Below are 72,089 nucleotides of genomic sequence, written 5' to 3'. Positions count from 1 at the left end.
CTTTTGTCAATCGAAAGCATTTTTAACAAATTATCTTGTGTAACTTTCATTTTATAATCAATTTCTTTCATTAACTTATGGCCACCTAGATTCCGATCTAATAAAAAACATTGGCTTCAACTTTAATTCAGCTTACAATGCCATTTTCATTCAATACTAATTACACATCCATAGCTCTCAAAATTGCCGAAGGTTTCTGACCAAGTACATCCGCAACAACCTTGGCCTTTCCTGGAAGATAATCAATGATCACATCATAATCCTTTACCCTACTCAAGCTGTATAAACACTGGTGTCTCTATTACAATCCTCTTTAGCATTTAACAACTCTCTTGACCTCTTTTCCATTCTGCAAAAGACATATCTTTCTTTAACAACCTGGTTAGCAGTAAAGCTAACATCAAAAAGTTTTTCACTAACCTTCGATAGTAACCAGTAAGTCCTCAAAGAAATCTAAACTTCAGGATCATTTTTTAGGAGTTTCCAATTATTACAACATGAGTTTTCCTTACAATCTGTTCTTATACCGTATGCTAAAACAATCTGGCCAAAGAAAACCATCTCTGCTAACCAGAATTTCACATTGGTATAGTTTGGCATACAAGTTCTTCTCTCGAAGAGTCTTATTTAACTGCCAAAATCTATGCATAACAACATAGGTTTATCTTTCTTTTTGTTAATCACACAAATACTTCCCAGGATGAAATACTTGGGCTGATAAAACTTTGATCAATTAACTTTTATAATTGAGTCCCTAATTCTCTTGACTCACTTAAATCATTTGATACTAAAATAATAGAAATATGTTTAATACCTTAATAACCATCAACCTTAAATTCAACCTCTCGATCTGGAGATGCTCAATAAATTTACCTGAAAAGACATCTATAAACTCTCAATTTTTGTGAAATTATCAAACAATTATACTTTAATTATTTGAGTATCTATCACATTAGCTATAAAAGCTATATATATATATATATATATATATATATATATATATATATATATATATCTTTCTGACATCATTTTCTTCATAATCATTATCGATGTGACCTTGAACAATGATTTTTTTCTCTCTCCAAAAACTATAATTTCCATACCATCTGCATTTTTTTATTAATCGTCTTTGGAGACAACCAACCTATATTCAATATAATCTTAACTTATCAAATGAAAATTCCACTAAGTTCACCAGGAACATAGTCCCTGGAATCTTTATCAATTGTTTACTACCTATCCAACTCACATTTGTATTATGACCCACTAAGATTTACTACTATCATCTCACTCGAGATTAAGTTAAATAGAATACTTTTATTTTTAAAATCTTTCATTTCCTTATTGAGGAAATCTGTGTAACTTTTCCAGATCCATTTAAAATATTCTCGAGCAATTGAAATATTTTCTCTCTCAACTATGAAAGTCTAGTTATCTACATCAATTAATAAGAAGACTTTACAACTTTTTAGCAATAACTTCATAGCAGTTAATGCTAAAAATTACACTATTAAAGAAATTTACTCTTTTTCCTATCACTAAGAACTTGACAATTTCCAAGTTCTGGAGAATTAATCTCGATTTTAAATAATAATTTATTAAAGTATGAAATGGTTAGAAAATCCATTTTCACCAATTACCTTCTAAAAGTAACTCTATTAGGTCCATAAAACTTAACATTTATTCTTAAAAACTCATAATCAGTTTATCTTCTAATTATTCATCTTTCTATAAGATTTTAGCGGTCAATGTATTTACCACTTACTCATTTCCTCAAATGCAGAAACATCGTTAAACGTTGGGGTACTCCTTCCATAGAATGGAGGAAAATCCCTAGCAACTTCTACCCTTCTACTGTATGATATTGAAATCATGTCGGATTCTCTTGGGTTGATTTTGATCTCGACCTTCCTTTCAATATCATCTACTTTCTTACTTTTATCCTTAGTGTCCAAAATCTATTAGGACATACATAAGAATAACACTCAAGTTGATAAGGAGTGATATCAATCACACTATAATTGACACCTTATCAGTAACTTTGACAATCTTAATGACATTTAATCATTTTTTCTTAATTCAATTAAACTCGATTTCGACAGAGAATCGACTAAACTTGTAGCTCTGATACCAATAAATGTAGCACTCATATTCCGTATACCTTTTCGTACACGAGATACATATGTCACATCACTTTTTAAAACATTTTATAATTTAAAACCCCGTAAAATTTTATTTCAATTTTAACAACCACAAAGTATGATGCTCATAGAAGCAAAATACTAAAACTATCATTTTAAATATATTACAAAATATTTACTTTAGTTCCATTACATATCAACTAAGTTTTCAAAATGAATAAGATTATCACTATGTTACTGACGAGTTAGCCTTTAATTGATGAAAGTTGTTACTGTTGCACTCCTTACTCGGTAAAACCTTGATTGTTCCCTACATATAAAATCAACACACGTTAAGTATTTATTTAGTGAGACATAATATTGAAAAGATATCACAATTTATACATAATTATTTTATGACTATTGAATGACGAATTAAATTTCATAATCTATAAGGACCAGATAAGCCTTTCTCAGTTAAATCATAATTCTTTCATACAATTATCGAAATTTTTCTTAACAGGCCCATCATACAAATCCTTCTGTATATTTTCCTCTATTATTCATTAATTGCCCTGGGAACATTGAATGAGAAAATACTATACATGTATTGCACTAAAATGCCAATTGATCATGTATCTTTTATAATCATCATGAGTTGCACCTTAAGTACTGTTAACACACCATTTTATATTTTCATTTGGGGCATCATTGCATTCCCATTAAATATTGTTTACGTTGTTCTTTATGACATTCATTCATACCAATTAGGCATTGCTGACATTTTATTTATATGACATCCTTTCATACCACTTATGCACCATTTATATCAAAATACATTATAATTCCTTTAGTCTTTTACCCAAAGGTCTTTAGTCTTTTACCCAAAGGCCTTTAGCCTTTCACCTAACTTGCATGATTGACATTTTTCTGCCACCTGCACAGCTAGGCTATTAATCTTTTACTCAAATGTATTTAATCTTTCATCTAACTGCATAATTGACACCTTTCTACCAAATGCACAACTAGGCCATTAATATTTTACTCAAAGGTATTTAACCTTTCATCTAACTGACATAATTGACACCTTTCTACCAAATGCACAGCTAGGCCATTAATCTTTTACTTTAGAATTGTTCTTACTCTAATAATTATTCATAATATCACCTAACTCTTTCATTTCACTAAAAAATTCTATAGTTTGCATACGTCAGGCCAATACGATAATTCACAAACTTATTATAATTTACGTGGGTTGCATACCCACTACCAATACGGTAATTCATAAACTTATTATGAATTTCCTAGTTTTGTACTATTTTTTATCATTCATAAAGAATAGATAAGTCTCTATTATTGAAACCAAACTTCTTTCATACTATTATCATAAACATCCTTAGTATGTCCAACATACATTTCTTTCTTATACATTTTTCTTTAGTAATTATTCATTAATTTCATTTATGGCATCCTTTCATGCCTTAATGCATCCTTTCATGCATTTCATTTATAGCATCCTTTCATGCATTTCATTTATAACATCATTTCATGCATTTCATTTATAACATCCTTTCATGCCTTAATGCATCGTTTCATGTATTTCAGTTATGGCATCCTTTCATGCCTTAATGCATATGTTCATGCATTTTTAAGTTATGGCATCCTTTTATACATTAAAGTATCCTTTCATGCATTTCATTTATGGCATCCTTTCATGCCTTAATGCACCCGTTCATGCATTTTTAGTTATGGCATCCTTTCATGCCTTAATCCATCCGTTCATGCATTTTTTAGTTATGGCATCCTTTCATGCCTTAATGCATCCATTCATGCATTTTTAGTTATGTCATCCTTTCATGCATTTCATTTATGGCATCCTTTCATTCCTTAATGCATCCTTTCATGCATTTCAGTTATGGCATCCTTTCACGCCTTAATGGATTCGTTCATGCATTTTTAGTTATGAATTGGTTTAAAGTAGTTCATACTCTAAAACTCATTCATAACACTCTTTCCATACATATAACGACAACATAATCAATACTATAAAACATACATAAATTTAAACATTCTAATTTGCATCTTCTTTATCTCAAATAATTACAATAAGGTACTCACCTGATAATCCCCGCTAATAAGATGTAGAGATATCTGGCTAATCAGGAACTTTATTTTTCCCCATTTTCTTGCTAGATTCATGAGCTTGTTTATGATCTACACAATCATCCATTCAAGATATATACCATACCAAATGTTAGTATATTCCCTAATATTTATATTTTAATACTTAAAAGTATCATTTCTTTCTATTTCTATAAAAAATTTCAATATATCTTATAATTCCAAGCTCATTAGTATCAATACTACTACCCTGGTATTGATACTTCTATACTATGGTATCGATACTCCCTTTCAATATCATTACCATTTCTATATTCTGTGTTGCCTGGTATCAATACACTTCTCTCAGTATCGATACTACTCTACTATGGTACTGATACTCCCTTTTAGTATCGATACCATTTTGACATTCTGGATTCATGGTATCGATACTTCCCTTTGTTAATATCGATACCACTTGCATCGGTACCGATATTGTTCGTCCAATTTATACCTATTTACTCATATAGTATTGATAATGTTCTATCAGTACCGATACCATTACCCAGATTTACCATTTTCAGCTCGATTTTCACTTAATTTTCCCTTCTAATCTTATACTTTTACCTGCAACAATACTATTTAACTCCTCTTTACTTAACCCAACTAACTTTACTTCATTTTACCATCTTTAACATCTAACATCTTCATAGAACATCTCAACTCAAGAATCATATCATTTTTCTAAACATGTTTTTAATCATATCCCATGCTTATAATCTCTTATTTAATCCTTTGACAAGTCAATTCTACTAATAAACCTCAATAAAAACACATATATCAGCATATCATTTAAAAACCCATTTCTTTAAATTTCCTATAAAACATCCACCACTTAGTTTTAACCTTCTTTAATCCTTTCTTAAGCTTACATATCACTTAATGTTACCAAAGTAACCCAAAATTTAAAGGAATAACTAGAAAATGGAAGTTTACCTTATGGTAAAGAGGAGAACACTACCCACGTGATAGAAGAAGAATAATAGGATACAAATGGCTACTTTTCTCTTTTCTCCCTTTTAAAATCCCTAATAGGGAATACATTAAAAATTCATTTTCTCTCTTAAAAGACCAAAGTGACCTCTTTATTTATCTATTGTTACAAATTATTCTAAACAGTATTTCAATCATTTCCTTATCTTTTGCCACTTATTCAAATAAATCATAAATTTTATAATCTTTTCAATAGTCTCTGACATGATATTTGGGGTATTACAGATGATGATGTTGCCATGATGGTTGATTCTCAGAATCAATATTAAGACGTCGATACACAGATGTATATGATATTTGTTTAAGTGTATGTGGTTCGTGGTATATCATTATACTCTAACTATGGGTTGAATCAACAAGCTGATCAAGTTGACATCCCAAATCAAGTAATGTGTAATGAATTTAACTCGTTAATGGAAAATCTGCATCATGGTGATATCCCATCAAGTTCAATGGGAAGACTTTCATCGGCAACTTAATATGATCTGTACCGAGGTGCCTCCACAAACAATCCATATGGCAACATCACTTCCAGTTAAGGAGAAGGTATTCATCTACCAATTTCTTTGACCTGAATATGGAGATGCCCTTGACACAACAATTTGTACAGTACCCGTTTGACACGATGCCTTCAAGTTCTAGGGGAGGTATTTAACTATGAGCTTATTCGACCTCAATGTCGAGATGCCTTCAAGTTCAAGGGACAGGCATTCAACTACCAGCTTGTTTGACCTAAATGTTGGTATCGTGGAGGAACCACTATCTCTACCATAAGAACCTCTTCGTGAGCCAAGTGTGGATGGTGTTGAGACTAGAATACTCATTCAGCTAGAATCACCACAGTTCAACATAGACCCTGATGATGATATAGATGAAGTTCCCACAAATACGGTAAATACCAAACCTCCATCACACATGTATAAATTTGACTATGGTACAATGTATGGGCCAGAATTTGCAGATATGTCTAATGTTGGTGACTATATATTTAACTCATCAGTCAATGATGATGAGTTATATAAAGGAATGAAGTTTCCATCCAAAGAATAAGTGATGATGACAATTAAGAATTACAACATTTGTAATTCTTTTCAGTCTAGTTCGACTGTTCCACCACCGAAAAGTATGTTTGTCACTATATCCAACGTGATAACGGATACAATTGGATGGTTCATATATCGAAGATGAAGAGGAAAAACAATGAGAATTAACAATATATAACTGTCTTTACACATGTTGTGCTGGAGATGGACAGTTGTGGAGTTAAAGGAAAGGCGTGGAAGTGTCAGACCCCGCGGATGGTGATTCGCGCTTTATTTTTAATGTGTCAAAAGGGTGCTAGATCTGTAATATTTGGGAAAAGGGTGTCTGACAAGTAATTATTGTGTCTAAGTATGATATTTCGGTAAAAACGCCAGCATAACAATAGCTACATATATAGATGAAAAATATTTATTATTATTTAATTAAAATTTTGTTTTATACATTAATAATTTGTTTTAAATTTATATAACAGGGTAAATAATTATAAAGGAAATTTAAAAAAATATTTCAATTTTACAATTAATTAATTTTTAATATCATATGTATACATCGTTTCTTCTGCATTATATTGATACCTATGATAATTAAATTAAAACACAATCCATCACTATTATTAAAATCTTAGGTTATTCTATGCTTACACCATACATAAACATTCAAAAAAATTAGATTATCTTACTCATAAAGATAGTATTAATTTATTTAGAAGATTCAAATTCAAGCAGTTGCATCAACATTATCAATGATTAAGAAAATTTTTAAATAAATACTAACTTATAATCACTTCATATTATTAAAAAAATCAACATTCAAGTCTTAATAAAGTATAATGTCAAAATTAACCCTCTATGTTTAATAAGATAAACATTTTAGTATCTATTTTTTAGTATTTTGACCCTAACATTTTATTTTATGAGAAAAAATCCCTAACATTTGATTGAATAGTAATTTTTACTTTTTAAAAGTATTCTGACACTTAATGTTTCATTTTAGAGTAAAATGACTCATACTTTAGAGTACTAATCATTTGTTGACTAATAATTTTTACCCATAAGTATATTAAAAATAAAATGTAAAAAAAAAAAGCCATGGTGGTCAACCCTTCAGCGAATCTCGCTTCTCCTGCTATCATGGATCAATTCAGCGGCCATGGTGGTCGGTCGCCTGATGGAGAAATCAGACTGATGAACCCACCACTTCAACATCATTTAGATCATCTCGGTGGCAACGGTGTTGATTCCCCCATGGGCGATCATGTGGATGTTAGATCGGAGAACGTGGGGTAAGGAATTGGAGCGTTCAACAGCGGTCACCCTTTTTTTCGTGATATGGTAAGGGGTCCAAAACTAATTGGTAACCAACCCATTTCGATTAATGATTTCGATGTGGATGTTCATCCCGAGGATGTAGTTTTGGGCGTTGATGGTCCTCTGCCTGCGATTAGCTTTTCAGATAGAGTTCATGATGCTATTGATGCCAAACTGGCTAATTTTGTGATTATTCGATTACTGGGGAAAACGATTGGATATAAGGCCTTGCTGAGTAGGATCAAATCTCTATGGAATCTTTTAGGGGAAATTAGCCTCATTGATCTTGACAATGATTATTATCTTGTTCGCTTTGCTTGTGAGGAGGATTTTTCTCATGTATTGATAGGAGGTCCTTGGATGATATATGGAAGCTACCTCACCGTTCAACCGTAGAGTAGATAGTTCTCTACCGCCATAGATTATCCAATGAATATTATGGTGTGGGTGAGGCTACCAGGTTTACCCTATCGCTATTATATACGTAGTCTCTTTGGACATATTGCAGGAGCTATTGGTAAAGTGGTAAGGGTAGACTATAATATGGAGATGGGAAGAGAGGTCGCTTTGCACGACTTGCGGTTGTTATTGACTTGGATAAACCACTGATCTCTGGAATAGTGATAGACGATCATCGGCAGTTAATCGAATATGAAGGATTACCAACTATTTGATATTCTTGTGGGAAGTATAGGCATACACATGAACACTGTAGTAAAGTAGCTAATGTTAATAATGGTGAAGCACATGAAGCACAAGTTATTGGGAAATCCGATGATCTGTATGGTCATTGGATGCAAGTGGTGAATACGAGAAGAAAGAACACTGGGGTCAAAAAGATTGCAAGCTCGGATACAGGGAGACAAAACACTACTCATATTTTGGGTTCTCGCTTTGAGGCCCTTCAAGCAATTCAAGTCGATGATAACCCAGGAAGTAACCCGATACAAAAGCCATCTATGATGGGGACTAATAATAAGGGAGTGATGTTTTCTTCTGGTCATTTAAATGCCAAGGCGAGTGGTAGTGCTGAATCTAGCAAGCAAGGGGAAGCAAGATGAGTTTTAAAAGATTTTATTGAACCAAAAAGAAGTGATGTAGCGGTTCCACAACGAACGAACAACAATATTGGTGTGGCTTCAATAGGTAAGATTACAAGTGTTGCTCCATCTTTGAATAAAGACAAACATGTGGCTATACAGGTGACAGAAAATGATGAGAACTTAGCTCCACAAGACCGTAACTTATACATTTTTCAACGAACTGCTCGAGGGACCAGTACAAAAGCTCAAAATAAAGGGCTTGATGCCGTTAAAGGTTTATCTCGCAAGGGGTTGAAGACAAGGAAAAAAGATGAGAAGATGCCGAGCAAACCAGTGTTTGCTGAGTGGATTTCAGCTATGAATTCTGAACTTAACCAAGCAAGTATTACTTTGGAGAATCCATCCACAGAAATCCAAGGTGCTAAGGATGCTGACAGTGATATGGTTCAATGACGTGTGAACACTATATTCGAACATTCAGAGAAAGAAAATATGCAGGTCTAATCCTTCGTGTCATCTTATATCCTCTTTTCTTATGGTTAATATTATTTTTTGGAATGTTTAGGGAGCTCAGGACCCTGATTTCAATAGATATTTTAAGTTATTGATGAAGTCTAAAAGACCGGATGAAGTCTAAAAGACCGGATGTTGTTGCTATTTTAGAACCAAGAATTAGTGGTATGGTTGCTGATCAGTTTATCAGGAATTCAAGTTTTGAGTTCTCCTATCGTATTGAAGCTTCGGGGTTTTCTGGTGAAATTTGGATACTTTGGAGGAATTCTTTTCAGATTACTATCCTGGCTGTTTCTCGACAATATATTCATGCAGCGTGTTCTATGATGGGTGGAGGTAAACATTGCTTTATTACTTTTGTCTATGCTAGCCCTGCGATTGGGATTAAAAGCAGGTTATGGAGGCATCTGAGAGAATTGGATCTAGGTTCGGGATTGCCATGGATGCTTGGTGGGGATTTTAATGTCATTGGTAATTATGGTGAACGGCAAGGTGGCTCTCAACGTCACCATTGAGTTTGCTTAAAATTCAGTGATTTTATGTTTGATACAGGATTGATCGATATGGGGTTTTCAGGTCCAAAGTTCACTTGGAAACGTGGAACCCTTTACAACGGTTGGATAGGTGTATTTGCAATGATGAGTGGTATGATTATTTTGAAAATTCAGAAGTCTTTCATCTCCAAAAATTGGGTTCAGATCATCGATCCATTCTCCTGAAGTTTGGGGACCAGTAGTAGACTTCTCATAATCGATCTTTTCGATACATTGATGCTTGTAGTGATCATCCAGATTTCCCAAATTTACTGATGAATTCTTGGAGAAATGATAGAGATATTTACGAGAATATAATTGACTTCCAAGCTAAGAGTACCAAGTGGAATAAGGAGGTGTTTGGGCATATTGGGAGGCGTAAGAATTTGTTGCTTGCTAGAATCCATGAAATTGAAAAAGCGGTGGATAATTCGAATGAACATTTTTTATTGGAACTAGAGATGAAGCTTAAAAAGGAGTTGAACGTAGTTCTCGCTCAAGAAGAGAACTTGAGGAGCCAAAAAGCTCGAAATACTTGGATCGCGAATGGGGATAGAAATACCTCATTTTTTCACGCATCTACTATTAATCACCGGAAGCAAAACACGATTAGTATGTTGAAGTTTTCTGATGGTTCTTGGTGTAGTGATCATGCGCATCTCAATGCTCATGCAGTTACTTTTTTCCAAAATCTATTTATGAGCGAACGAAGGGTATTTAATACGAAAATTGGGAGGTGCAATTTCTTTAGTTATGGGGATAATACTCTTTGGCCATTGTTGCGTGATATTTCATTGGAAGAGGTTAGAAATGTTATCTTTAGTATGGCTCCCTTAAAAGCCCCGGGCGCGGATGGCATCAATGCAAAGTTCTTTCAAAATAATTGGAACACGATTGGTGAGTCGGTTTTCCAATTTATCAATTGCTTTTTTAATGATGGCTATCTAGCCGATTGGGTGAATCAGACTCTGTTGGTGTTGATCCCGAAGGTTAATAATCCCATCTCAATTACTCAGTTCAGGCCTATTAGTATGTGTAATGTTCTTTATAAGACTATCACTAAACTAATTGTATGTCGTTTGAAACTGTTTCTTCCTAAATGGGTGGAAGAAAATCAAGCTAGTTTTGTTCCAGGTCGTCAGATTACAGATATTATTATTCTTGCCCATGAGGTTATTTATTCAATGACAAAGAATACAGGTAGAATAGGATGGATGGCAATCAAGGTGGATTTGGAGAAGGCTTATGATCGCCTGGAATTGAACTATATTGAGAGCACTCTTCATACAATTGGCTTACCGGAGTTACTCATTTCTCGTATCATGTGTTGTGTTAGATCCGTGTCGACACAGATTCTCTGGAATGGGGATCTTACGGATTCCTTTAAGCATACGAGAGGTATTCGACATGGTGATCCATTATCGCCTTATTTATTTGTCTTATATATGGAGAGATTATCTCAAACTATAAAAGCGAAAGTAGTTTCGGAAGACTGGAAGGAGATTCATCTCTCAAATGAGGGCCCTGGGTTATCCCATCTCTTCTTTGCTGACGATTTAGTGTTGTTTGCTAAAGCATCAATGGATCAAGTTTCGATGATCAAGGATATTCTGGATAGATTTTGTGATGAATCAGGACACTGCATTAGCTCAGCTAAAACTCATATTTTCTTTTCAAGTAATTGTCCAGTAAGCACTCGACAGGATATTTCTTAAAGGTCCAGTTTTGAGGAGGTCAAGGATCTTGGAAAGTATATGGGTGTCTCGTTACTCCATAATAAAGTCACTAAAGCCACATACGTTTATCTCATTGATAGATTGAATCAGCGTCTTTCAGGTTGGGTAACAAAGTTTCTTACCTTAGCAGGCCGTATAACACTTGCTAAGGCTACTCTTCAGGCTATCCCGGTCTATGTGATGTAATCCACTTGGCTACTGAAAGGTTTGTGTGTTGAAATGGAAAAGATTATTAGAAGATTTGTTTGGGGCTCGAATAATGGTGGTATTGGTATTCCCTTGGTTAAATGGGAATCTATGCAGCAACCAATAAAATTTGGAGGTGTGGGTATTCGGAACCTACATAATCAAAACAAGGCCTTCTTGATGAAGGTGGGTTTTCAATTAATATCAAATCCGGAAAAACTTTGGGTTCATAATATTCGTGGGAAGTATAAATGGGACAGTCTTGTTCCTATCTCATTAAGTCATGCTAATGGCTCCCGTTTGTGGAAAGGACTAAGATACATTTGGAGTGAGTTGTACGATAATATAGCTTGGAACATACGGGATGGGAGAGATACGGATTTTTGGTATGATCATTGGCTTGATACTGAAAATAGTCTTGTATTCTCCTATAAAGGAGCAGGTATACCAAGACCCACCTCAGTTTGTGATATGGTTCTCCCTTCAGGTTCGTGGAATTGGGGTAAGCTTTCTCCATTACTCTATGAACATGTACTCCAAAGAATTGTTGTTGTCCAACCACCTCAAGATTACTTGGGTCCTGATACACCCGGGTAGAGATGGGAGCCTAATAGGAATTTCATGACAAAGACAGCTTATAATGATATCACATGCCTTGATAATAGTAATGAACATTCTCTATGGAAGTTTATTTGGAAGCTATGAGTCCCACAAAGAATTCATGTTTTTCTTTGGTTATTATTCCATGATCGACTTCTTACTAATGCAGAACGATCTCGTCGGCACCTTTCTAGCCTAGTGGATTGTAAGATTTGTGGGGCTGTTATGGAGGATGTTGATCATATACTACGTCATTGCAGTATGGCTAGGAATATGTGGGTAAGGGTTATCAAAACTGAGAAGCTTGATGAGTTCTTGGCTCTTCCTTACAAGATTTGGATTGAACGTAACTTAAGGGCTGCTGAAGTGTTTGCGCGAATGAATGATAATTGGGATATTCGCTTCTTTGTTTACTGTTGACACCTTTGGAAACGAAGATGTAGTATTCTCTTTGATCCTAATTATGTTGAAAGAGATGAGTTCATTTATAGTTGCGATCACTTTGTTGATGAAGTTGTAACTGCTAATGTTAGCACCACAAATCCTAGTCCATCAATATCTAGAAGTATCCTGTCTTGGACTCGACCTCTCACCTGTTGGATCAAGGGAAACTCGGATGGGGCTGTTAGAACGTGTGACAATATGGCGGCTGCAGGAGGTATTCTGCGCAACTCTGAGGGATAATGGATTTTTGGTTTCACACGTAGTCTTGGACGGTGTTCGATTCTTACCGCTGAGCTGTGGGGTGTGCATGATCTCTTGTTGCATGCTTGGAGACTAGGAATCTGACAAATTGAACTGGAAACCGATAATCTAGAGGTTATGAAGATCTACAATTTTTCATCGGATGCGCTCGTGGGGAGTACTTTGGTCACTAAAATCCATGAACTGCTCGAACTTGAGTGGATCACAAGGTATCACATATATGTCGTGAGCGGAATATGGTTGCGGATAGGTTGGCTGCTTTGAGCCGAGGAGTCCCCATTGCTGCTACTATTTTCTTAGAGCCACCATTGGAGTTATCTTCCACGTTGCTGCGAAATCTTCAAACCTCCAGCTAACTCTTTTCTAAATGTTATATCAAAAAAAATGTTAAAAGTCAAACCACTTTAAAATAAACAAAAGTCAACATAAATTATTTTAGTAAACATTTAGGACTAATTTTAACATTGGACCCCTTGATATTAAGTACACCCCATCTTCATATTTATACCAATAAAAAATAAAATTAAAAAGTTTACTATAAAAAGAGTTTAAATCAAATTGGCACACATTAATTCATTTTCATTAAAAATATTATATTCAAACCTTTAATAATGTATTAATATTAAATGTTTGATAATATATAATTTAACAAAAAATTAAAGTTATAAACTAAATTCAACGAATTTTAAAACAAAATATGTATTTTTTAAAATTTTAAGGATTAAAACACAAAAAATTTTAAGGATTAAACTAGTAATTTTACAATTTGAGGGTCATGATTGTGAATGAAAAGCAATCCAGAATCTGGGGATGGGATTATAGAGTGTGAGAAATAATCATGATGTGCGGTAGTTTTAATATAAAGATAAAAAAATGTGTTATTGATTTTGTTATTTTTTAAATAATATTATTATTAGGTGTTTTATTGATTTTGTTAATAAAATTAATAAAACGTTACCGATTTTATTATTTTTCTATTAATTTTGTTATTATTAGACATTTTATTAGAAATATTAAAAAATATTAATATTTTAATTAAAAATAATAATTTTTTAAATAATTTTTTAATTATATATTAAGAGTGTCGCATTATAGAACATTATAGAACTTCTCCTACAATGTAATGTAATAGGTACTAATGGTGCATAATCTCGAAGGAACTCCATGGGGGGTGAATAGCCGTTGGATTGCATGAGTCATCATGGCATCAAAAGATTAGATTGTTTGACGCTTTGACTAGATAGGTGTTCCATGATGATTTCATCATACCGTTCTTAGAAGTAAATTGTATTTACCTTAAAATAGGAAAGTATTATTAGGGGGAGGAAAAGTAGATTTAATTTAAAAATAATGTATTTTTTTGAACTGACTTATTCCAGTCTTTTTGAATTTTGAGTTCGGATTTTAAACACAATGGAATCTGAATTTAAAAAATTTGAGCCAATTGAAGAATCAAAATTTTAACTAAATAACTTAAGTTTTATGATTTCATCTATATTTTTCTTATTTGTCTCATTTTTCATTCATTTTAAATAATTTTTTATTAAATTTAGATTTCAATCATTACAGAATATGTATGTATCTTCAATTCATACATTTGATAATAATTTTATTTATTTATTAAATTTAGTATCTTAATTTTACATGATTTATTCATTTTTTAATTTTTTTTTTCATTTTAAGTCTATGTTTGAACAAATTTAAACCACTTGCTCCTCCTATCACTATAGAATACTTATGTAACTTCAATCCCTAATTTAACAATAAATATAGTATTTTTTGCAATTTATTCCCTTCGCTGTACATTTTATTCAATTTTGTATTTTGACTTCATTTTTTTTATAAAATATTTGTTCCCATCAATGTTTTTGACTATTTTATACTCTCGTCAATATTCTATCCTAAAAATACGTGTTTTAAAAAATAATATTATAAATATATTTTGTAATTTTAAAGTGTAATTAATTTTTTAATTAACATCGTAATGTAAAACATGATATATATATATATATATATATATATATATATATATATATATATATATTATGATTAGAGAAAATTGATAAATTAGAAACAATTTATATCATGATATTATAAATAATTACAATTAAGTTTTACACATAAATCCAAACAGTTCAATTTGATTTGAATCAATTTTCACAAACTTGACTTGACTCAAATTTTAAATAAAATTTGAATGATAATATAAAATTCATCGACTTCAAATCGATCGAATTTCATCCCTATTAGAACTTAGGTATGCTCTGGTCCTAGATTAGAGGTGTTACCCCTAACCTAAACTTTAATGTAAAACAACAACAATAACAACAACAAAACCCTATTCCCATATGCAATGGGGTAAGGGGGAGGTAGAGTAGTAGGCTGCCCCCAACGCATGGTTAAGAGCAGCTTCCGTGGAAGACCTTCGGCAGTCAGGAAAAAAAATGCAATGGATGTATAAATAAATAAGTAAATAAATATTTGAACAGTCTTCATATACAATCTTCATATGCGCGTCATATAATGGGAAGTAATCCTTGCTAATAAAACCCTGCATAATAATCTCAGCATATAGACAGAAACCTAAGACCCGACTAAAATTAAAGAGAGGAAACATGAAGAGAATGATACACAGAAGTTGAACGATAGCAAGCTACGAGAATTAATAAAGTTAAAAGGGTTAAAACCTAAACTAAGGTAACATTAATCCTCTACCCTAGTTCTAAGCCTTCATTAATTCCAATGACAGAAACGTATAAAAGTAGAAGTCATGAGAATTACTATAAAGACATTAAAAGAAGACAGAAATGCTACACCCTATGGATGTGACCCGCACTAATCGACTACCCTGGTCTTAAGTCTCCATAATTTCTTATCAGAGGTCATGTCCTCGGTAAGGGCTAAATCCTTCAAATCAGATCTTAAGCAGTCTTCCCACTTCCGCCTTGGTCGTCCTCTCCTTCTGGCACCGTCGACTGTAATCGACTCTACTCTCCTGACCGCATCCGACGGGTGTCGCCTAAGGAGATGCCCAAACCACCGTAGTCTTCCCTCTCTCAATTTTTCGGATACAGGCACCACCCCCAAGGACATCATAATAGCAGAGTTTGGTGTCATATCCCATAGAGTCTTACCACATGCCCATCGAAGCATTCTCATTTCTGCGGCCTCCATCCTCCTTACGTGATCCTTCTTGATTGCCCAACATTCTGATCCATACAACAGCGCTGGTCTTATTGCCATTCTATAAAATTTTCCCTTAAGTTTTTGAGGCACCTTCTTGTCACACAAAACTCCAGTAGCTGCCCTCCACCTTAGCCATCCCGCCTTTATACGGTGTGTAACGTCATCATCTACACCCCCATCCTTATGTATCATAGACCCTAGATACTTAAAATAATCCTTTGAGGGGAGAACGAGTCCTTCTATGCATACTTCTACATCTTCATCGTTTTGGTTCCCACTGAAGTTTGAACATAAATACTCTGTCTTTTCAATATTGATCCTTAGACCTTTTTCTTCCAAAGCAGTCTTCCAGGTAGCCAGTCTACTATTCAGCTCAGTTTTTGTTTCAGCAACTAGGACAATGTCGTCAGCGAAAAGCATACACCATGGAACATCGTCTGGTGTCGCACAATAGATGTCGTCCATAATCAAGGCGAAGATGTAAGGGCTAAGAGCCGACCCTTGGTGGAGTCCAATTTCCACCGGGAATGCCTCGGTGTCGCCAACTATAGTCCTAACGTATGTAGTAGATCTACAGTACATATCACGAATCGCCCGGATATAAGCAGTTGGGATCCGTCTCGTTTCCAAGGTCTTCCAGATCGTATCGCGGGGAACGCTATCATACGCCTTCTTAAGGTCAATGAACGCCATGTGAAGATCTCTATTTTTTTCCCTATATTTCTCCATAAGCCATCGAAGTAGATGAATCGCCTCCGTAGTAGACCTGCCTGGCATAAAGCCAAATTGGTTTTCCGAAACCCTAGTAACATGTCTCAACCTAGCCTCTATCACCCTTTCCCATAGCTTCATGGTATGACTGAGTAGTTTAATACCTCTGTAGTTGCCACAACGTTGGGGATCTCCTTTATTCTTAAAGATTGGTATCACCGTAGACTCTCTCCACTCCTCTAACATCTTGGCAGTCTCTAAAATAATATTAAAGATGTTGGTCAACCACTTAACTCCCTCTTCTCCTAGGGCCAACCACACAGTGATAGGAATTTGATCTGGACCGACAGCTTTGTCCCTCCCCATCTTTCTAAGAGCCATTTTGACTTCCTCAAACCCAATCCTACTTGTAGGGCAGTCATTGGCCGTAGTATGATGGTCGGCTGGCCCATCAACGGTACTATCTCTACAGGGAGAGGTACCGTCATTAAATAAGCCAAAGAAGTAACTACCCCAAACCCTCTTAATATCATGATCTTTCACTAAAAGAACACCATTGTTGTCCTTAATACACCTAATGCTACCTAGATCCTTTTTCCTATTCTCCCTGGATTTTGTAAGTCTGAAGATGCCGTTTTGTCCTTCCTTGGTGTCTAATCTCTTGTACATTTCCTCGTATGCCTTTTCCTTTGCTTTAGCCACCGTTTTCTTGGCTTCCCGCTTTGCTTCCTTGTATATTTGTTTAGCTCTCGATCTTTCTTCGTCGTCATTGCATTGTAGAAACTCCTTGAAGCAAGTTTGCTTTGTCTTCACCTTAGTTTGGACTTCGTCGTTCCACCACCACGATTCTTTATGCTCCTTGACCTTCCCTGTCGACAACCCAAGGGTGTTTTGGCCCACCTCTCTGATGGAACTTGCCATATTTTTCCATAACATATCAGCATTATTAGAGTTTGAAGTTCTAAAATCTGAATTAGACAAAACCTTACTCCTAAAGTCATCAGCTGTCGCTCCATGTAAGTTCTTCCAAAGGATCCTAGGTTTACGAAGATTAGCCCTCCTATGGGTGCTCCGCCCATGGCGAACGCGAAACACCAAAACCAACTATTTGTGTTGTGATGCACAAGCCTCTTCAGGGAACACCTTACAGTCAATGCACGCCCATCGATCCCGATTTCGAACCAAGATGTAGTCGATTTGGGTACAATGTCCCCCGCTATGGAACGTAATCAAGTTCACATCTCTCTTGTTAAAGAAAGAGTTAGTGACCACCATATCGTGTGCAGTAGCAAAATCAAGCAACGAACGCCCCTCCTCGTTCCTACTGCCAAAACCAAAACCCCCATGAACACCGTCATACCCATCGGTTGCAAAACCTATATGGCCATTGAAGTCTCCCCCTATGAAAACTCGTTGGTCCTCCGGAATGCTCCTAAGTACATCATCTAACTGATCCCAGAAGCAACGTTTCTCCCCCTCACCTAGGCCAACGTGTGGGGCGTACACTGAAAGGACATTCACCACTTCCTCTTCTATAATAACCTTAATCATCAAGATCCTATCCTGATATCTACAAACTTCGACTACATTTTCCTTGAGCTTAGAGGATACCAAGATACCCACCCCATTTCTAGCGTTATCTACGCCTGAATACCACAACTTGTACCCATTACACTCTCTGGCTCGAGCCCCTTTCCACCTAGTCTCCTGAATACATGCAAAATCTATTTTCCTATTACTAAGTACGTCGGTCAGCTCCAGCAGCCTAGCATTTAATGTGCCTACATTCAACGAACAAACTCTAAGTCTAGTCTCTTTGACACCACTCTGTCTAACCCTCCCCTTATACGCTCTATGAGATCTAAAAGAATGACATGACCTCAAGTAATCATCTATAGCCGAAGCTATGAGGAGCTATGAAAAAGGAATCCAAACGGGTAACCAAACGGATTTAAACAAAGGTAACTACAAAGCTAAGTTTTAAACCACCAACAGTTCGTAAAATTTATAAATTCAGAATCAAAGTAAAATTACAGTTCGTAAAAAAAAATCTCAAACTGCATACACTTTACAGAAAAAAAAAATCAGCATTCACGTTTAAAGCGAAAAATGTAAGCTAAAAACTAAAAACAAAAACAACAATGTGATTATGAATATTTTAGGTTAATAAAAAAGAACAAATAAAACGAGAAAATTAGATGAAAATATATATGCTCACACTTCAAGTCCCTAAGGAAAAAACACCGGCCCAGATGCTCAAATACTTTTTAAAACTCTGAGTTCTCAAATTGACTTTGATTGTTGAAATTCAAAAGAGAAAATAATGAAAGGTTCTCAATTTCAAAACCCAGCAGACAAAGACAAAAACAAATTAGAGAATGTAAGTTATTGTTTGGAATTGTTTTGCGTATATCTATTATGATAATATACTGTTATAGTTTGCTTTAAAAGTGAAAAAAAAAATGAAATTGCGAGGTAAACTTATCCGGAGAAGTGAGTAAACTTATCTGGAGAAGATGGTGAGGTAAACTTATCTGGAAATTTTTGAATTTCACAAATTCAAAAGAGTTCAAAAACCCTAGATTGAAGAAAAGAGGGGAAAACTTATCTGGAGAAGATGGTGAAGTAAACTTAATCGATGGTTAGTAGATCTCTAAAAGCTCAAGGAAGGGCCAAATTTATTATTGAATTAAATATTGAGGGTATTTATAGTATTATTTCAGATAAATATACATTACATAATATAATTAAAACAAGGTAAGTGGTTTGTTGTTTTGGAGAAAAGTATTGGTTGGGAAAGTTTTGACGTTTGGGATGGCGTGGCCATGGTGGCAAAAATATAAATGGGATGCCTGGTTGTTAGAGGGGAGAAACTGGGGGTAGATGAGCAGTAACCGTGGGGGGGGGGGTTCAAGAACCGGTGTGTAAGTTGGAGAAGAGCATGATATTTGATTAAAGGATATTCGCACATGAAAAGTCCTCATCATGTGATCACGCCTCACGCCTTTTCTGTTGATCTTTTTCCTTTCCTTTAGTTTTACTTGGCCAAAATCTATTGAATATTTCTTTTTATAGTTTAAGTAAATTATAAGGTAAAATATGTTTAGATTTTTTAATTAATTGATTATGTGTATATTTTGTAGATATAATTACTTGAATTTAAAGTCTTTATAAATAACGTTTTACTTTACTACTAATACCATTTGATAAGTTCAAGTTTATTAAATATTTTAAATCGACAAAAACATAAATAATTTGTTTTTTAAAATAAAAGAGTGAAAACGGTAATAAAAAAAATAACTAAGCAGCAAGCCTAGCCTCCTTGAACAGCTTGTTGATGTGGTTTATGCCCATGCAATACATCTGCGACTGCCGTGGGGGGATTCTGGTAGCATGTCCAATGTCTCTGTCGCCCGGATAGACTCACCCAACATGTGTTTACCTGCATGTAAAACACTTTCAAAATATATAGTTTCTGATTCAAAAGTTAGCTTGTTCCGGCGGGTCCAAAAGCACCAAAGTATCGTCCCAAAGAGCAGATCCCAACGTCCAAACAAGACTTTTTCGTACATCTTCCCGCACTGTGCTCACCACCTTCCACAACCTAGAGCGGCCATTACGATGAATATAGATTGAGGAACAAAGTCAAGCAAGCATTCTGTATTTTGATCGTAATATTCATGCCCAGAGCTGATCTTTATGGGAAATTAAACGAAAAACGATCTTCATAAGAAATGCATCATTGTGCACTTGTAAGCGCTTCATACCCAGTCAACCTACATTTACCTGCGAACAAACTTCCTCCCAACACACAAGATGAATTCCTCGTTTTTCCTCTATACTTCCCTAAATGAAATTTCTAATGAGGTACTACATATCATTACAAACTCCTTTAGGGAGATAACAAGTTTGCATGGCGTAAGATGACAAAATGAATTAAACCGACTTAAAGTATGTGTCCTGCCATGGATAGGTGTCTCCCCTTCCAGCATGTAAGACGTTCTCAGATCTTTTGGCTAATATATTGGTAGGTGCTTTTTGTAACACTACAATGTAATAACGGAGCCCCAAGGTATCTGCCAAGATCATTCATCTGGGAGAATTATACTCCGCTATTAATATCACAACAAAGACACTAACATATTCCGAGAGTAGATATTAGTCTTGGGTAAACTAACTCTATGTCCCAAGCTATCACAAAAATTTGATAATACTCTTTGAATAACATTAAGTAGAGATAATTGTCACAACGAAATAAAAATAAAAATAATAAATTTAGGGACCAAATTTCAAGTTTTCTAAACTTGCAGCTTAGTTTAGAATTTGTAGGAAGTTTAGGGACTTAACCCTGAATTTACCCTTTTCTATTGATAGAGAAAATAATAATAATAATAAAATATAGAAAGAGTGGCTAAGGGGTTTCGAACCCCTGTTCAACAACATTGTACATGATATTTTTCAATTTAAAATTATTTTAACGTTTAAAACCCAGGTTATAATACCCAGACCTTAAATAAATCCCCAAATCTCTAAGTGTTGTCACCATCCACAGTCGATTCCTCGCAGTCCAGTCACCTTTGGAGCGTGCCGCCACTCACATCATGACTGCCACCTTGCGCGGATCAAAACCCCTCTAACCCTGTTTCGAAAGGTGCCACCGATCGTCATAGTGATGTCGTTGAAGTCTCATCGAAAACCCACCCTGACTCTCAGATTCTCCTCAATTTTCATCGATCAGGCAAGCCGTTCAGCACACCGCCGCCTCCGTTGGCTTCTCTGGCATCGTGCGACCAAAACCCGGTAAGGATCGCCGCCGCTCCGTCGTGCCACCGTCACTGCTGTTGGGGGTAAGTTATGAATGATTTTAAGTGATTTTGGTGTATTTTTGTTGTGATTTTGGGTTGATAATGGCTAATTTAAGCGTGTAGTTGAGTTGGGAGTAAATTGGTCGTCCAAAACGACCTCCATTACTGAAGCATTTGCCGCCAATCACCGACAGTGCACGTGGGGCTCCTCTGCCGATCCAGGAGTTTTTTGGAACCGGCCTAGTCAGACCGAATTGTTCAAGCTAAGTCAACTTGCTAAGTCAACCCGATTGAGTCAACTCGAACAGAGTCAACTCGTTAACTGTTGACTTTGACTTTGACCAAAAAGTTAAAATTTTCAAAATATCATATTTTATGTTTTTTGTCGTCCTGAGTCCGAATACGAAGTTTGTTTTGCAAAATTCGAACACAGTAAGCTATTTTTTGGCATTTTATCTCCCGATTCAATACAATTTTGACGTTTAAGTTCTGTTTCTAATGTAATTGGTTTTCCATGTATCCGAGACATTATGGGACATGGAATTAAAGTTAGAGGGCGATTAAATGGAGTTTAATTGGATAACCGATATGGCTAAAAAATCGAGGTAATACATTATTACCGTTTGCATGCTTTATAGAACATGTTGGTATTGGTTAATCTATGGATGAATATATTTTGTCACATGTATGTAGTTAATCATCTCTAAACTCGATTCGAATACAATAAATAAAAGTATGTAAATTAATAAGACTCGAATGACTCTATCAGAAATTAGAAGTCTGGTAATAAATAATTCCAAGTTCAGAGATTTATCAGTTCAGCGATTAACCGCATAAACCTTAAATTCTGATTGTTCCCATTAAAAGTTGTAATACCAAAAATATCTGGATAAGAAATTATGAAGTTTCCCCTTAGATGTAAAATGCTATGGAATTGCTCTTGTTAGTGGATTTGACATGAGAATTGGTTTTCGACCAGATAAAATTACGGATTCACCTGTTAATTTCATGATTTGTTCGGAGAATCATTGATAATCAATTCATAACCTCCGTAAAGGCTCAAAACTCGAATTACCAATTTTTGAGCAAGTACTTAAAGACTAACACCATGGAAGTACTTTTCTTTGTATGTATGAATTGTTGAAATGACTGAAATAAATGACAAATTTTGAATTAAATTAAAAGACTGGATGAAAGAAAAGGATTGAAATACCCTTGAACTATAAAATGACCAAAATACTCCTAAAGTGTAAAATAACCTAAAATACCCCCAAGCCCTAGAATGACTGAATACCCTTACGCTCTGGAATGAATAAAATCTACCTCGAAAACCAGAATAATCTAAATACCCTCATGTATTGGATTAAGCAAATGCTTTTAGATAACTTTTGAATATATGAGTGAAGTTTAAAATGATGTAACGCCCTGAGGTTTTTCGAGTATGACCTAAGTAGGTCGATCATCCCTAATACTATTACAATACGGGAAGTAAATAAATACTGCTTAAATACCTATTCCTCTCCTCATGATTTGTCCAAATATGGTTCTGAAGGTGATCAGTTTGATTCTGTAGTGCAACCATTTTTAAGAAATAAATATTCGTGAAGTTTATCTACCTACACAATTGATAAGTGTCGCCTTTGCTGGGAATTGAATACTGCAATTGGAATTCTGTAAATTGTTGCATACACTTATTAAATTGATTCATCAAATTTCTCAGGAAGTAAATAACTAATATGCCCTTATAAGCTTGATTGATGGAACCACTTTAGGAATGACTGAATCCTAAATAATTATGATACAATAACTCCTGAATACCTTGCTAATATATCTGAATATTATGATCTCAATAAATCACTTCCCGAATGACTGATGAATCCGTTAGCTATCAAACACTTTTTTTAGAGGGTCCTCGTTATGAAATTCAATCAGTTTGTAGAAATTTCATGGCTCCCCTACCTGATAAATACTAAGTACCATCGGAAAATAACTAGATCCTCTAGTGTGTTCCCTATGTGCTATATGATTATTTTATCTGTCCAGAAATGTGATTTACCAAAGTTACTGATTTAATGAGTCTTTTAACTGTTTGAAATTTTGAATTATTGATTTATTGATTTACTGTTTATGAACTATGACTACATGATATATGCTCTTTGGATACCTTTTTCTACTGAAAAATATAATTATGTCTAATTTATGGATCTTGGAATTTATTCTTTACGATATGAACAAATTATTAGGATACTATCTAGGTAGGATTATGAAGTACGGAGGTTCAACTTTGATCAAGCTTGTAATTCCTTACGGACCTAAGGTGACATTGGGTAGGCTCTCAGGCCCTAAGGCATTCCCTTAGGTTGGCTCCTAGGTCTATTGGGCCTAGGGTAAGTCCTTATGGATGCAACTCTAGGGAATTACATATGGTGTCCGGGTAGAGGGCATTTATGTGATTTAAATAAATACATTGTCATTTTTACAAATATTTTATTGGATCATGATTTTGATATTATTTTTTATTGTTCAATCTGATTTCTACTGGATATCGTATGGGTAAGAGTCTGGAGTACGAAGGTTTAGCTCTGATCAAGCTGGTAAATCCTTACGAACCTAAGATGACCCTTGGGTAGGCTTATAGGCCCCAAGGTACTCCCTTAGGTGGCTCATTTATTGTGTGCTTAGGGTAAGCCCTTATGGATGTAGTTTTGGGGGACTGCATAGGGAGTGTTCGGGTGAAGGATATTACAGTGATTTTAAAAGTTTGTTTTACTAAAATAAAATACTGCTAATTTAATATGTGATTTTATTTATTATTGATTTGTGGGAGCACACTAGACATCTATTCCGATCTCTTGAACCTGGTCCTCTGAACTGTAAGCATTTTGGCTTTTACTTGAAGAAATATCAGTGGAACCTTAGCTCATCACGTAAGCCTGCAGATTCTTGGATCAATGAGAAAATTTTTATGCTTGTTATTTATATATATGTCCTTCAGCATCACCTGCTAGTTCTGTATTACTGAGCTTCCCAAAGCTCACTCTGTTATTTACCATTTCAGGTTAAAAGATCGATCCAGTATAGCTATCGACTTCAGTTATGGGAGTTCCTTCGGCTTTACTTATAGAGTATGATACAAGTGTAATTAGGGGGCATGTAGGTCACATTTGATTATATATATATATATACTAAGCCTGGAACTTGTATGATTTTAATTATGTTTCTAATATATGAATGGTTTTCTGAACTTGTATTTTATTTATAAATTATTTTATGATTTTACACGTTTTAAAAAAATAATCTTTTCTGATTTTTCATGTGGGTCGCTCTGGTGGCCCTAATGTGACACCTCAGATTGAATTGGTCACAACCCTATTTTAAAATAAATTTAAGGACCAAATTTTAATTTTTCAAAACTTGCAGCCGTGTTTAGAATTTGTAGGAAGTTCAGGGACTTAACCTTGAATTTATCATTTTTCTATCGACAGAGAAAAAATAATAATAATAAAATATAGAAAGTGTAGCTAAGGGGTTTCGAACCCTTGTTCAACAACATAGCCACCTATGCCTCAAACGTTTAGGCTAAGGCATTGTACAAGATGTTTTTCCAATTTAAAATTATTTTAACGTTTAAAACCCATGTTATAATACCCAAACCCCAAACAAATCCTCAAATCAAACCTCCCTAATTCCCTAAGTGCCATCACCTTCAACCGTCGATTCCCTACCATACGACCACCATTGGAGCACGTCGCCACTCCTATCGTGATTGTTGTCTTACGCCGACCAAAACCTCTTTAACCTCGTTTCGAAAAGTGATATCGGTCGACGTAGTGAGGTCGTTGAAGTCCCATGGAAAACCCACCCTGACGCTTAGATTCTCCTCGATTTTTGTCAATTCGACTAGCCGTTCAACACACTACTACCTCCGTTGGCTTCTTTGGCATCGTGCGACCAAAACTCAATAAGGTTCGTTACCTCTCCGTCGCTCTTCCGTCGTTGTCGTTAGGGGTAAGTTTTGAATGATTTTCGGTGACTTTGGTGTATTTTTGTTGTGATTTGGGATTGATCATGGCTAATTTAAGCCTATAGCTGAGCTGGGAGTAAATCGGTTGTCCAAAACAAACTTAGTCGCACACGCCACTACACACCGAAAATATGCGTGAGGCTCCTCTGCCGGTCCAGGAGCCTTTTAAAACCAATCTAGTCATACTGAATTGGTCCAGTCAGACTGAACTGACCCAATCATACCAAACCGATCGAGCTGAGTCAACTCGGTTGAGTCAACTTGAACAGAGTCAACTTATTAACTTTGACTGATCATTGACTTGACAGTTGACCTGACTATTGACTTTGACCAGTGTTGACTTTGACCAGTGTTGACTTTGACCAGTGTTGACTTTGACTTTGACTAGTGATGACTTTGACTAAAAAGTCAAATATCCTGAAAATTCATATTTATGTTTTTCGACTTCTTGAGTTTGAATTCAAAGTTCGTTTTTCCAAATTCGAACTCGGTAAGGTATTTTTCGGTATTTTATCTCCCGAATCAATATGAATTTCACGTTTAAGTTTCGTTTCTAATGTAATTGCTTTTGTCGTGTATCTGAGACATTATGGGACGTGGAATTAATGTTCGAGGGCAATCAAATGGAGTTTAATTGGATAACTAATATGGCTAAAAAATTGAGGTAATACATTACTACTTTTTGCATGCTTTATGAAACATGTTGGTATTGGTTAATGCATGGATGAATGTATTTTGTCACATGTATGTAGTTAATCATCCCTAAACTCGATCTGAAAACAATAAAAAGTATGTAAATTAATAAGACTCGGATGACTATATCAGAAATTAGAAGTCTGATTATAAATAATTCCAAGTTTAGTGATTAATCAGTGCATCGATTAACTGCACAAACCTTAAATTCTTATTGTTCCCGTTAAAAGTTGTAATACAAAAAATATCTGGATGAGAAATTATGAAATTACCCCTGAGATGTAAAATGATATGAAATTGTTCTTGTTAGTGGATTTGACATACGAAATGGTTTTTGACCTGATAAAATTACTTATTCACCTGTTAATTTCTTGATTTGTTCGAAGAATCATTGATAATCAGTTCATAACCTCCGTAAAGGCTCAAAACCTAGAATTACTGATTTCTGAGCAAGTTTTTAAATAGTAACAAAATGGAAGTACTTTTTTGTGTCTTAATTGTCGAAATGACTGAAATAAATGAAATTTTTGAATTAAATGGAAAGACTGGATGGAAGGAAATGACTGAAATACACTTAAATTGTAAAATGACCAAAATACCCCTAAAGTGTGAAATAACCTAAAATAACCCCAAGCCCTTGAATGAATGAATACCCTTAAGCTCTGGAATGAATAAAGAATACCATAATGATCTAAATATCCTCATGACTTGGATTAAGCAAATGCTTTTGGATAACTTTTGAATATACCGTGAAGCTTTAAATGTTGTAACGCCCCTGAGGTTTTTCGAGTACGACCTAAGTAGGTCGATCATCCTTAATACTATTACAATACGGGAAGTAAATAAATACTGCTTAAATACATGTTTCTCTCCTCATGATTTGTCCAAAGATGGTTCTGAAGGTGACCAGTTTGATTCTGCAGTGCAGTCAGTTTTAAGAAATAAATATTCGTGAAGTTTATCTACCTACATAATTGATAAGTGTCACCTTTGCTGGGAATTGTACAGTGCGATTGGAATTCTGTAAATTGTTGCATACACTTATTAAATTGATTCATCAAATTTCTCAGGAAGTAAATGACTAATATGCCCTTATAAGCATGATTGATGGAACCACTTTAGGCATGTCTGAATCTTAAATAATTTTGATGCAATAATTCCTGAATACCTTGCTGATATATCTGAATATTATGATCTTGATAAATCACTTCCCGAATAACTGATGAATCTATTAGTTATCAAACTCTTTTTATAGGGAACTCTTTCTGGAATTCAATCAGTTTACAGAAATTTTGTGGCTCCCCTACATGATAAATACTAAGTACATTCAGAAAATAATTGGATCCTCTAGTGTGTTCCCTATATGCTATATGATTATTTTACCTGCCCTGAAATGTGCTTTACCAAAGTTAATGATTTACTGAGTCTTTTAACTATTTGAAATTCTGAATTATTGATTTATTGATTTACTATTTGTGAACTATGGCTACATGATATATGCTCTTTGGTTACATGTTTCCACTAGAAAATATAATTATGCCTAATTTATGGATCATGGAATTTATATTTTACGATATGAACCGATTATTGGGATATTATCTGGGTAGGATTATGGAGTATGAAGGTTCAGCTTTGATCAAGTTGTTAATTCCTTACGGACCTAAGGTGACCTTGGGTAGGCTCTCAGGATCAAGGCATTCCCTTATGTTGGCTCCTAGGTCTATTGGGCCTAAGGTAAGTCTTTATGGATGCAGTTCTTGGGAATTGCATATGGTGTCCGGGTGGAAGGCATTTATGTGATTTAGATAATTGCATTGTCATTTTTACAAATATTTTATTGGATCATGATTTTGATATTATAGTTTACTGCTCAATCTGATTTCAACTGGATATTGTATGTGTAGGAGTCTGGAGTACAGAGGTTTAGCTCTGATCAAGCTGGTAAATCCTTACGGACCTAAGGTGACCCTTGGGTAGGCCCAAGGTACTCACTTAGGGTGGCTCTTTTGCTGTGTGCTTAGGGTAAGCCCTTATGGATGCATTTTTGGGGGATTGTATGTTGAGTGTTCGAGTGAAGGGTATTATAGTGATTTTAAAATTTTGTTTTACTAAAATAAAATACTATTAATTTAATCTATGATTTTATTTATTCTGGATTTGTGGGAACACACTAGGTATCCTATTCCGATCTCCTGAGACTGGTCCTCTGAACTTTTCCTTTGAACTGTAAGCTTCTTATCTTTTACTTGAAAAAATATCAGTGGAACCTCAGCTCAACACATAAACCTGTAGATGCTTGAATTAATAAGAAAATTTTTATGCTTGTTATTTATCAACATGTCCTTCAACATCACCTGGTAGTTCTGAATTACTGAGCTTCCCAAGGCTCACTCTGTTATTCACCATTTCAGGTTAAAAGATCAATCCAGTGCAGCTATCGACTTTAGTTATAGGAGTTCCTTCGTATTTACTTATAGAGTATGGTACAAGTGTAATTAGGGGCCATGTAGGTCACATTTGATTTTTTTTATACATACTAAGTCTGAAACTTGTATGATTTTAATTTTGTTTGTAATATATGAATGATTTTCTGAACTTGTATTTTATTTATAAATTATTTTATGATTTTACATGTTTTAACAAAAAAAAATTATTTTTTCCTTAAATTTTACTATGGGTCGTTCCGGTGGCCCTAATGTGACACCTTAGATCAGATCAAGTTACCCGCATCAATAGGAGAGTGTTACAATAAAGATGCTTCAACAAAAAAATATCAAATCATTCGTAAAGAATAAGTGAGACAGTGTCGAGCAATTTCGAGGTATACATGTATATTAAACTTTATTTAATAAAAAAAATTAAGAATAATAATAAATGATTTGTAGTTAAATCTATTATTTTTGAGCTTAATACTTAAATATATTATATAAAATAATAAAATATTAAAATAATATATATTATACTTTTAAATAAAATAAATTTAATTTTTATTGTGCTCCATTCATCTTTTATTTTTTATTTAAAATTTTATATTATTTTGTTTAATAAATATTTTTCGTCAATGAAAATGATTGAATTTTTTTTGTCTGTTATTATATAATGCGTTCTTTAGGATCTGATTTAACGCCATATTTTCAATTAACATTTATTTGATTTTCTTGTTGGTTTTTCATATTGATAGATATTCACAATTACTCTAAATTGACCGTGCTTGCATTATGATAAAATTAATTGTCAATGTACTAATATTTTATATTTTAGTGTTGATGATATTTATTTTTGTCACATGTAATTGTAATTTTTATTTTTACTTTGAATTATTTGATTGAACTTTTGTTTTATCATATGATTTTATTTTCAATATTTAGTGGTTAGTATATGTTGTATGATAATTCTAACAAAAATAATTGATGAATGTGATTAATCTATTTGAATTTATAATTTTTTAATACTATTATTTTATTATATTTTTATGTTCTTATCAATTAAAATGGTATCAATATTCTTTATTTTCATCGTTGATATATGTTTCATTGAGTTCGATTCTAGTGAGGGTTCTTTTATTAAAAGAATGCATAGTGGGATTAAAAGATAACTTTTGTAATGAGTTTTTTTTAACAATTTCTATCTAAGGGGAAGGAGAATCTTTGTTTCTAATAGGTACTAAACCCATAATTTAAAAAAAGTGTCAATTGAAAACTTTTAACTATATGCTATAGAGATAGTTAACTTTCATAACAAATTTTCATTAATATATTCTAAATGCATGCATGCATATAATTCCGTATTAATCTCCTTCATAAAATATTAAAATTTACGATAACCACAAAAGAGATTTGCATGTTTCAAGCCTCGAGATACAGCATCGATATAAATTACTTGATTACTTCGACAAGAAAAAGACAAAAGCAGCTCTGTTTTTATTTTTATTTTCGAGATAAAACATTTGAATATTCAAAGTCAGAAGAACCAAATGTAATACACCTGAAGACACTAAATTTCATCAGATTTAAATATTGTTATTTCATATAATAATCTCTAACCACATTACATAATATACATACTTAAATTCTTTTTTTTTACACAGGCCCTTTACAAATAAAATGATAACAAACGGCCCAAATACAAGTGACCCAGATCCAACGCCTCAGCAGCCCAAGGCACGTGACCAATAGGCTAGGGGTTCCAGAAACCCTAGCGCCGTTCTCCCCTTCGACTCCCCATGGCTGCACGTTTCTTCTCTCCAACGGATCCGAGTTCTCCGGCGCAAGACTCTCGGCCACCAAACGAACGCCAATGAACGTGTTTTCACAAAAACAACCAAGTCAGAATCGTGGATTATCACCACAAACAAACCGAGTTTTACTCAGATTAAAACTCTAAAAATAGCCTAGGATTACCACTATAAAAGTCATGTAATTAGAAGCTTTAAAAAAAAAAAAGAGAGAAAAGGGGGGAGACACACACAAAAAAACTACTGGAAATCACGAGAGCACACACAGGAAATTACTCAGCAAAAAACGAGCCTTGTAAACGTTTCAAGAAGAAATAAAAAGGTGAAAGTTTATACCTTTCTTACTTCTTTCCCTTGCATGCGTCCTTGTCGTTTTTCTCGAAAAAAACAGAAGATTTGGGGCCGATGAACACAAGGGAACCGTGATATTCTCTCTTAGATCTACGGTTCCCCGAGGCTTGGTTGGGAAAAATATTTTGATTTTTGAAACGTGCGAGAGAAGGGCTTTCAGAAAAACCAATTTTTTTAGGTTTTGCCGCCGATGAACGGTGGCCGTCGCCGTTCAACGGCGGCGGCGAGGCGGCGTATGGTTACCGGATTTTGGAAGTCCGCCGTGTTCTTCATATATGAAGAACAGGCGAGAGAGAAAGGAAATGGGAAGGGAGGGGCTTCGGTTTTCTGAAGGAAAAATGAAAGTTAAAACAGATTTTTTAACTTAAATACACGGCCCGCAGACCCGACCCGCCTAGTTAACCCGCGTGTTTCACTATGAAATGAGTAAATCTCCGTTTTGGTCCCTCGCATTCCAAATAGGCTTCATTCTAACCCCCAAATCCGATTTTAAAACCCAATTTTATTTTGAATTCGACCTTCAATCGTGGTTTTCTTTCAATTTAGTCCTGTTACTATTATTTTGCTTTTATTTATTTATTATAATCGCTATTATTATTTTTAATACTGTTACTTTACATATACACGTATTTTCTTATTTTATTTTATTTTATTTTTATATTATTACTTGTTATTTTGCTTACAAATTATTATATATATTATTTTTTATATATATTAATATAACTATTATTATTATTATCTTTTTTACTCATTTATATATATATATACTATTTATATATACGTTTCTTTATTTTTTTTTATTTATTGTTTTCGTTTATTTTTTTTTGTTTTTTTAAATATTTATTTATGTGTATATACGTATCTATTTGTTTTTGGAATAATGTTTCCATGTATACATAATGTACTTATTACCTTTTCTATTTTAAAATACCATATTTTATTTATATACATATCATTTATTTTATTCTTCCTTTTATCATTTATTTTGTTTTCTCTGTGTTTTTATATTCACTCATGTTATCATTTTGTTTATTCTGTTTTATTTATATGTTTACTTACATTATTGTTCTCTTTTCTGTTTTGTTGTGGCTCTCATATTTACATGTCTTTTTCTCTTAATTCGATCTTGTATTTCAATATAAGTCTAACATCGTTAAACTCTTAAGGGAATTTTCACCAATCAGAAGTAAGTAACTGGGATCTTTTCTTTTACCTTTAAATTTAAACTTATAATTTTCTTAATCAAAGACAACTGGAAATTACATAGTACCGAAAGGGCGATTCAAGGGTGCTAATCCTTCCTTGACCGTAACCGACTCCCGAATCCGACATATCACTGGTACAACGCAGATCAGGTAAGATGGTGTCCGACCCACATAAATTCGTTTAAAAGTGGTCGGTGGCGACTCTAATCCATATTTTTCAAGTCGAAGCCCAATTCTGGGGCACAACCGAAAGACGGTTACGACAGCTTGGCGACTCCACTGGGGACACAGGTAAGTGAGTCAGGCTAAGGTAATTTCCAGTTGTCTTTTTAACGAAAAGGGTAAGTTTAAATTTTAAGGTAATATTTCGATCCTTATTACTTATTTTCGATTATATTTTTCGAGTAAATAGTTGGACTGACCGTTTTCTAATGATTTCAGCTTTCCAAACATTTTCATCCAAGGCTCTAAACCCGAGCTCCGAACCCGTTTTAAGTGGGGGTGAAAGCGACGCCTTCGTGTGAATTTATTCACCGTATGGGCCTAGCAAGTAGCCTTCGGAATTCATATACCTTATGCCTTCGTGTGAATTTATTCTCCGTATGGGCATAAGGGAATGTGTCCTCTCGAGTTTAACTTAGTCCACACAAGCCTGTGATGGGTTTCAGACTAAGGGTCTGGTCGGTCCAAGGGGGCGCCAGCAAGGAGAACTCGAGTACCGTTTTTAGAACCCAAACCGGGAGGCTTTGAATCAATAGAGCCTACCCCAAAACCACATTCCAAAACCTAGGACATTTCTTTCCTAACCTTTTTATTTTTTATGTTTTTTTTCATTTACCATTTATTTTTATTTATTTTTATCTATTTCTATTTTACTAACGTTTTTGCCTTTGTGTTTGTTTTCTAGCATTTGCATCATTACAAGAGGCTATTGATCCCTAAAAAACGTTTGTTATACACAAAATAATTCGAGTTAATGGACAAAGGTGTTGTAATACAAGAGATTGAAAACGCTGAGGCACGACTATGGTCCGAGAAGGCTCAGAAAGAGAAGGGAGACAGTCTTCAGGGAAACTATGTGTCAGAACTGGTTAGTTATGCCGCTGTCAGCCTGAAACAGAATAATGTCCAGGAGCTGCGAAACATTTGGGACAGTTGGGAGAATGACAGAAAGCAGAAGTTCAGCCAACGATATGGTGATATCGCCCTCTTGCTCCATGTCAAGACTGATGAGCCCTTACTCCGAGCATTAATTCAATTCTGGAATCCGGGATATAGTTGTTTCACCTTTAACCAGGAGGACATGGTGCCTACCATCGAAGAATACACTACACTGCTGCATTGTGAAAGCATCAAGCTTGAGCGAGCCTACATTAAACACATTAAAAGCCAGCCCTTCAAGAATGCACTGGCCAAAGTTGCAGGAGTAGATGAGAAATGGGTAATCGATCGGACTCAGCATAGAGGCAGTGGAGAAGGAATTGAATGGATCCACATAAAGCAACTAATGAAAAACCACCCTGATGAGTGGAAGACTATAGACCTTTTTGCACTGGGTCTGTACGGTTTGATTATCTTTCCGAAAGCATTGGGGTGCATTGACGTTGCCGTGGTGGAACTATTTGAGCAACTTTCTAAACGAGTTAACCCAGCACCAGCCATCTTGGCCGAGACCTTTCGATCGCTCAACCATGGCCGAAGAACTGGCGGAGGAAGATTTACCGGGTGTATTCAGCTCCTTCAGGTCTGGATTCACAGCCATTTCTGGAAGACTAACGGGGTTGCCTACCGTCGTTTCAGCACCACCTATTCACCTCTAGGTGAATTCATCACCTTGAAATGGCATGAAGGCGCTTCGAAAGAAAAATGGATGAAGGTCTTTACGCATCTTCAGGATCAGGATATTGTCTGGAGAGCCCCCTGGCTATTTCTCAGTGATGTTCTTTTCCGATGTGGTGACTCTGACACTGTGACCTTACTTGGACTTTGGGGAGCAGTTGGGTATGCTCCGCTATTAGCACTTAGACAGTACGGAGCACGTCAGTTTGTCCCAGCAACATGCGGGTTGGCTAAGTCAGAGTTTGAGTATCACGGCGACAGCTATAAGAAGATGATCAAAGAAGCAGCCGATTCGTGGAGAAAAGTATTCCGGATGGATGTTGTAGCTGCCAGAAGCATGCTCACTCCGGATTATGTGGAGTGGCGAAGATTAAGAAAGAATGACAACATCCCTGTGCCAGACTGTGATGACACCCGGACCATGGAAGAACATCTCAGGCATGTCCCTTCTGAACTCGAAATAGCCAAGACCGAGTTTGAAGCAGTGAATAATGAGTTGAAGCAAAGGATAAAGGAACTGGAAGCTGAACGTTATCAGTGGAAGCTTGATGCTGACTCTCAGAAAGATCGGGCAGAAAAATTGGAAAAAGAACAAAAAAGAGTCCGTTTTGAGCTTGAAGACTTGAGAAAGGGGTATCAAGATAAGGTCAAGGATAACTCCAAGTTAAAGGTAACCTCTGAATACTGGAAAGACGAAGCTCATAGCCTGAAAAGGAAGTTTGAGGGGCCTGATGAGAAAGCTTGGAAGGAACAGATGAAGACTGCCCAAAGACGCTTGGCAGATAGTCAATATCAGAACCAGCGCTTGAGAGTTCGGGTAGCTGACTTAGAAAGACAACATGAGAAAGATGGCAAGACAATAGCTGAGTTAGAAGCTATTGTAGATGGGTTCAAGAGGCAAGCAAACGAGCTTCAGATAGTGCCTTTCGACGAAGGATTACAATGGCGTTTCCGTTGGGAACAAGCACAGCGAAGGGTGAGGGCCCGAGACGCAACCATACAAGATTTCCTGGAACAAGTGCAAAAAGCAGCCCGTCATCTTCACGGTCTAGCAAGGGAAGCTGGTGTGGTTCGACAAGGCATTCAACCAGTGACAGATGAAGGCATAAGACTTGTCAACCTACTGGAAGCTGTTCGGGGTCTAGAGGATTTAGTCCGAATGTACCTTTAATTTGTTTTTATGTCTCTAAAAAGATAAAACATTTTTGTCTGAATAAGGATTATTTATAATAATGAACACTTTTCTGGATCAATGCCTCCAATTGCATACATCATGCATTGCATTTCTTGCATTTTTTATTTCATGTCTGTTTATTTTATATTTTTTCCATGTTTTTACATTCGTATTAACTAACAGAATATGTCTCAGACACCGAGCTTACCACCACAAGCATCAGATACACATCACCCGCACAATACTCGAGCAAAAAAGAGACAAATGGAAGCCAGAATGGAGAAAATCGAAGAGCACATGGCAAGACTTCAAAAGGAACTAGAAGATAAGATGGCTCAGAACAGTGAAAGCACTCTTGAGTCCATCAAGAAAAATCAGGAGTCCTTGGTCGACCAAATCGTAGCCAAGTTGTCAGGTCTACAGCAAGCTAGTGCATCAGGGGGCATCTCTTCCGAGGGGGTGGCCATACCACCAACCCCGCAAGTGGTTCTCTCACCCGGAATATTACCCGGGGACGCATCTGCTACTAAAGGGAAAGCAGCACTACCCGGGGACTCATTCGCTACCAAAGCGAAAGTTGCACCTGCTGTGAAGATACAAACTTCTACAATCATTCCTGATGATCATCCGGATGATTATAATATCCCAGACTTTGACGAGGAAGATAAAGCCAAAAAGATGGAAGAAAAGATAAAAATATTAGAAGATCAAATAAAGATGGTCCAGGGAGACCATGATTATTATGGAGTGGACGCAATGGAGCTAAGCCTAGTTCCAGACTTGGTGCTTCCACCAAAGTTTAAAATTCCTGAGTTTGAGAAGTTCGACGGGAACAGTTGCCCTTCAGCCCATATCACTATGTTCTGTCGAAAGATGACAGGATATGGAGGGAATGATCAACTCCTGATCCATTGTTTTCAGGAGAGCCTGTCCGGTTCAGCTATTCGGTGGTACAACCAGCTTAGCCGAACTCATATCAAGACGTGGAAAGACTTAGCCAAATCTTTCTTGGAGCAGTATAAGCATATCAACGATATGAGACCAGACCGGGTCATGTTACAAAGCCTGGAGAAGAAACACAATGAGAGTTTCCGACAGTACGCACAGAGATGGAGGGATTTATCTGTGCAAGTTCATCCACCTTTGGATGAAAAGGAAAACTAGAAAGCTGTTTGTACAGACCCTGAGGGCACCTTACTTCGGGCATTTGGTAGCAATCACGTCGGGAAGTTTCTCAGATTTAGTCATGGCCGGTGAAATGATCGAGTTGGCCATTAAACAAGGAAAGATTGAGGGAGGAGACTCCACTAAAAAAACTCCCATGAAGAACAAGGAGCGAGAGATCAACAATGTAAACACCTACAGTGTTAACAAAGGGGTAACGATCTCAAGCTCAAATTCCACAGCAGCTGTACCATCCGGTACTTCTAGACAGAACCAAAGGGAACCAAGAAGAGAAAGAGAAAGGGAACAGTTTGATCCCATCCCCATGACATATAAAGAATTATACCAACAGCTCTTCGACACTCATGCAGTGTCGCCTTATCCTATGAATCCAATAAATCCCCCTTACCCGAAATGGTATGACGAGAGCGCCCACTGCGAATACCATGGCGGTGTGCAGGGGCATTCGATTGAAAGTTGTCTCGCATTCAAGAGACTTGTGCAACGAATGCGTAACAAGAATTGGATCACTTTTAACTCCGGAGCACCAAACGTCGCCCAGAATCCCTTGCCCAATCATCAGGAGACAGGAATCAATGCCGTTACTACCGAGGGGGGCAAGAAGGTTAAATCAAGTGTTTCAGAGATCAAGTCTCCTTTGGCTTGGGTATGGAGCCAAATGGTGAAGGCAGGGCTTCTTGCACCATATCCAGATACGACAGAAAATGAAGATGGTAACCATTGTTGTTACCACAACAAAGAAGGGCATAAAGTGCAAGATTGCCCAGAGTTCAAATTGTTAGTCCAGCTCATGATGGATCGAAAGGAGTTGGAATTTTACGAAGAAATTCAAGATTCTTGGGAAGCAGATGTTTGTGCCACCGGAGAATCATCAGATAGAAAATTTGGTAGGGGTAATCATTTGATAATTACCCCTAAGGCAAGCATGACAGTGACAACACCAGCCAAGGTGGTAATCTCCGCACCGCGGCCTTTTCAATATAAGGACAATCGGCAAGTGCCATGGAAGTACGAGTGTCAGGTGAACACTTCCGGAGGAGTGGGGCAAAGACCACTGGGGCCATTCAAAGAAGATGTGCTAGTCGTCAATGAACCTATAAAGGAGGAAGAAGCTAAAGAGTTCCTCAAGATCTTGAAGCACAGTGAGTACAACATTGTAGAACAGCTCCACAACTTACCTACACGTACTTCAATGCTAGCACTATTTTTAAACTCGGAAACACATCGAGAAGCGTTGTTGAATGTCCTTAATCAAACGTTCGTGCCACAAGACATACCAGTCAGCAAGATGGATCGACTGGTGAACAATATTCAAGCTGATAATCTCATCTCGTTTTCAGATGATGAGATTCCATCAGGAGGAAGAGGCCGAACGAAGGCGTTACACATACTACCTACTGTAAGGGGCATTACCAAGTGTCTTAATTGATAACGGTTCAGCCCTGAACGTGATGCCTTCGATTACATGAAGAGGCTACCAATACCTCTCATATGATGGGACCAAAAGAGAGGTAATCGGAAAGATTGAGGTACCATTGACCATCGGACCAGCCACCTATGATGTTGAGTTCCTTGTGATGGATATCATGCCGTCCTATAGTTGTCTTTTGGGAAGGCCGTGGATTCATCAATGTGGTCCGAGCATTTGATGGGACCAAAAGAGAGGTATCGGAAAGATTGAGGTACCATTGACCATCGGACCAGCCACCTATGATGTTGATTCCTTGTGATGGATATCATGCCGTCCTATAGTTGTCTTTTGGGAAGGCCGTGATTCATCAAGCAGGTGCGTACCCTCCACGTTGCACCAGAAGTTAAATTTGTCATTGACGGGGCCTTAGTAATCATCAACGCTGAGAAGATACGTGGCAAGCGTGACCACGGAGGCTCCGTACATCGAAGTAGACGAGGAAGCGGTAGAATGTTCGTTCCGCTCTTTGGATTGTGAATGCCACATTTGGCAGAAGAAAGAGAATCCCAAGACCTCGACTCTCCAAATGCACAAGGATGGAGATAAGCAAACCCTAGGCCGGCGCCAGAACCGGGAGAGGTTTTGGGAAATATTTGCAAGGGATGATCAATCCTGTTATTCCTCTCAAAATTAGACCAATTTGGGCTCGGTTTTCAGCCCAGTTATCATGAAAAGAGAAGGAGATCCAGAAGAACCGGGAGAAAGATTGGCCAGATTGACTGGAACGAATTTTCAAAGGAAGCCCATGACATTCCCGCCGCTTTCAAACATTCAAGTCAGGTGGTTATGTGTTTGAGGCCACCACATCCGAGTTAGAAACGGCTCTGGAAGATCTTACGTTAATGCCGTGACCACAGAAGATGTTGACAACGGAGATAGATCCGGGATATGCCTTCTGCCACATGGGTTCGTCCTAGCATTGGTCGTGGAAGAACTACTTGTGGTTTACAAGAATCTTTCAGAGTAATATTCGAACTATCCCTATTTGCCTATACCCGGGGCAATAGTGATCTTTTGTAAGGGTGAATAAATATTTTGTTTAAAGTTTAATAAAAGATGCATTTTTCTTTTCCATGGCAACAACTTTTCTTTTATTTTTGAATTCATTCTCTATCTCCTTCATTCCAGTACTTCATTTCCAGTTACTCTCAAAATTAGTTTTTGACCGTTCCGTGTGGGATATATCCTCTCACGCATGCACATTTTCCTCCTTTCAGGTTCCCAGATACGATAATGTGGGCACTAATGACCCTAATCCGGAGGTGGATTTTGAATCAACCATTTGTCTTGGGGAATTGAAGAATGCGATAATGAAGAAGAGTACAACTTACCTACCGAATTGTTGAGAATGATAGAAAAGAAGAAAGCAAATACTGCCCGGCATGAGGCGATCGAAATCTTAATTTGGGCACTGGAGATCGAAGGAGGTTAAAATCGGCACGACTCTTTCGACTGAAGCAGAAAAACCTGATGCCTTACTTCAGGAGTACGAAGATGTGTTTGCTTGGTCGTACCAAGACATGCCGGGACTAGACACAGATATGGTGATTCACAACTCAATCAAACCAGATTCAAACCTGTGCAGCAAAAACTGAGAAGAATGCGACCAGAAATGCTCCTTAAGATCAAGGAAGTCAAGAAGCAATTTGATGCCGGTTTTCTCCAAGTAGCCAATACCCTGAATGGGTGGCCAACATAGTGCCTGTGCCGAAGAAGGACGGGAAAGTGCGCATGTGTGTCGATTACCGGGACCTTAATAAGGCCAGTCCCAAGGACAACTTTCCTCTGCCACACATAGACACTCTGGTGGACAATACGGCCGGGAACGCCTACTTTTCATTATGGATGGATTCTCAGGTACAATCAGATCAAGATGAATCCCGAAGACATGGAGAAGACCACTTTCGTCACAATGTGGGGAACTTTCTGTTACAAAGTGATGCCTTTCGGATTAAAGAATGCTGGGGCAACATATCAGAGAGCTATGGTGACCCTATTCCACGACATGATGCACAAAGAGATCGAAGTTTATGTTGACGATGATTGTTAAGGCACAAACGAGAATGAACATGTCAAGAATCTGAAGAAGCTCTTCCAGAGATTGAGAAAGTTCCAACTGAGACTAAACCCTAGCAAATGTCCCTTCGGGGTAACATCTGGGAAAGCTATTAGGCTTTATAGTCAGCAGGAGAGCATACAGGTCGATCCTGATAAGGTTAAGGCTATCCAGAATCTACCTCCACCACGAACCCAAAAGAAGTCCGAGGTTTTCTGGGCAGACTAAACTACATAGCTCGATTTATCTCTCAGTTTAACCGACAAATGTGACCCCATCTTTCGTCTCCTCCGAAAGAATAGCCCTGGAGCATGGGATCAAAACTGTCAGATTGCATTTGAGAAGGTAAAAGAGTACTTGTCTCACACTCCTGTCCTGATGTCCCCTATCCCAGGAAAACCTCTGTTTTGTATCTCTCCATATTCGAGAACTCCATGGGGTGTGTTCTGGGTCAACACGACGAGTCTGGGAAGAAGGAAGAGCCATCTACTACTTAAGCAAAAAGTTCACCGATTGCGAGGTCCGATATCCTCCTATTGAGAAGGTTTGTTGTGCCCTGATATGGGCTACAAAAAGACTTCGACAATACATGTTGTATCACACCACTTGGCTGATTTCCAAGTTAGACCCACTAAAATACATGATGGGTGTACCTGCTCTATCCGGAAGGTTAGCCCGATGGCAGATTCTTTTGTCTGAATTTGACATCGAATACGTGAGCCGAAAAGCGGTAAAAGGCAGCGCCATATCCGATTTTTTGGCAAGCAGAACTGATGAGAGCTATGAGCCGCTGGACTTTGATTTCCCGGACGAGGACTTAATGGCCATATCTTTAGAGGAAGCAAGCATTTCAACGGACGGTTCCTGGAGAATGCACTTCGATGGGGCATCAAATGCACTAGGACATGGCATCGGGGCAATTCTAGTCTCCCCAGAAGGGAGTCACTACCCATTTACGAGCAGACTGAACTTTGATTGTACCAATAACATGGCAGAATACGAAGCTTGTGTCTTGGGAATTCGGGCTGCACTGGGGCAAAATATAAAGACTTTACGGGTGTATGGAGATTCAGCCTTAGTAATCTATCAGCTCCGAGGAGAGTGGGAAACTAAGGATATCAAGCTGTTAGAGTATCGAAAACTAGTGTTGGATCTGCTCGAAGAGTTCGACGAAGTCACCTTCCACTACGTGCCTAAGAAGAAATCAGATGGCTGACGCTTTAGCTACATTGGCAGCCGCATTCAGGGTTGGTGGAGAGTCTGAAATGATGCCAATCAACATGCAATCGTATGAGTACCCAGCTCATTGTTACCAAATTGAAGAAGTGAAAGATACTAAGCCTTGGTACTTCGACATTCTGCAGTATATCAAGCATCGGAGTTATCCAGAGAAAGCCACCGAAATCGATAAGAGAACCCTTAGAAGGTTGGCAGCTGGATACGTCCTTGACGGAGAGGTTTTATACAAGAAAAGCCATAACCAAGTTCTATTAAGATGCGTCGCTGAAGAGGCAAAAATGATAGTGGAAGAAGTACATGATGGGGTTTGTGGAGCACATGCAAGTGGGCATATGATGTCAAGACAAATAATGAGATGCGGATATTTTTGGTCCACACTGGGAAGTGATTGCATCAACTATGCTAGGAGATGTCATAAATGTCAGATTTATGGAGACAAGATAAATGTTCCACCCCATCCACTTCATGTAATGACGTCACCATGGCCTTTTTCTGTGTGGGGCATGGACGTTATCGGGCAAATCCATCCGAAGGCTTCAAATGGTCACCGTTTCATTCTCGTAGCAATTGATTATTTCACGAAATGGGTAGAGGCTGCGTCATACGCCAATGTCACTCAATCCACTATTTGCAAGTTTCTGAAGAAAGAAATTATATGTCGGTATGTTCTACCCGAAAGGATTATCACCGATAACGCAACAAACTTGAACAACAAGATGATGAGTGCTGCCTGCGAACAGTTCAACATAAAACATCACAATTCCACTGCTTACAGACCAAAGATGAACGGAGCAGTAGAAGCAGCAAACAAAAATATTAAGAAGATAGTGGAGAAAACAACTGAAACCTACAAAGACTGGCATGAGAAGTTGCCTTTTGCTTTGTTCGCTTATCGAACCTCGGTACGTACATCGACTGGGGCAACTCCATTTTCACTAGCCTATGGAATGGAAGCAGTGCTACCCATTGAAGTCGAGGTTCCGTCTCTCAGGGTCTTGTCAGAAGTCAAACTAGATGATGCAGAGTGGGCACAATCCAGATATGATCAGCTTAATCTGATAGATGAAAAAAGACTGAAAGCCATTCATCATGGTCAAATCTATCAGAAACGAATGATCCGAGCACACGACAAAAAGGTGCGCCCAAGAATATTCCGTGAAGGGGATCTAGTGCTAAAAAGAATTTGGCCAGTCCAGAAAGATTTCCGAGGAAAATGGACGCCAAATTGGGAAGGACCTTATGTCGTGAAGAAGGCTTTCTCCGGAGGAGCCCTTATCCTGGCTGAAATGGACGGACCTGAGCTGCCACATCCCATTAACTCGGACGCAGTCAAGAAATACTTCGCTTAGGATGAAAACCCGAAAGGGCGTCCTAAGTTGAAAAAAAAAAACGTTTAGGGTGAAAACCCGAAAGGGCACCCTAAATTGAAAAAAAAAAAGAGGAAATAAGGTGGGTTCAAGATGGAAACCCGCAAAGGGAGTCTTGCAACTAAGGATGGGTCCAAGTTGAAAACCCGGAAAGGGCAATTTGGATATCAACGATGGAAACATCCCGGCACATGAATCTTCTACGAACCCAACAAATCGGAGAAATGTTGCACCCTCCCAAACGTTGTCGCATTTTCAAAGATCCTTTGGCAAAGGCTGCACTCAAAGTCACCAAACGGCTTTTCAACTCAGAAGTGCCCACGTTATCGAGATCTAAGACATTCATTTACACATCATTGTGTATTCATTTTCTAGAATGTTTGCCATGTATTATTTGTTCTTCTCCTCCCTTATGAATAAAGACTATCTTTCCTCCAATTCCTTTTGAGCATCTTGAATTAGATTTAAACCTAATGGTTTATTTATTTTTATGAAAGATAATCGCATATTACTGTACAAAGATTCATTGAAAAGTACAGGTACCCAGAAGCCGATCAAGGCTCATGCACATGCTTGAGGAGCATCTTCAAAAAAAAAAAAAGGAAAAAATCATCAAACATTTGAAGAATTCAAGATCAGAGATCGGAACTTCAAGTTCAAGAGTCAACAACGACAGGCCACCGGAGATCGAGATTACTCTCCAGAGCCCAGAATAACATATGTTGCATATGCATTTTAGGCATACCTAAGAGCATGACATCCATAACATCACATATATGCATATCTTTGCAGGTTTTACCCAGAGCCAATTTCAACTTCCCAACGAAGGATATTGGACTCCAGACAACGCAAGTTCAACTTCACGACGAAGGGACCACTGGTTGTCAACAAACATTTCTCAATTTCAGAGCCAATTTCAACTTCACAACGAAGGATATTGGACTCCAGACAACGCAAGTTCAACTTCACGACGAAGGGACCGCTGGTTGTCAACAAACATTTCTCAATTTCAGAGCCAATTTCAACTTCACAACGAAGGATATTGGACTCCAGACAACGCAAGTTCAACTTCACGACGAAGGGACCGCTGGTTGTCAACAAACATTTCTCAATTTCAGAGCCAATTTCAACTTCACAACGAAGGATATTGGACTCCAGACAACGCAAGTTCAACTTCACGACGAAGGGACCGCTGGTTGTCAACAAACATTTCTCAAATTCAGAGCCAATTTCAACTTCACAACGAAGGATATTGGACTCCAGACAACGCAAGTTCAACTTCACGACGAAGGGACCACTGGTTGTCAACAAACATTTCTCAAATTCAGAGCCAATTTCAACTTCACAACGAAGGATATTGGACTCCAGACAACGCAAGTTCAACTTCACGACGAAGGGACCGCTGGTTGTCAACAAACATTTCTCAAATTCAGGGCCAATTTCAACTTCACAACGAAGGATATTGGACTCCAGACAACGCAAGTTCAACTTCACGACGAAGGGACCGCTGGTTGTCAACAAACATTTCTCGAATTCCGAGCCAATTTCAACTTCACAGCGAAGGATATTGGGCTCCAGACAACGCAAGTTCAACTTCACGGCGAAGGGACCGCTGGTTGTCAACAAACAATTTCCCAATTTCAGAGCCAATTTCAACTTCACAACGAAGGACATTGGACTCAAGACAGTACCAGTTCAACTTCACGACGAGGATGTCATTTCATGAGTGACAAACCAGTTTCAACGTTGGACCTCAACCACGGAGGATATTCAATATGGTCGAAATTCGTGTCTTTTAATCTTTGCTCTATTGTCGTTACACGACAATGAGCAAAGAGGGGCAGCTGAAGACACTAAATTTCATCAGATTTAAATATTGTTATTTTATATAATAATCTCTAACCACATTACATAATATACATACTTAAATTCTTTTTTTTTACACAGGCCCTTTACAAATAAAATGATAACAAAATGCCCAAATACAAGTGACCCAGATCCAACGCCTCAGCAGCCCAAGGCACGTGACCAATAGGCTAGGGGTTCCAGAAACCCTAGCGCCGTTCTCCCCTTCGACTCCCCATGGCTGCACGTTTCTTCTCTCCAACGGATCCGAGTTCTCCGGCGCAAGACTCTCGGCCACCAAACGAACGCCAATGAACGTGTTTTCACAAAAACAACCAAGTCAGAATCGTGGATTATCACCACAAACAAACCGAGTTTTACTCAGATTAAAACTCTAAAAATAGCCTAGGATTATCACTATAAAGTCATGTAATTAGAAGCTTTAAAAAAAAAAGAGAGAAAAGGGGGGAGACACACAAAAAAACTACTGGAAATCACGAGAGCACACACAGGAAATTACTCAGCAAAAAACGAGCCTTGTAAACGTTTCAAGAAGAAATAAAAAGGTGAAAGTTTATACCTTTCTTACTTCTTTCCCTTGCATGCGTCCTTGTCGTTTTTCTCGAAAAAAACAGAAGATTTGGGGCCGATGAACACAAGGGAACCGTGATATTCTCTCTTAGATCTACGGTTCCCCGAGGCTTGGTTGGGAAAAATATTTTGATTTTTGAAACGTGCGAGAGAAGGGCTTTCAGAAAAACCAATTTTTTTAGGTTTTGCCGCCGATGAACGGTGGCCGTCGCCGTTCAACGGCGGCGGCGAGGCGGCGTATGGTTACCGGATTCTGGAAATCCGCCGTGTTCTTCATATATGAAGAACAGGCGAGAGAGAAAGGAAATGGGAAGGGAGGGGCTTCGGTTTTCTGAAGGAAAAATGAAAGTTAAAACAGATTTTTTAACTTAAATACACGGCCCGCAGACCCGACCCGCCTAGTTAACCCGCGTGTTTCACTATGAAATGAGTAAATCTCCGTTTTGGTCCCTCGCATTCCAAATAGGCTTCATTCTAACCCCCAAATCCGATTTTAAAACCCAATTTTATTTTGAATTCGACCTTCAATCGTGGTTTTCTTTCAATTTAGTCCTGTTACTATTATTTTGCTTTTATTTATTTATTATAATCGCTATTATTATTTTTAATACTGTTACTTTACATATACACGTATTTCTTATTTTATTTTATTTTATTTTATATATTACTTGTTATTTGCTTACAAATTATTATATATATTATTTTTATATATATTAATATAACTATTATTATTATTATCTTTTTTACTCATTTATATATATATACTATTATATATACGTTTCTTTATTTTTTTTATTTATTGTTTTCGTTTATTTTTTTTGTTTTTTAAATATTTATTTATGTATATACGTATCTATTTGTTTTTGGAATAATGTTTCCATGTATACATAATGTACTTATTACCTTTTCTATTTTAAAATACCATATTTTATTTATATACATATCATTTATTTTATTCTTCCTTTTATCATTTATTTTGTTTTCTCTGTGTTTTTATATTCACTCATGTTATCATTTTGTTTATTCTGTTTTATTTATATGTTTACTTACATTATTGTTCTCTTTTCTGTTTTGTTGTGGCTCTCATATTTACATGTCTTTTTCTCTTAATTCGATCTTGTATTTCAATATAAGTCTAACATCGTTAAACTCTTAAGGGAATTTTCACCAATCAGAAGTAAGTAACTGGGATCTTTTCTTTTACCTTTAAATTTAAACTTATAATTTTCTTAATCAAAGACAACTGGAAATTACATAGTACCGAAAGGGCGATTCAAGGGTGCTAATCCTTCCTTGACCGTAACCGACTCCCGAATCCGACATATCACTGGTACAACGCAGATCAGGTAAGATGGTGTCCGACCCACATAAATTCGTTTAAAAGTGGTCGGTGGCGACTCTAATCCATATTTTTCAAGTCGAAGCCCAATTCTGGGGCACAACCGAAAGACGGTTACGACAACACCAAAAAGAATTTTTATTTCAGATAGTTTACTCTTAATAGTGTGGTTTTATTAAAATTATATTCTTGATCCGAAATTTGTGTTAAAAATTAGAAAGTGTTAAAGTTTGGTAAAAATTTGATAAATCGGATCGAATATAAATTTCAGGAAAATTTGAAGAGTATTAAATTAAGCTTAGAAATATTATTTCCACATGTTAAAATGATGGAAAATAATATGGACCATTGGATTTGAGAATTAATTTTCATGTTCAATTTGGACCGTTGGATGAAAATGGCATGGGCAAAGTTGGAAAGGGTAAGATAATTGGTTTATTTTTTACTTTTTATTTATGATAAGGTTTATGTGGCTTGGTATTAAGATAAATATCAAGTTTCATTAAGGGTAAAATGAACATTTCTCATTAAATGAATGTTTTATTCATTTAAGCTTAAATAAAGGCTAAATTAACAAGAAATTAACCAAAATTTCATGAAACCGAGCTATTTTTCAGTCAACATTTCGTGCTCATTCATACCTAGATTGTATGTTGGAATCAAGATCAAACATTATTAAATCTAAGGAGAAGCTTAAGGATGGAATGTGAATCTCTAAGGAAGGTTTACAAACCAAGGACACCAGGTGAGTGCATTTAATTCATAATGTTCGAATAAACATTGGCATGTGATGAGCCAGTGTTGGAGTTATGTTAAGAAGTGACTCCTAGTGTTATATGAAGTATAATTTAAGCTTATATGTTCATTTACTAAGCTAATATAATTAGTGAATAAGTTAAGGACACTAGTTGGTGAAATCTGCCTAGAAATTATGTTGAATAGTAAATTTAGAAAATCATCAAAAATTATACAAATATGATTAGGGGATGAAACTTATACCATTGAATTTGTATATCAGTCTAGTTTCATTTAAAAAAAATGGAAACTGATTTCAAGAAGTATACAAAATGATGGAAAATGATATGGACCATTGGATTTGAGAATTAATTTCCATGTTCAATTTGGATCGTTGGATGAAAATGGCATGGGTAAAGTTGGAAAGGGCAAGATAATTAGTTTATTTTTGAATTTTTATTTATGATAAGGTTTATGTGACTTGGTATTAAGGTAAATATCAAGTTTCATTAAGGGTAAAATAGACATTTCTCATTAAATGAATATTTTATTCATTTAAGCTTAAATAAAGGCTAAATTAACATGAAATTAACCAAAATTTCATGAAACCAAGCCATTTTCAGCTAACATTCTGTGCTCCTTCATACCTAGATTGTGTGTTGTAATCAAGATCAAATAATATTAAAGCTAAGGAGAAACTTAAGGATGGAATGTGAATTTCTAAGGAAGGCTTACAAACTAAGGACATCAGGTGAGTGCATTTAATTCGTATTTATGTTTCGAATAAACATTGGCTTGCGATGAGCCAGTGTTGGAGTTATGTTAAGAAGTGACTCCTAGTGTTATATGAAGTATAATATAAGCTTATAAGCACAGTGTGTGCTTATATGTTCTGATTATGATATATTGTGGTGTACCGGTGGGTGGACTAATATATATATATATATATATATATATATATATATATATATATATATATATAATTAAAATTAATTTTTTTATTTTTTCAATAATAAAATATTATTTTTTAAAATTAAAATTTTATTTTTTTTAAAAAGTAAAAATATTTGAAAAATCATTTTTAGAAAGAAAAAAAGATGGGTCCCACCTCACCCTCACCTCCCACCCAGTCCCCCTTTTCTCCCCTTCCCTCGCAGCAGCTTCCCATTTTGCTAAAATGGTGAAAAAAATGGCACGGTCGACAATGAAGGTCGCCTATGGTGACTGCTGCCTTCGGTCCCCCTTCCTCAGTCTGAATCATTGAGATTATTGGGATTAAATCCCATCTAAATCACTGATGCCGGAGGTCTCTCACGGAAGCTGCTCTCAACCTGACGTTGGGGCAACCTACTATTCTATCTCCACTTATCCCATTACATATGGGAATAAGGTCAGCTAATTTATTTATTTGAATTTATAGATTTAGAGAGATTCGAACGATGATAAGAGGGATGGTAGGCAATGGTAGTCCGACGACGAGTGGGTAGCCATTTGATGATGGTAAAGGCGACCAGTGATGGCCAACGACGGCTGGTTGTGAAATGGAATGGAAGATTTTAGAGTTTTAGGGATTTGAATGAAATAGTTTAGAGTTTAAGAGATTTTTTTAAAATAATAATATTTTTAATTAAAAAACTTTAAAAAAATATGAGAGTAATAGCCAAATTTAACAGTCGTTATGATCTAAATACCTAAGAGTATAACGAAAAAAAACGTTATACATATAATTTTAACAATTTTTTTTTGGACACTAAAATATTTTTCAAAGCAATAATTTAGACAATTATTGATTATGCCGTGTTCTTGGAACCTATCACTATCGTTGGCTTTAACTTTTAATATTTGATATTAAATCACGATGGCTAAATTGATATTGAATAAAAGATAATGAAAATATAACTTAATATGTTTTTCGGAAAATGTTTTTCCGTAGAGTGAATTATATTTTTTCTTTTGAAAAACATTTAGAAAACGTTTTACGATGTTTGAAAGATGTTGCTTAAATATTTTTTCCACTAGTTGATGAGTTTTTTTAAAAATTATATATTACAAATATTAAATACAATAAATAATATTATTTATCATAAAACTTAATATTATTATTTTTAAAATATTAAAATAAATTATTTATTATTAAATATTATTTTTATAATTTTATTAAAAAATATTAATATTGGTATATTTTATTGAAATAAAAATATTATAAATTACATTAATTATTTATTAAAGTAATAGTATTATATTATATTTTAAAAAAATTAATTAGTATAATTTAAATATCTTTATTAAAAAATTATTAGATTATTATATTAATATTAAATATATAAATAATATTATTCATTATTAATAATTTAATAATATTATTTCTATGAAATTAATAAATAATATAACTTTTATTAATAATTTATTATATATTATTAAAATAAAAATATAATATCTTATATTATTATAATATAATTGATTATTTTATTATAATATTAAAAATATAATATTATATTATTAGAAATATTAATAATTAATATTTTGATTAAAATGATATTAAAATATTTTATTAATATTAAATTTATAAAATAAAATTATTTTGAGTATTTATTCTTTGAAGTGAAATGTTCGAAAAATGACTTACAGAAAATCAGACCGTAAATCATTTTCCGGAAAAAACAAAATTTTGTTGACCAAGAAAATATTTTATGTTGACCAACTAGTTTTCCTCTACCCAAACATTCAAAACATTTTCTGAAAAATGAATTACGTAAAACAAACACGGAAACATATTTTCAGGAAAACAAATTACATGAAACAAACACAAAATTTAAGAGAAAACCAATTCCGTAATTGGTTTTGCCCCAAACAAACATATCCTAAATAACTTACTATTACATTTTTTACTGTTATGACTTGTGACTTTATTTTCTCTTTTAAATATAAATATACGTTTCAATATAATTTTTACCGATTAAACTTTTTTTTATATATAAATCATTTATTTTAAAAATTTATTTTTCTTTGCATACAACGTGTTTGTCAAAACATACTTTTATGCAACTTATATATATATAAAAATATTGTAGGATAAGAATTAAAACGTCGATCCAATTTGGAGAGGCCACGCTACAGAAATAGCTAATAATCCTAACGATAATATATTTAACATAACAAAATTTGATGGGATTCGAATTCATAAATCCAAAAGAATTGTATGAGTTCGTCACAGATAATAAGTCTAATATCCTAATCAGAAAACTATATCTAAAACAGTAAAAATCTACCATCAATTTGCAGAGCATGTAATATATTTGTCCGATTATTCTCCCTTTTCCCTTTAATCATTAATATTTTTTTCCTCGAAGGCAAAAGAGAAGGATAAAGACTCATGATCAAAGTATGTTCTGGTTCAAAGAACTAACCACGTCCAGGAAGCACTATTTTATGGGAAGGAGCGGTTGTCATTATCCATCCATTCTTATCTTGCTTGCTCGCGTTTATCCTTGATTTTCCTTAGATATTGAAGACTAGTCTACTGCTTTCCCAGCTGCTTCAAGCTGCGCCATCAAATCTCCAAGCTGCAAAATCCATGGAAAAAATAGCCACACGAGATTGATAACGATGCAAACTTGACTATAACAATTATCAATGCTGCACCTAAATCTGTTAAAAAAATCCAAATAATGGCTTACCTGTGCCTCCAGGGCCTGAATTTTATCATTCTTTAATCTCAAAACATTCTTTTCCCTGACAAAGTTCAATCTCAAAGTTACATCAGATAAAACAAAAAAGTACGACACTCATTAACCTGTCTTTTGCCAAACAATACTAGTTCATTAGGAATTTGAGTCTCGAACTACCATTCCCGCATAGAATCAGTTTTCATGCGGTAAAAATTTACAACTCTAAGCATCTATGGTGATCGAAAGGACATCAGATATGTTATTGGGTTTCCCTCTATAGATTCATATGAAACACTTTTCCAACACCGGGGTTGTGTTCTGGGTCATAAGATGTAATTTGAACCTAAAGGCCAATCACAAGGGATAAAATCAGATCGTGTTGCACAAATAAATTCTACAATTTAAAACAAAAAGAGCCCACAAACAAACAAGATTTTCAAAGATGCCAGCTTGTTACATGGAAAATTACCGCTTGATGTTCTAATTCTTCCAAGTATATTTTTAACTGATTTTGTCACCATCATTCACGAAACCTTTTCCCTTTTCCTTGGCGACATCGATAGGTTCAATAAAATGGCTTACAAAATATATTCCAAAATTAATCCAGTCTTAAATTAAAAGTGTTTATCTTAAATGTCATATACAAGTTTCAAAACCATAAAACTCCAAATACAATCTTTGCTTGCCTAGAAAAAAGAAAATGCGAGAAGAGTCCAGCCACCCAAATACACATCTAATGACTATCAATATCCATTTCCCTCATTCACATTGCAATATACATGATTACCCATTGTAAAGTGAGAGACGTCCACCCCCAACAATACAGTGAATGGCATGTGATGGAATAAATCTGAAGTGTTAACATAGGCATAACAAAATTTGTCTGATAGCATTATCTTGTAAAATATTCCTATAAATTTTCAAAAGTTCATTGAAGTTACAAAAGTACCCTTACAATTTAACAGCATTCAAGTGAGTAAAAAAAAATACTAGCCATACCTCTCTCCAACTTCCAACAGCTTTGCTTTCCATATCTCTTGGTTTTTCAAAAGATTCTCATTGAGCTACAGGCAGAAACAACAAAATTTGTACTAAACTAATATGTTAAAGAAAAGAAGTACATATGAAATCAGCTAACAAATAGCGCATGTCTTGGGCTCAAGAGCTTATTACTTACATCCTCAAGAAATTTCTTTTCCTTCACACATCTTTCGAGCTTGGCCTGCATTTTCTGCCGCTTTTGTATGGCAGCCTTGTTAACAGCATCAGCAATTGCCCTCTCAGTTTCTTCATTCTCTTGTTGAAGCAAAGTCTCAAAATACTATAATCAAATCAAGATCGCATTAACGAAAAGCTTAAAGGGTAACCCTTTCTCTGTTAGAAAAAAGAGGGCAGCAAACTCTTACCACTTTTTGGTTCTCAAGCTGGGTCCGAAGTAGTTCATTGTATTCATTAACAATCTGTGAAAAAAAAAGACCAGAATATTACACAATAGAAACAAAAACAAAAGATAAAGTAAACTATAGAAAATTTACAACCTCGGCTTCGCAGCTCAGCATTGCCTCATTAGTTCCAGAATCTACACAGTGACAGTTCCCACAGCCATCATTAGCAGCATGCAGACAATGTGAATTCAATTCCACTAGCTTGCCATCAGTTTTGGATTGAATTAGTCTATGAACATAATTGTCACCAGCATAATCCCAGACACGCTGTGTTTCCAGTTCAAGAGAATAGCAGTGCTGTGTTTCTTTCCAATGTATTATAGCATGTCCCCCTTTATACCTACATTAATATTTTGCTTCTAAGAAACGATGCAACATACATAAGAAAAATATTCACCAGAGAAAAGAAAACTCTTACCTTCCACAACCAACAAAACCACAGATGACACAAATCCAAAGATTCTCAGAAGTCTGACATATGAAGCATTTTGACTTTTCAGGCTGTTGTTGGCAATACCGGCATACCTGAAACAAAATAATTTAACATTCAATATACTCCAATTGCTTTCTACTCATAAAGAGCAGGTTTGAAATCAATTTCACAAGACACAAAAGTAGTATGCTCGCAAATGACTGAAAAAATTAAATACTAGAAATAAAATCATTGTCACTTACTGGACAAGAAGAATCAGTCCATTTTGAAATACAGGAGCAATGGAATGAATGATTACAGATGGTTGTGAGGATTCCACTAGCATCCTGGTCTAATCTCTCTGTAACATAAGGCAAAAAAAAAAAAAGAGGAATGTGATGCCATCTACAGTTTCCTGCCCCACAGAAATATGCACTAAGCTTGCAAAAGCTATATACAATGATCTCACTAGAGGCATAGAACCGACTTCAGGAGAAGTATGCAAGAAAAAAGGAAACATACAGACAGTTAACTGAATAAGAAAACAGAGCACCAAGAAGACAGCACTGAGGGCATCGTGTGGTATGGTACATGTGGTGAAGCCTGTTAAAAAGATGTAGAACAGAAGGGCAATGTGTAATGATTTGACAGAAGTTGGTGTGCCCTTGCAAGCACATCAGTACCAATTAAGAGTTACGAACCTTGGTTTGATCTGGTACGCATTCCACTAGATTATTGACACTTTATATCATTAACATTGGGCTGGCAGAAAATTATGGTTTGACCAATGCAATTTGACTCTTAACAAATTTACTTTGCAGAGTAGATACAGTTGGCCATTAAACAGGCCAAAAAGAAAACTACAAAGATTCACCTTATTAATTGCTTGGCAGCTTTAAACGAGTAAGTCCTTTAAAGGGATGGCCAAGTTGTACAAATACAGTAGTTAAAGTCACAATATCTATTTCTTTTTTCCAAAAGGATTGATCACATTAATCTACGGAAACTTCAACATAGAGAAGTAATGAAAAAGGGTACTGTATAGGGAGAAGGAATATAATTCAAAAGCATAGGTGAAGAAGGCACCTAGACAAACTGGACATGAAGGCTGCTCAGTAGAACTTGCAGGGGGAGACTGTACATGGTCAAGAGAACCAGTGTAGCCTGTGAACTGCACATCCAGTGTGAAAAGCACACGACAGACTTCTTCCTAAATAAACCCAATATCAGTAAAATAACTCACCTAAAGAAACAATAAATAATGAAAACATTATAAACACAGATAATCTAATCAACTCTAAACCGTTCCAATTAAGAAAAAGAAGCCCTACCTCAAGTGAACTAAATTGCCTGTCGTTGAAATGCTGATAGAATTTATCTGTGGATTCTTGACTATCAAATCTTATTAAAACACTATAGCGGTCCTCCATTCCATCATTCCTAATCATCAACATAAAAGACAGAAATAAAAATTCAAAATCTCAGTCAATGAGCATAATCAACTCCAATTACAGAAGTTTTATCTAAACAAAGGCGAATTAATGCATATTATCTCAACACAACTATTTTAGTAATGCATTAAAATCGATTTCAGAAAGGATGATAAACTTCGAAATATGTCAACCTTTTTTACCTGACAATTCTCATCTCCAATATGTGATGGATAAACGAAGCACAAAACTGACAGAAATCGGCGTATGTCATGTGGTTCGGCACCCCTAGAACACATGCAAGAGGTTTCCGTTCAACCTATAAACAATTAAAATAATCTCAAATTACAGAAATAACAGTAACTCCAGCAAACTCTCCTCAATGAGTTAAATTGTCAGCAAAATGAATAAGAAAAACTGGATATTATTCTGCACAAAACAAAAGAAGTACCAAGATTTCTCAAAGAATGAATAAAAAAATGGAAGAGCTTACGGGAAGGGTGGAAACGGCGTCATTGGAGAAGAGATGCATAACTCCACGCGTCTCTTCAATTCTAGGGTTTCCAGAAGAGAAAGAGATGGCCTCCGTGTTCATGTTTGGAGATGTTAGGTCGCCAGTTATAGCAGTCTATGAGTGCCAAAACTTCTCGTCACCGGTGACTCTGCTTGAGCTTGATGAAATTGCCTTGTTTCTTGAACTTTGTGGTTTAAAAGGAAAATTCTACAAGTCAAAATTAAATTGCGGGTATATGAACCACGAAAGAATGGGGTTCTTTCTGTGCGAGAGACATCGTGCGTTCTGTTAAAAGAGCCCAATCAAAAAATGGCACGTCAGAAGGTAAAATACAGTCACTTAATTATTTACTTGATTATAAATAAATTGTTTTTTCTTTTAAAAAAGTATAATTTAGTTAATAAAATGCTACTATAAATAATCATTAACGGTTAAATATTATATAGAATAATGTTATAATATAATAAAAAAATTTGTTTATTTTATCAATTTAATATTAATTAAAATAATTAAATAAATTAAATAATTTATATTTATAATATTTATAAATTTAGTATTTTTTTTCTCTTAAATTGTTTATTCTACTCTTATAAATATTATATTATTTTTCTGGTATGATAATAATTAATCGTAACTTGTTGTTACATTATGATAAAGTCTAATTATCCAACTACAACTTTAATAAGTTAAACTCGTTCACTTTGACATTATTAAAAAAGTTAAACTGATAGATTTTTTAAATATAAATGGTTATATCTTTATATTTATTTTGAATTAAAATTAAACTGATACAATGAATAAGTGATTGTAAGGGTGATTGGACATTTATTGTCAAATGATTTAGAATATTTAGAACATATATTACTTTGTAATCATTTTAGCTTAAAAGGGAAAAAAGGATTAAAATGATTATTATACATATTTACATTAGTTTTTTTTTTAAAAAAAACAAATCTAGATCTAAACTCACGCACATGCAAGTATTATGTTGTTCATACTTAGATTACCAAAAGATAATAAAATTTCATTTAACCACTGCAACTACTCCAATAATTTTTATATTACTATTTCAATTTTAACGATAAAATAATATATTTATAATAACATTTTAACTAAGTGATTGAATTATTTATTTTAAATAACTGATTTATTTTAGATAATTTATTTATAATTAAATTAATAATTGAGTCATATGTATTATATTTTACCCTTATTTATAATAGATTGCATGTTGTATTTGTTGAATACAATCGAGGGACGGACGTAGAAATTTATGTCAGGGTGTGAATTTAAAAAGTTATATTAACATTTTTAGGAGGTGTGAAATTAGATAATCAATAAAAATATAAAAAAAATCTAAAATATAAGAGAATTCTAAATTTATATGAGTGCGATCGCATCCCACAACACTCCCCGTGTCCATCTCTGATACACCCTCATAACTTTTTAATTTAGACGACTGTTGAATTGTTTGATTTATATATTTATTACATATAAATCTATTTATAGATTGTATCATAAGAATCGAATATAAATTAAAACATACTAATAACTAAAAAATATTGATTTATTATATAAAGAAAAATGATTAAATAACACTAACAATTATCTCAAATAAGAACCACTCAGTATTCAATTCCATGGTAATGGCATTCGTTAAGGAAGACAAACATTAGTGAAAAACCCTCAAAATAAAAATTTTTGGATTTAACATCGCCATGGTATTATCAATGGATCAAGTAAAAACAAGAAACATACAAAGTTGCGTTTCTTAACTGTTTTAAATTTAATAGATATTCTCAGCGTCTTAAAGAGTCGATAATGCTTTCAGATATTTCTAGATTCAAATCACAATCATTCTCTTTCTCCCTTCAGTTTTAAAAAGAATGGTGTTTTCGATCTTGATTTGCAGTTAAAACACCAAGAACATGTTTGTTTAGATTGTTCATCCCGGAGGTATCGTGGAACTCCATGACCGGCCTATTCTTGATGTGGGGATAATCTACAGGAACCCGAGGTGTGTAGTATTAAATTAATTGCGGCTGTAATGCAGTGTAACGACCTATGTTGCACTGACACGGATAAGGAGATGGATAAGGGGACGGGACGGGGACGAAAAACGACAATTTTTAAAATTACAGGGTGTCAGAACAGTCTTTCAGGTGGGTCCGGAATTGGGCTACGACTTAAGAAAATAGATTGGAGTCGCCACCGATCATTTTAAAAAAGTTTAGGTAGATCGGACACCATCTTATCTGATCTGCGTTTAACCAGAAATGTGTCGGGTTCGGGAGTCGGTTATAGTCAATGAATGATTAGCACCCTTAAACTACCCTTTCGGTACCAATTAATTTGTCGGTTGTCTTAATTGCGAAAATTAAAATTAAAATTAAAACTTAAAATTCAATTCGATATAATTACCTTTGATCGATTGAAAATATCCCTAAAAAATCAAAAAATGTTAAATACGGAATAATAAATAAATATTAAATAAATGAAAGGAAGAAAAATAAAGAAAATATTAAATAAATCAAAATAGAAAGAAAAAATAATGAAATAAATAAATAAAAACCCATAATAGATGAAGGACCATGTGATGAATTAACCCAAAGTTCAAAAGCATGGGATTTATTTGGTTTTCACGCCAACTTGATAAGCCTTGTCACCTTCTCACTTCTGGCAAAAACAAAACAACGCAGGCTCATAAGTACGAAGCTGAGGAGTAGCCTGATAATCACTCAACGTTTTAAAATTTTCAAAAGCGTAATCCCCATTGTCTTTGGCCGCGGCTAAATGGGAAATGGGTATAACAAAAGCTTCGTTTCAGTCCCCTGATTTCATTTTCGGGGATGATTTCGTATGAAAATCTTTCAATCAACGCAAATTGGGTCCCAACGTTAGATCATCGTCGGTTACAAATGGGTTGCTACCCATGTTATTTCGAGACTACACACCATTCGAATCGATTAAATGAACCTTCAATCTTGGGGAAACACCCAAAGCCGAAAGGTAAGCTTCCCTTTTTCTTCTCTTTTCTTTTCTTGTAGTGACCATGTCTCTTCCATTCGCCACCGGTCATGGGTGGTTCTTTCGTGGAGAGTTTTCATTCATGGTGGAGTTGTATTCTACTGCTTTAAGTCTCATATTGCTTGGGATTTGAATTGTTTGGATGGCAACATGGGGTTGTTTGGTGGTTTATAGAGGTTAGAGTGCCCGAGTTGTAGAGTTGAAAAAGGGGTTAACTAGGTGGATGTTGAGAATGAAGATACTACTTCAAAAATGTGTGGAATGAATGATAGTGGTAAAAAGGGGGTTAGCAACGCTGCTCGTCACGGTCTTTCTCATCATCTCCTTTGTTTTGTCTTTGATCTTGTCCCCCAAAAAATAGAAAGAAAATGTAATTTAAAGAAGAGAAAATCGCCTCAGTGACCAAAAAAAAGTTATAATATACGATTTTAACCAACTTTTTTTGGATTTGCCAAAATGACCAACAAAATCGCAACGCGAAATAAAAATCGCAACGCGATCCCCAGAATCGCAAATCAGTTTCCAGAATCGCAAATCAGTTTCCAAAATCGCAACGCGATTCTTGAAAATCGCGATGCGATAGTACAAATTCGCATTGCGATTTTCCATAATCGCAACGCGAATATGAAAATCGCAACGCGAACACATAAATCGCAACGCGTATCCGTAAATCGCAACGTGTATCCGTAAATCGCAACGCGTATGGGTAAATCGCAATGCGTATCCGTATATCGCAACGCGTATCCGTAAATCGCAACGATAATACATAAAATCGCAACGCGTATCCGTAAATCGCAACGCGATATTTAAAGCGCCATTATAATCGCTACGCGTATTTTATTTTCAAATTACAAAAAGAATATTAAGACAAAATCCCGTAATCGCAACTCATAACCTAAAACCTAAAATCACAACTCAGTCCCATCTCCATCTCTCACTCTCTACGGCGAAGAAATCCGTCCCCATCTCCGAAGATTTTCGTCCCCATCTCCGGCGAAATCCCTCACAACCATTCACGGTCAGAAATCCCTCACAATATTCAGAAATGGAAAATCAACCTCCGAGGGTTAGTTTTTTTAATTATTTTTATTTTGAAATGTTTGCATTATTGTAGGTTTTTCATATTGAAACTGATGATAAGTTTACTGGTCATTTCAATAATAGATTAACCATTTCACTTAGATTTCATTTCGCGTTACGATTCTGTCGTTGCGATTTTCATTTCGCGTTGCTATTCTCTCGTTGCGATTTTCAAGTTAGTATTTGTCTTTGTCTTTGTTCTGTCTTTTGGTTGAAGTAATGCAATCCATTCAAGTTTCAATTTGCAGAAGAGTCGCAACGAGATAAATGAAAATCGCAACGAGAGAATGACTGTCGCAACGAGAGAATCGCAACGCGAAACCAAAATCGCATTGCGATTTTCATTTCGCGTTGCGATTCTCTCGTTGCGATTTTCATTTCGCGTTGCGATTCTCTCGTTGCGATTGTCATCTCGCGTTGCGATTCTCTCATTGCGATTTTCATTTCAACCAAAAGACAAAACTTGTTGCAAATTTTAGTTTCAAGAATAAACTACTACTTTTTATGTTTATTGTTTTTGGTATATCTTCACAGTGTAGTTTTTGGTATATCTAACTTGGTATGTTTATTGTTTTTGTAGAAATTTTTTTCGGCTCAATTGACCTTGAGAAATAAAGTCAGCCTGGCCACTACAATTGCAAAGAAGCTTTCACCTGCTCAAAGACAATTGTTTGAGGAAACCTGCTTCGGGCCATGGCTGAGAGTACAGCATCCGGGTGGAGATGCTAATTCAGACCATGACATCAAATCTACCCGACAGTATACAACGTGGTGAGGAAGAGATATGGTTTCATTTTCCACCAGCGTATACTTGCTTTGGGCGGAAGGAGTTCTGCTTAATCACTGGTCTACGATTCGGACACGATGATGTAGGCCGGTACACTCGTCATATCGCCCGCCCATCATGGTTATCCCGGGTTTTTCCGGATGAGTCAATGGAGAAGCCGAACCTACATGTCGACGACCTGAAGAAATTATTTAATAAGAAAGCTGGTTTCACTCGGATGGAAGACGTCGATGTTGTCCGAGTATGCCTTCTACTACTTGTGTATGCCGGCTTTTTAGGCAGAGAGGCCAGACAACCTATTCATCGGGAGCTAATAATATTGGTAGAGGACCTGAATGCATGGAATCTGTTTCCGTGGGGTTCGTATATATGGAAAGCTACTTGGACTAAGTTGTCGTCTGCCTTTGATGACCGCAAAAGTTTGCGGGGCGATGGGTCCAAATACACTTTGTCAGGCTTTGTTTGGGCCTTTAAGGTAAGAATTTCTATATAATGTTTCTAAAATTATAATTAATTATTTAACAATTACTAATTTTGTTATTATATTGTTTGTAGATTTGGATATTCGAGGCTTTCCCCAGCATGCGTACATATGCAATAAAAACGTCAAATGATATTCCCAGGGCTATTTCCTGGAAGAGGAAAACTCTGTTGGATTGGGAAGACTTAATACCATATGCCACAATAAATAATGTAAGTTAACACAAATACTTTCATATAATATATAAACAAGTTATTAATAGTAGACGTTTAACTTTGTTTGAGTTTTATATTTTAGGAGGCCAACATTCCATTACAAAGACTGACACCCACGGAGGAAGAGCTTGCCACTGATTGGTGGCAAGCTAGTCAGAATTTTTTTGATGGCACGGATGATGAGCAGCATCCACTTCCTCCAATTCGAGAGCCATCACCTCACCTAGAGCCATCACCCGATCGACCCGACTATACATCTCTAGAACGAGAGCCATCACCTATCCCGTCACATCATCGAGCCTCTTCTCCACCATCACCTCATGATAGGCGACCGGCAAAGATGCCACGACTCCTATCTCCCTGTTCTCCACCTCCACCTCAACGGGATGAGTCAAGGGAGTTACGTGATGAGGTCAATGCCTTGCGTGAGGAGATCGGTACTCTACGCGATAACGATGGTGCATGGCGTGTGGAGGTGTCAACTTTACGTGGTGAGGTTGCCGCTCTACGTGAGATGATAGTATCGTTGCAGAATGAGGTTCATACTCTACGCAACAAGGTAAGTTTAAGATTTTCCATATTTAACTTAATGATAAATTTACTCGTAATTTCACTTAGATTAGCCATTTCACTTAGATTGCTTAGTAAATTTATTCGGTTGCTGCCAATTCTGCTAAACTGTGTATTCTTTAACACTGTGAAATAGTATTTGTCTTTGTTTTGTCTTTTGGTTGAAAGTAAATTTGTTCGGTTGCTGCCAATTCTGCTAAACTGTGTATTCTTTAACACTGTGAAATATATTTGTCTTTGTTTTGTCTTTTGGTTGAAAGTAAATTTGTTCGGTTGCTGCCAATTCTGCTAAACTGTGTATTCTTTAACACTGTGAAATAGTATTTGTCTTTGTTTTGTCTTTTGGTTGAAAGTAAATTTGTTCGGTTGCTGCCAATTCTGCTAAACTGTGTATTCTTTAACACTGTGAAATAGTATTTGTCTTTGTTTTGTCTTTTGGTTGAAAGTAAATTTGTTCGGTTGCTGCCAATTCTGCTAAACTGTGTATTCTTTAACACTGTGAAATAGTATTTGTCTTTGTTTTGTCTTTTGGTTGAAAGTAAATTTGTTCGGTTGCTGCCAATTCTGCTAAACTGTGTATTCTTTAACACTGTGAAATAATATTTGTCTTTGTTTTGTCTTTTGGTTGAAAGTAAATTTGTTCGGTTGCTGCCAATTCTGCTAAACTGTGTATTCTTTAACACTGTGAAATAGTATTTGTCTTTGTTTTGTCTTTTGGTTGAAAGTAAATTTATCCATTCAAGTTTCAATTTGCAGAAGAAGAAATAGTTTACTTTCGCAACACGAAACTTAAAATCGCAACGCGAAACCAAAATCGCAACGACAAGATCGCAACGCGAAACCAAAATCGCATTGCGATTTTCATTTCGCGTTGCGATTCTTTCGTTGCGATTTTCATTTCGCATTGCGATTCTGTCGTTGCGATTTTCATTTCGCGTTGCGATTTTGGTTTCGCGTTGCGATTTTAAGTTTCGTGTTGCGAAAGTAAACTATTTCTTCTTCTGCAAATTGAAACTTGAATGGATTGCATTACTTCAACCAATAGACAAAACAAAGACAAATACTAACTTCAGGGTATTAGTTTGAAACATATTTTTCTTTGTTATCTGATGCATTTTGTGAACTATGATAGAATAATGACTTGGGTGAATACAATGCAAGTTTGAAACATATTTGTCTTTGTTTTCACTGTTTAAATATCATGTCTGTTTATTTACTGATTTTTGTATTTAATTATTTAGCGGCCCGATAGAGTGGATGCTTTACGTCGGGTTATGCTTGCACGACGGAGTTCACGCATCAGACAGCGTGCACGTGCTATTAAGTCTCCGTACACCCCAATAGTGCGAAGACACCGCAAGAAGAAGCCCGACTCGCCTGTCATCCCTTAAGAGTCCACTCCTATCGTTGAAGAGGCCCCCCATATCATTCCTCGAGAGTCCCCTCCCACCGTTCAAGAGGCCACTGTCATCATTGAAGAGGTCCCTCCCACCATTCAAGAGCCCGATTCACATGGCGTCATATGTAGGCTTCTTGAGAAACCCTCTGACGTGCCGGACATGATGGATTCAAGTTGGCTCTCGTATGAGTTACCGGCCAGTACCATACCGGTATCTGAAGAGGAGAGGGAACAACTACCGGACACAATTTTGGATAACACCCTTTGGGCTAAGACCGCAGTTGATTTTTATCTACATGAGCGGAGCAAGGGGTGTTTCACTGACATATGCAAGCTCACCGATGATATCTTTTTGTTGCTTGAACGGCCTTGGTGGGGCGTATTATTAGGGGTCGAAGACAATGGCTATTTCGATGGGGGGGTAAGTCTTATATTTTTCTTATATTTCAATTTGATTAATTTTTTTTTTAAATTTATGTAAGTCACTAATATATGTCTTTTTTTGTAAAACAGCATATCGATGCGTGGGTGACACGTCTTCTAATAATAAGAAAACTTAAGAAAAATAAAAATATACGATATACAATAATGCCGACGTCTTTTCACGCCGTTCACTTGAAGAATGCACGAGATGAATCATTTGATTTGGGCAATGGACAAGCTAAACTTTATCCTGCATGGTGGGAGGTCGATAAGGTTAGTATTTATTTTAGATTGAGTTTAAAGGTTTTGTGAAATAAGTGCGCAAATGAATGAATTATTACTTATGATTGCAGGTGTTTATCCCTGTTTTGGAACGTAAACATTGGATTCTCGTCGAGCTTCAGCTCCCATCCCTTAAGACAATAGTGTATGACAGCATGATAAATTACATATCATTGGCTGATTTAAGAGATGTTATTAAGGGATGGAGCTCTCATTTGGCTAAATTCTTGGATGCGATCAATTATTGGACTCGTTCTGGAAACAAGAAGCCAAAGAAGCTCAATATTACAGTTATTAGAGACGAGACCGCGCCACAACAAACGAGCGGAGCCAGAGGAGATTGTGGTCCTCTCGTATGCTTGGCGTTGGAGCGTTTGACGACGGGAAGCATCAAGTATCTACCTCCCACCGATAGAGATAAAGCTGCAGTAGGCTTGTGGTTTCGGCATTATATGGCTAAATCGATATATACGAGACGCTGCCTACCTGCATCCGCGTTATAAAAATGTCCATAAACAATTGGTAAGTTTATATACTTATAAATGAAAATGTTTGGTTAAGTAACTAGAATTCAATAATTTGCTGTTTGTAGGTTTTAGATGTGTAGAAAGTGTTGTTTGAACAAATGTTTGGTTTCTGCAGGTTAATCTCAGAAGTGAACTGCGTGAAAATGATGTCGAGCTGCAAAAGTTGATTCAATAGTTTAATTGATTGTTTTTTGATTGTTTAATTGATTTGTAAAAGTTGATTCAATAGTAGATGATCGGAAATAAGAATTATTGCTTATTTTTTGATTGTTTAATTGATTTGTAAAAGATGATTTGTAAAAGTTGATTTGTGTAATTGATGCGAACATAATTCTTATTTGTGCTTGTTTAATTGATTGAAATGTAATGGTTGATTTTGTTGATTTCAATCTGCATTATGTTGAAGGCAAAAATGACTATCGCAATGCGAAATGAAAATCGCAATGCGAAATGAAAATCGCAACGAGAGAATCGCAATGCGAAATGAAAATCGCAATGCGGAAATGAAAATCGCAATGCGTTTATAATTTCGCATTGCGATTATCTCGTTGCGATTTTCATTTCGCATTGCGATTTTCATTTCGCATTGCGATTCTTTCGTTGCGATTTCATTTCGCATTGCGATTTTCATTTCGCATTGCGATTTTCATTTCGCATTGCGATTTTAATTTCGCATTGCGATTCTGTCGTTGCGATTTTCATTTCGCATTGCGATTCTCTCGTTGCGATTTTCATTTCGCATTGCGATTTTCATTTCGCATTGCGATTCTCTCGTTGCGATTTTCATTTCCGCATTGCGATTTTCATGTTGGGATTTTCATTTCGCGTTGCGATTGTATTTTCCGTGTTGCGATAGTCAAATGCATGCCTAATAGTGATAACAACTGAATAACAAGAGTTGGTTAAGTCAAAATGGTTGGCCTGAGTCATTAATTCAACTGAAAATGTTAAAAGTTCACACATAAAATCCACATAATACAACGTTTGCATTTAAAAATCACCTAAGTTAACAGTCTCAAAAGGTGAAGCCAATCGTGATTGGGATTTTAAAGATGATTGCCTTTTGCTTGACACCATATGAGCTTTGGATTTTGATGAGGATCCATATTTTGGTAGAGGAAAAGATGATTTTGATGGCACTGGTGATCCACATGTCAACCTTGTATGACCACTTTCCTTGCACCGACTACATGTCGATCTCTTCTTCTCTTCACCCTTAGACGGTATACGATCGTGACTTTTTGGTCGGCCAGGTAGCCTTCTGTCCATGGCTGGTGGCAAAACTGTTTGTAAGTCATCTGGTATGTCCCACTCAGAAGGATGTGGAATAGGGTAGACAATCTCGGCATAAGTCTGTCGATAAACTTCTGTAGTGTAGCAATCCATAGCGTATGCGCTTGAATCATCTTGGTTTAAATGAAGAGCAACTTTTATAACATGGCCACACGGATAACCAGATGTTTGCCATTTCATACAACTACACGTCTTTGCATTTAGATCGACTAGCCCATTTAAGTTATTATCCAGTACTTGAAACAAAGTGTTTGAACATGGTTCAACTCTCCATGACGTTGACTTCACAACACGTTTCGTTATCTTTTTTTCAGTCCATGGTGTAACACGATGTTCCAATGTTCCTGTAAATTTAAATAAACAATACTTAGTAAAATATAAATATGATAAGTTACGAATTCAAAGAAATAATACCTGCATGGTTTCTTTTCTTGTAGTACCACTGTTGAATAGAGGCTCGAAAAAACTCCATTAACATAGTAATGGGTAATTTCCGGGAATGACGACTTAGAGCGTTGATTGATTCTGCACTATTAGACGTCATGAAACCATATCTTGCTCCAAGTTGATGTACTCTTGACCATCTTTCAAACCCGACATCTTCTAGTGTTTGAGCACACTGAGGCAAAACACGTCTTAAACAATTTATATGCTTATTGAAATCCACTTCCCGATAAGCTTTTACAGCCTTCCAGTATGTCCATTTGTGCTTTTTTATACCAGCAGACCTTGATTTTAGATTTCTATACAAATGAACACCACAAAGTCCATGAAAAGCATCTGGGAAACACCTTCTAACAGCGTTGTCAATTGAGTTTGCCCTATCGGATATGATTGTCAGATTGCTAATAGGACCTATGCAATCCCTAAGATGCCCCATAAACCATGTCCATGAATCAGAGGTTTCAGATTTGCCAACCCCGTAAGCTATTGGCAATATCCCATTGTTAGCATCCATGGCTACTGCTAATAAGTTTACTCCAAGGTATCGACCTTTCAAATGTGCTCCGTCAACTATAATAACTGGGCGCATGCAAGTAATAAACGAACGAATCTACAAAATAATATACACAAGAAATATAATCATTTAAATGTGAAATGCATGTAACTAACAAAAATGAGTCAACAAAATTATATTGATTTACTAACCGTAGCACCAATGGCGATAAACAGCAACTCAAAGCGTCCATCTCTATCTGTTTTGATATGAGTTACCGACCCAGGATTTTTCAGCTTTAAATTGTGACAATAAGCCGGCAGTTGGGCAAACGATGCTTCTGGCGACCCCCTCAACAATTCCAAGGCATAACATTTGGCTCTCCAAGCTTGAGAATATGATATACTAATCTTGAACCGAGCATTCATGTCAGTCATAATTTCATGTCCCCGATATACCCTGCCATTCAAAAACATTAACTCAGCCAGAAAACCACCCAACACCTTTTTGTTTGCCTGTCTATGGTGAGGAAAAACTTGGGTTCTTGAACATGTATGTTTATCAATAAAAGTCCTAACTTGAAACATTTTGCAATCTTTTATTCTCTTTGCAATCATACGCCACGTACAGTTTTTGTCAATCATACACCTTGTTTCGAAACGATCTTTGCTTGATTTGTTAACTTTTAGTTGATAGCCATCTTCCACACATTTCGTATATAAAGCTATCTTCAAGTCTTCCTTTGTATCAAAACAATCATCTTTCTTGATACGAATAACTTTTGTGTAACAATCAACTGCTTTCTTTATCAACTCTTCTTCCGGTATCTGAAGTAATTCTGGCATATTCCAGTTATACGCCCGTGGCATTTTCTTTTCTTCGGGGACTTTTTCTTCTTCTTTTTCTTCTTCAGGATTATATGAATTACAGAATGGATGTTCAACATGTTCATTCACAGTCGTAACTTCCTCCTCATTATCATCAACATTACATTCTTCGGCAACGGCTGTTTCATCATCAAAATTCGGGTATTGACCAATATCAATATCATTACACGCATGGTCTGTTTCTTCTTCTGAAACATCATCAAAATCCGTGTATTGACCAATATCAAAGTCCGGATATTGACCAAGACCAAATTTCGAATACTGACTAGTACTCACAATTTTTTCTGTTGGCTCATCATCGTCTAACTGGTCAATACGAAAACCGGAATTTGGTGCTGAAAGTTGATTGGGATTTGGATTAGAGAAAGGTTGTGGGTTTTGAGAAAAACTTAGTTGATTACTACCCGCTACTGACCCAACAATACTACTTCTAGGTTCAACAACATACAATGTAACATCATCTTGTGAAACACTAATGTAAGCAATGAATCGTTCAACATCTTCATTTTCGGTTAACAAATAAACTTTACCATTTCTCTGATAAGATAGCCTAAATCCACTTAGGGGCTCTAAATTCAATTTATTTGAAACACGTAGCATTAGAGTTTCATAAGTTAACTTTTGTAAAGACAATTTTAGTTGAAGATTCATGGGTAAAGGCATATATTGTAAAACACCATGAACATTATCCCATGACCCTCCAAAACACAAATCTATCCAAACATGATCAACATTAGATGATTTCATGGTTGTAAATTAATTTACTAAACAGACGAGCTGCGAAACTAAAACCTGTTGCCGGATTGGGAAGGATGTCGTTGGATATAGGAACGGATGTCGCCGGAGAGAGTGATAGATGGAGATGGAATGAGTTGCGATTTAGGGATTTAGTTTATGATTTCAGTGTTATATACCCAAAATTTCAGTGTTGTGATTTACAGATTCTCGTTGCGATTTACGGATTCTCGTTGCGATTTACAGATTCTCGTTGCGATTTACGGATTATCGTTGCGATTTACGGATACGCGTTGCGATTTACGGATTATCGTTGCGATTTACGGATACGCGTTGCGATTTACGGATACGCATTGCGATTTACGGATACGCGTTGCGATTTACGGATACACGTTGCGGTTTACGGATACGCGTTGCGATTTACGGATACGCGTTGCGATATACGGATACGCATTGCGATTTACCCATACGCGTTGCGATTTACGGATACGCGTTGCGATTTATGTGTTCGCGTTGCGATTTTCATATTCGCGTTGCGATTATGGAAAATCGCAATGCGAATTTGTACTATCGCATCGCGATTTTCAAGAATCGCGTTGCGATTCTGGAAACTGATTTGCGATTCTGGGGATCGCGTTGCGATTTTTATTTCGCGTTGCGAATTTGTTGGTCATTTTGGCAAATCCAAAAAAAGTTGGTTAAAATCGTATATTATAACTTTTTTTTGGTCACTGAGGCGATTTTCTCTTTAAAGAATGAAATGCTGGGATTTGTTTTTGAGTTAGTGGGGGTAGTGGCTGCACGATGGAAAGGGAAGTTGTTAGGTTCAGTGGGTAGTTTGTTGGAATAATGGAGATAGTGGGGTTGAACATGGGATCTGTAAAAAGAAAAAAAAATTAATAATAATAATAAAATTAATAATCATAAATAAATAAATATTTTTTAAAATCAGAACAAAAACGAGTGTCTACAGCTGCTCCTCTTTGCACATTCTTGTGTTAACAATAATAGGACAAAGACGAAAAAATACAATCAGTTTTTGTCCGGTCCTATCAAATGTGATTGGGTTTCCTGGAATTTGGCCTGTGTCCTCTTCTCGATTTAAAGATTTCGGCTTGAAAATTCTTCTAGAAAGTAGTTCATCGCTGTCATTGAGCTGAATGAAATCGAACTCGTCCGGTCTTTGGTTGGCAGATAACCCTTCTCGACTTAAGCTATGCTGCAAATGATGTGCCTTGGAGTTGAGCGTAGTCGAACTCGAAGGTCTTTGGTTGGCAAATAACTCTTCTTGCCTTGAGCTATGTTGCAAATGATGTACCTTGGAGCTGAGTGTAATGGAACGCGAAGGTTTGGTGTTTCAAGAGAAACATTTTCAAAGTTTTTTTTGTTTCAAGAGAAACTGTCTCAAGGGAGGAAAAATTTTGTTTCAAGAGAAACATATTCAAAGATTGGTGTTTCAAGAGAAATGTCTCAAGAGAGACAAAAACTTTGTTTCAAGGGAAACTGTCTCAAGAGAGACAAAATTTGTTTAAAGAGAAACTGTCTCAAAAAAGGTAAAACTTAGCTCCGAAAGAAACTATCTTAAGGGAGACGAAATTTGTTTCGAGGAAAACATATTCAAAGATTTTGTTTCAAGGGAAACTGTCTCAAGAGAGACAAAATTTGTTTCAAGAGAAACTGTCTCAAGAGAGACAAAATTTGTTTCAAGAGAGACAAAACTTTGTTTTGAGTAAATTAGTCTCAAGCGAGACGACCCCTTGTTTCGAGAGAAACAATCTCAAGGGCAATCGATAATCTGCTTGTTCCTGAAGATGAATGTTGCTGATGGGTACGATTCCCTTCGTCGTGAAGTTGAAACTGTTTATGGCCCCTTCGCTATGAACCTGAGTCTTGAATTGGATATCCTTCATCGTGAAGTTGAAATCCAATCTAAAAATGAATGTTACTGGTGAGCACGATTCCCTTCGTCGTGAAGTTGAAACTGTGGATGGCCCATTCGTCGTGAAGTTGAGCCTTGAATTGGATATCCTTCGTCGTGAAGTTGAAATCCAATAAATGTTGCTGGTGAGCACGATTCCCTTCGTCGTGAAGTTGAAACCGTAGATGGCCCCTTCGTTGTGAAGTTGAGCCTTAACTTGAATATCCTTCATCGTGAAGTTGAGCCTTAACTTGAATATCCTTCGGTATGAAGTTGAAATCCAAGCTTGTATTGTTTCGAGTCCAATATCCTTCGTCGTGAAGTTGAATTTGGCTCTGAATGAAACTCGAAAAATTATTTTGTCGTCATACAGTCACATCTTCGCTGTGAGGTCCAGCAACCACCCTCAACTTTTGAATGTGCTTTTGAATTGAGTATCTTTCGTCTTGAAGTTGACATTTGACTCAAAAAGTTGCAAAAAATTATGTATGTGAAAAAAATGATAAATATGATGCTCTAAAATGTATGCATAATGAATTAGTTATTGTATTATTCCTCGGACAGAATCTCATTTTTTGTCTGCTGGTTTTTGCATGTGGAGGAAAGGTATTCGGAAGATCTGATCGTTCGCATCATGATTTTGAATCCCCGAAGATGCCCCAATATTTGATGTTGAATTTTCAAAAATGCCCCAACATTTGATGTTGAATCTTCAAAGGTGCCCCCATTGTTCCTCATTTCTTGTTTCAACATTGATTCTAAGCATGAGATTTGTGTCTGAGAGTCACAAAGTCATTTACCAAGATCCACTCTAGAGAGATTGTCTTGTTTGAAAAGTGTTTTTCTTCTTCTTTTTTCGAGATCTAAAAATATCAATTAGAAGAGTTTTGAAAAAATGTTTGATCAAAAGTTTTGAAAATATTGCCCCTTTTTCGGTTTATAATTGAGATGAATCATAAAACTAGAGTTCATTGGATATCAAAGAATTAATTACATGGTTAATCCTTTAATAAATTATAGTTATTTGACAAATGTCAAGATCAAAGCCATCTTTGGGAAATGGTTAAGTAAGGAAAGGATAAAAGTCTCAGGTTATTGTGTTTGACATTTTTGTTTATTTGATGCTCAAAGGTTTGATGGGGTAGCTTGCATGCTCCTCCATTGCAAGTGTTCTTCGATTCTCATCTTTCATGGTCACGCTCGGATTATGCGATGCCTTATCAAGGAATTTGTGTGATCGCCTCAGCTGCACAATTTTTATATTCGAGTCGCCTTTCCAGGTTTTCAACTCGAATCCTCATTTGGTTTCAAGATGTCTTGAACCCCCCTTTGTTATTTTTCTCTATCATGCATTAAATATTTTAGAAAACTTTTTGCAAATAAAGATTAATCCTAATGTGCGGGATGAAATCTAAAGATAGTCTCTTCTATTTAGAAATCCATACATGATTAGAAGGGACTTTTATGGCACGTAATGTAGGCCATGGTTCATGGTTATGAAAAAAAGGATAAATAGGCCCAAACAAGTGTTTCAGTGTATTAAACCAATGATCAATTCATTCTGATGCCTTCAATCATGTCTTGCTCAAATTGAATATGCTCATGTGTTTCTATTGATTTTCTCTTGATGCTCCATGATATTCGAGTGAAGTGATTCTGAAATGATTGTGCTTGATTAATCTGAATCTCGATGCGTAATTTGAATCGAGAGAATCTTCGCATATGTGTCTTGTCTTCTTTTTTCACTTTTTCACTTTTTTATTTTCTCTTTGCTTTTTCCTTTATTTTTTTTCTTTTTTCTTGTTATTCTGATTGGATATTCGCACTTGGTATTTGGTTCGCCTTTTGGTATCTCCTTTAGATTGTTGTATTCACTCATATGAGCAGATTTCTTCCACCTTTCCCCCAGTGTGGAGGGTGATCCTTGGTTAGGCTTGAATCAGAAGAAAAATACTATAGGCTCAAAAGGGGACACAAGAGATATATATTTTCTCTTGTTGTGAAGGGATAAAAAAAGAAAGTCGTTCATCATTTCACACATGGAAGTCTTCACATAAGAGGTATCCCCAGGGGGATATATTTTCAGGATTAATTTTATTCACATGAAAACGGTGTAATTAATGCATGATAGAATTATTTCAAATGAATTCTTCTTTATGCTTCTTGCTCCCAACATGTCTCAATGTTCAGGCTCCCTGCGAGATGTCCCAAGTTGTGTCTTAGAAGAATGCTCATGTTCAAAAGAACAACTCAATGCCTTGGGTTTTAATGGTATAAAAAAGTCAATTTTGAGTCTAAAAAGACAATGTTGTGATTTTATTGACTCAAAGAAATGTTCAAAAGTTTCAAAGGGTGATAATGTCAAAATCTGGTCTTTTGGTAATGACCATAAATTATTTTGGGTAAAAAATCAAGGATTTTTATTTTGGGATTTTAGATAGGATAAGAGAGGTATAATCTTGCCATAAAGAATTAAAAGAATCCTTAATTCATTTAATATTCAAAGAACTAAAGATTAAAACTCGTTCAATTTTTACACCTTAAAATGTAGCATAAAATCAATCATTTAAAAGTTTGAGCAAACATGGAAGATTAAAAATGTGTTCAAACAGGACAATGCTCTCAATACAAATGGTAGATGCAATGCCCCTTCTTCGGTTGCCCATGCCCCTGAATCCATCAGGTTTTAGATTTTGCGCTTCAGTGCCTTACAATTCTCAGAGAAATGTCTAGAGCTTCCTATGCGGTGACTGCACACAGCTTCAACATCGTATCCCTTAGGATATGGGGACTCTTTTCTCATATCATCCTGGCAGGCTTAGTCCTACAATTAGCTGATTAGGCTCACAATGTACTGATTTCAGTTTTTTCTTTAATTGTTAAAATCTCGCTTACATGTGGTGGCATGTGGTTAAGACTATTTCATCGAATCCTCCATGAAGAAATTTTATTGTTTATGAAAATACTTAAAAATGAAATGTAGATGCAAAATGCATGAAATGTTCGAGGCATTGATCCGAAAACATGGTTGTTCTTATAAATAATCTTTAGTGGGACAAAAGTGTTTTA

At 35.9% G+C, this 72,089-nt stretch overlaps 1 protein-coding gene across 5 annotated transcripts; it reads right to left on the bottom strand.

The window, feature by feature from the left end:
- Positions 1-50,468: 50,468 nt before the first annotated feature.
- On the bottom strand, positions 50,469-54,731 carry LOC120117074 (BRAP2 RING ZnF UBP domain-containing protein 2-like). Of its 5 annotated transcripts, none has more exons than XM_039137411.1 (12): positions 54,439-54,731; positions 54,149-54,233; positions 53,847-53,955; positions 53,602-53,725; positions 52,779-52,876; positions 52,522-52,628; positions 52,197-52,443; positions 52,065-52,118; positions 51,836-51,979; positions 51,658-51,722; positions 50,668-50,722; positions 50,469-50,553 (listed from the first exon to the last, which is right to left on the bottom strand). In XM_039137411.1, the coding sequence occupies exons 2-12, from the start codon at positions 54,217-54,219 to the stop codon at positions 50,503-50,505; spliced, it is 1,125 nt and encodes a 374-aa protein (XP_038993342.1). In that variant the 5' UTR covers positions 54,220-54,233; positions 54,439-54,731; the 3' UTR covers positions 50,469-50,502. The 5 variants fall into 5 exon arrangements, with proteins under 5 accessions (XP_038993342.1, XP_038993340.1, XP_038993343.1 ...); XM_039137409.1 differs by having other exon boundaries at positions 54,149-54,264; positions 54,439-54,729; XM_039137412.1 differs by lacking the exon at positions 54,149-54,233 and having other exon boundaries at positions 54,439-54,730.
- Positions 54,732-72,089: the final 17,358 nt, after the last annotated feature.

The sequence above is a fragment of the Hibiscus syriacus genome, unplaced genomic scaffold, assembly GCF_006381635.1.
Source record: "Hibiscus syriacus cultivar Baekdansim isolate YM2019G1 unplaced genomic scaffold, ASM638163v2 tig00110318_pilon, whole genome shotgun sequence".
In the NCBI taxonomy this organism is placed as follows: domain Eukaryota; kingdom Viridiplantae; phylum Streptophyta; class Magnoliopsida; order Malvales; family Malvaceae; genus Hibiscus; species Hibiscus syriacus.
This window is presented reverse-complemented; position numbering and strand designations above follow the sequence as displayed.

Excerpts from the sequence above, each read along its gene's own strand:
- LOC120117074 (XM_039137409.1), bottom strand. The coding sequence starts at position 54,540 with ATGAACACGGAGGCCATCTCTTTCTCTTCTGGAAACCCTAGAATTGAA. Across the intron at positions 50,723-51,657 it reads CTGTTGGAAGTTGGAGAGAG|GGAAAAGAATGTTTTGAGAT; the intron begins GTATGGCTAGTA and ends GAACTTTGTCAG. Across the intron at positions 50,554-50,667 it reads TTCAGGCCCTGGAGGCACAG|CTTGGAGATTTGATGGCGCA; the intron begins GTAAGCCATTAT and ends TGGATTTTGCAG.